The sequence below is a fragment of the Pinus tabuliformis genome, chromosome 8, assembly GCF_031772625.1.
Source record: "Pinus tabuliformis cultivar Carrire ecotype Pingquan chromosome 8, CPIR1, whole genome shotgun sequence".
Lineage (NCBI taxonomy): Eukaryota > Viridiplantae > Streptophyta > Pinopsida > Pinales > Pinaceae > Pinus > Pinus tabuliformis.
The window spans coordinates 687991627-688063715 of NC_142294.1; the positions used below are offsets into that span (position 1 = coordinate 687991627).

The 72089-nt window shown below is 35.3% G+C and overlaps 2 pseudogenes; both read right to left on the reverse strand.

The window, feature by feature from the left end:
* Positions 1 to 43562: 43562 nt before the first annotated feature.
* On the reverse strand, positions 43563 to 44420 carry LOC149237457 (uncharacterized; annotated as a pseudogene).
* A 1659-nt stretch (positions 44421 to 46079) lies between these two features.
* On the reverse strand, positions 46080 to 55002 carry LOC149237458 (uncharacterized; annotated as a pseudogene).
* Positions 55003 to 72089: the final 17087 nt, after the last annotated feature.

Here is a 72089-nt window from a genome sequence, read left to right on the forward strand (position 1 = left end):
GAGCTTTTAAGTTCTACAATACTTAAACAACATCATTGTACCATGATGAATTTTTGAATTTTTTAGATACTGGAAATTTTTTTCTATCAGCAACATTATTTGAGTCCTCTAAAATTAGGTTTATTCCAAGATTTTCACAATTTTTTTTATTCATTAATTTGGATAGGCCTTGACCTTTGATTAGCTTGGTTTGCTTGATTTGCAAGTCATATTATAGAAAATTTACTATCCACTTCCCCCGTTTTCCATCACTATCTGGATGACTTAAAATATCTTTGGCTACGTGGTTGGGCACATAAGAAACAATATGAGAATGTAAGACATAAAATATTAAATCATTTAATACCTTTATCAATTCATAGGCCTATTTTTCAATGATGCCATACTTTTGTTCATACTCTCTCAATCCCTTGCTATAAAGGATATGGGATGTTCATAACCATCCGCATTCTTTTGAAGAAAAACTCTTGAAATTGTATGCTAAGAAGCAAAGGATAAAACCAAAAACTCCTTTGAAATGTTTGGGCTAACTAGGACAGGGGCTTGAGTTAGAACATCTTTAATCCCTTCAAAATATTCTTTAGTCAAGGTTGTCCACTTAATTTCAATGTCTTTCTTCAAAATATTATTAATCATCTTTAAATTTTAGTGAAATTAGGAATGAATCTTCTCAAAAAGTTTACCTTACCAAGAAAGGATTGTATTTCCTTTCTACTCCTTGGAAACTCAATGTTTTGTATAACTTCCATTTTGTCGGGATCAATTCGAATACCATCTTTGGACACCATGTGCCCCAAAAAATTTCGCTCTTTCATAGTAAAAGTTGACTTTTTGGGATTCAAGGAGATACCAAACTTTCTCTATTTTGAAAAAACTTGTTTAAGATGGTTCAAATGATCAACGTTAGATTTAGAATAAATGGCTATGTCGTCCAGATACCCCACAACAAACTTATTATTTTCCTCAACAAATTGTATGTCCATTTCCCTCTGAAATGTCGCATCAACATTCATGAGACGAAAGGTATCTTTGAGTACATAAAAGAACCCCAAGGATTAATAAAAGAAGTCTTATTTTGGTCCTTTGGATGAACCAAAATCTGATTGTACCGTAAAAAACCATCCAACATATAAATTCTCTTAGCGCCAACTACAATCTACGGTATATTCTGCATTTTAGCAAGGGGGTAGTTATCCTTTGAAGAATCCTTATTGAGAATTTGAAAATCCAAGGATAACCTGATTTCTCCACACATATCTTTGACTGGAACAAGATGAGAAATCCATTGAGAAAACACTAACGGAACAATTATCTTGGCAGTAAGAAATCCTTTTAGGTCTTTCTCTATTAATGGAAACAACCATGGATTAATCCTTCTAAGATTTTGTTTGAAATATTTCTCTTTCTCTTTGAGTGGTATAATATTTTGAATAAAATCTTTGTCACACACCTTTAAATCCTCATATCTCCAAGAAAAACATCTAAAAATTCTCGCAATAATTCTGCATATTTTTTTTTTTTCTCTTCATTAAAATAATTAGAAACCTTCACAAAGTTAGGATCTTTTTCTGTTCCCAAATTATAATCTTGTATCTCACAGTCAACAAGAAAAATCCTAGGATTACCAACAACATCATTACTATAAAATAACCTTTCTAAGGGAACCAAACCTCTAGGAATAAGATTATTGCATAACTGAATAATTTCTTGTCCAGATATAGTATTCAGAAAGTCATCTTAATATGCATCCAAGTCTATCATAACACCTCCATTTTCATCAAGAGGTGTACTTGCAAATTCATCGAACATTTCTAAAATCATTTTGATTCGTTGGTCATCCTAAAAAACGTGACAATTATTGATATCGTTAGAATAGAGGGCCTATGGATAACATTTATTTCATACTTCCTATTTGGATAAATAGTAATTTTAAAGTCATTAGAAGAAATAGCCAAGGAGGTTTTTGTACCATTTTCTTCTCTAGAAACAACAAAAAATTTATGTTCTAAAAAGAAATTATCCAATAGGTCCCATACCTCATTTCTATAAGCCCTCATCCTCAGATGTTTAGACTGATATGTACCATTGAATTGATTTAGAACCAACTCAGAGTCTTCGAAGACATGAATTATTTTTTCTTTCTATTCTATAAGCAAATTCAATCCAATAATCAAAGCCTCATACTCTACAATGTTTTTAGTGCATTCAAAATAGAATTTCAAGGAGTGTAACTGACTGCTACAATCTGGTGGAATAATCCAAATACCTGCCCCTAAACCATCCTTGCAACTGGAGCCATCAAAATTCATGTTCAATATCTCGTTATCATTAGTTTTCTATACCCTTTCTTCCTGAACGTTATGTTTGATCTATTGTTGTTTGTCTTCTTCAAAGTGAAAATCATTATAGAAAATTACAGAACTAAGGTCACTGTCAACTACATAAATAGGATGATTCTCACATTGGTTTTGATTACTAACAATATATTCCATCTGAATCTCTTTGTACAAACTTCTATATTCACAAAAAATAGCGATAAAGGCATAAGCCATGTCCATTTAAAGAGTACCCACCAACTTGTCTACCCATGATTGTGATAACACCATTCCAAACCATGCAAGAATATCAACTACTACCACATCGATCACCATACACTTGGCAAGGATTTAGGTGAGTATCATAACTAGGTTGTTGAATAGTCCCAAACAGTTAACATTTCTTTGAGTCAACAAAAAATAAATCCTTAAAAGCTATGGTGATATCAAGCCCTAAATTTTCCATGACAAACTTAGGTGTCAAATTATGTCATGCTCATGAGTCCAACATAATGTTATGAATGATCATGTCATGAATGTTAAAAGTAATGTAAAAAGGAGAAACATAACAATTTAATTTGGTTACATAATTACTAAAAATGAATTCAAGAGCATCATCTTTTATACCTAGAGAATCTTGAGTGTTAATATTCAATGAATGAGCTTCCTTTGATCCCTTAAGCATTTTAATGATTTTTTCTTTATATTTTGCATTCTTTAGTAATTCAGAAAATGTTATTGGGATTTTAATCTTATCGTTTTCATTTTTCTAATCTAAAGGGTGGCTAGACCTTCTATAATTCCTTCCCATATTTCTTGGATTCATCAACTCTCTTAGGTATACCTTTCTTTGGATCTTCTTATGGCTGTTCTAAAGGAGCATTAGGTAGAGGAGGCTTGACTATGATTATTTTTCCCCTAAGATTATGTTGTCTTTAAAAATCAACAATTGTGTTGTTATTGCCTTGCTAATATACCAGTGATTCAACCATTACCTGAAGGTTATTTTTTTCTTATGACAACAAGGTTGATTGTTCACACTCTTCTTTAGTTAGGTATACCTAGTTAACATCCTCGTCAAGACAATTTACTTGTTCTTCATCTTTCTCTACATTTTCCTCATCCATAAAATTTTGTGGCAAAGGAGGTCTCATGGCCTGCTGATCTCTAGGGCCTTTCTGATCTCTTTGGTAAACATGAGGGCCTGGAGGACTTCTGAAGTTGGAAATTCTGATTTGGGGTTGGGGCTCACCCCTGGGAGGAGTTAACTTATCAACCAACTTTTCCATTTTTACATCATGATATCAAACTTGGTATTTGTAGAAGAAGAGTTCTCATCCTTGGCACCTTTTCTTTCTGTTCTCATTTCCATCTTCTTGGATAGAAAAATATTTTTTACCCCTACATAATTATTGTACATGTCTGCCAATGTAGAATAATTCCTTTCTCTTAACTGAAAAGAAAATTCCTAATAAAATGCATTAGGATAATGGAACATATTTAATTCAAGAGGGGATTTAATATTATTTGGAATTGCATTATATATCTTACTAAACCCTTAAGAAAACTTTTTCACTGTTTCACTTGGGCTTCTCTTGAAATTATCATGTTCAACGAAGATTTGTAAAGGAATTTTTGTATCGTCTCATAGTCCAAGAAAAAGCTAGTGAATATGTTGAAAATTTGCGATACCTCCTCCTGGAATTCCTTTGAACCACTCTTTCACTTCTCTTGAAAAGCCTTGTGCAAACAACCTCATCTTGACATCGTCATCATCTTCCTCTTCCATATCTATGGAGTCATTAAACTTATCCAATTGTTTTCAAGCTGTAAAACCTCCCTTTCCATCAAATTGGATTAAGTTTTGGCGATAATTTTGAGGAAGGTGATGCAATTGACCTGGAAGATAAAAGGGAGCATATCTAGCATCCAAAGTTACTTGAAATGAAGTTGAAGTAACTACAATTCTAGGGATCTGAATTGTAGATGAAAATGGAATAGAAACTAATGTAGTATAAATCAAAGGAGAAGTAGTACAAAATATAATAGCAGTAGATGCAGATGAAAAGGGTGGAGTGGGGAAAGAAAAAGAGACTGACTTTGACAAAGCCAATTGTACCTCTTGAATAAGGTATTCCAATCTCCTTCCTTTCAAAAATTTAATTTTATCTATATGAGTAAGAGTTCTTATGTATTCCAATTATTGTTTGAGCCTAAAGATCAAAATACCCCAAAAAATATCTTGATATTCTTGTGATAAATTGGGCTCTTGAAGAAAAATCTATAGAATATAAGAATTAAATTTTCTTTCATCAAATACATTGTCTAAAAGATCAAATTATGACTTTGATCTAAACAAGGTTTGCTCAAATTTAATGGAAAATTGGATATCTTGTATGGAATTAACCTCTTTAGGTTAACAAAAAGATCTTCATGAAGGAATAATACCTAGTTCTTATGTTGATATTCTCTTCCTTAAAAGCTTCTTTGAACTTGAGAAAGGCTTTGGTGGATCAGCACCAGGATGTCTCCTATTCTAAACTCATTTATGAGCAAGAACTTCTGAGTGGAGTGACATTTCAAATAGTGGAGTCACCACGTGAGGGAAAACTTGATTTGGTTTGATCCTTGTTCACCATCAATGATCAGATCTAGAACTTAATCTTTCTTTCCCATGGATTATTTAACATTTCATTCCCTGACAATGATGCTTATATGTTATCACTCAAAAAATTTCCTTGGTTATGGAAAGAAAATAACCAAGGAGACCTTTAAACCATTTTGGGATTGGAAGCTATTCTGTCAATCTGGAGAGGGATTTATCCTTAACTCTACTACTCAAGGTCATTGTAGTATCAAGTTACTAATATAATGATTGGCTAGATTTAGTGTGTAACAAATGAATTTGGTTTGGGAATAAAAGAAAGGGACCACTACGCATGGAGTCTTTGACAAAAACAAATACTTGCTAATCACAAATTACATGAACCAGTAGAAACAAAAGCAAGATAGATTATGATTTATTTGACATGTTATCATTAAGAGATGGTAGAAGACTATAGAAAATAAACATAAAAAGTAGAGGAAAATGATTTCTCCAAATGATATTTGGGTTGAAAAATACATAAGTATTTCAAATAACATGAACATGAGAATTCAATATGAATTCCAATTCATATAAATTTATTCAAATGTTGAAGATTGATATTCAAAGGTATGGCTAATGAGATGGTAAACACAGTAGAAAACAAAGAGGAAATCATTCACATATGAAACTCTAAAACTACACATATAAGACTGCTTATAGAAAAATATATTAATTTCAATTTCTATATAAATGCACAAAGATTTTCCAAAAATACAAACTCTAAGTTATCTTTCACTATCGACTTTATAGAACATTCACAAACTATAACCATTGTTTTAGAAAACTTTAATTACAAAGTCTCAAATATTGACATAAATCACTAACTAGAATAAAATACATTGCATAAGGATTTCCTTGGTGCACTTGTTTTGTTTAGTCATTAAACAAAAAGATAAGACGTTGAATTTGGAAGCCGAGTTGTAGCTAAAAAACTGGTTGAGACTGAGGAGAAAATCATTTGATGATATCATGCAACGAAATCTAGAAATGTTGTGTTTCATCCCACAAAATCTGCTCTGCCTTCGTCAAAAGAGAAAAATCATCTCATATCTTGGCCTGGATCATCAAATTTCCATTTGGAGTGTGAATCCCTCTTTCATAAGTTTTATTTGCTCCAAACTCCTTATCGTTTCCTCAAAAACATAGTTTTTCTTAATCACTAACAGATTAATTGGCACATATCTTATCGAGATAAAATTCATGAACTACTACGGAATTAACTGTCAGTGCCCACTCAAAATAAAATAAAATTGGCACTGACAATGTACCTGTCATCACTCAGTAAAAATGTTTCCAAAAAAATGTTGACAGACTAAAGATCAATGCTACGATAATACCCTACTTGAGTCTATTTGCAACCTCGAGAAAAAGGTTTACATTACTTGGTTTCCATTTCATAATATTCTTTGCCTTAGGGCCAGGTTTTCTCCTCTTTTGACATTTGTATTTATTAGAGCTAGAATCCACATCCTCGTTTACCATTAGGACCCTTAAAGTTGTGTCATCCACATTTATCACTTGATTTTCTTGTTAGAAAATTATATATTACAGAGCAATGGAACACATAAAATATTGCACAAATATAAACACAGAAAACACATAAAACAAGAGAGACATAGATATACATGGTTCACGCAATTTGAGCTACGTCGATGGAGAAATAGCCAGTCCTTCCTTTTATATTACTCAGCAAAATGAAGAGATACAAGCTACAACAGATCCACTTAAATTCCCTCTTCACTCTCACACAATCACCTCTCTCATTCTCGGTCAGAATACAGAACTACATAGCCGCAATACAATCCCATCGTATATAGTGAGGGGTTACTTTCTAGGGAAAAAAAACACTAAATTAAACATAACTTCTACCATCAGATTTCCACCTAATGAACAACCCAGATTGACTACGAAATTACAACATTTTACAAGGCAATTTTACATCTATTTTTAGCTTCGAGGGTGTTGCCTCCGATCCCCCACCAAGCAGGGCCTCCAAATAATCTTCATCAGCTCCCCTGGACCCCCCTAGTGGTGCACATAAATGGGTGGCATTTCCACCACATTTTGAAATGGGGTCCAAAGCGGTGATACCTCTGAATAAAGAAGATAGTTAGGTGCCACACCCAACATTTCCAAGTTATGACTTTGTTCGAGTTCGAGCATAAGCCTCAGGTTTTTTTATTGGCATGGTATGAGGCTTCTTGACACCACAAATTTCAGCTAGAGTGGTTTCATTTAAAATCTCCCTTTTCTCTATTTTAGGTTGACCCTCCCCAATTTAAGTAAGTTGATATTTTGCAGCTTTGACATGTTGTTTTGATAACTCAGGAGATAGAATTTGAGGAGGATATAGGGATGTTTCCTTGATAATCCTTTTCCATGTTCTTGTATAAACCATATTTATCTTAGGAACTAGAAGAAGAGTTTCTATCAATAAGGATTTTTTTTTTTCTTATGGTCGGAATAAATGAGGTTCCTTGTTCATGGATTTTAGAGGTCTAAAAATTCTTCCTTATTTTCCTTTTCTTTCTACTGGTTTTGGACATAGGAGAGAATGACTCTACGAACCCCCCTATAAGAAATGATCCTAGGTTCTGTTAACATTTTTCAAATGATTTACAATTAGAAGTTTAATCAGGATTTTCTAGAAAATATAGTGAGGGTACGCATTTGGTTTAGCCCCACCCTTGCTGACATTTTTCATAGACTCATAAGAAAAAAAAAGGCACACTAAGGATAAATGAAATACATATCCTTGAATAGATTTAGCTCTTAATATATAGGAATGAAAATTGATAATTATGGAGTTAACTAAGGGCACCCAATACTAGCTCCCAGTATTTTGATTTTCCCTATTGTTTTAGTCAATGGTACCAGCTTTCATAAGGATGTTTATCTATTTTTGTGTTAGGAAAATAAACGTTTGGAGGAATGTAGTATGTGACACATTTAAAATCTCCCTTTCCTCTGGTTGACCTTCCCCTATTTCAGTAGCTTGATCTTATGTAGCTTTCATATGTTGTTATGGTAACTCAAGAGATGGAATTGAAGGAGAAGATAAGGGTTTTTCCTCCAGAATCCTTTTACTCTTTCTTGTATTAAACCTCCTAACCTCAGGAACTTGAACACAGGTTTCTATCAAGAAGGATTTCTTTTTGCTTATGGTCTGAATAGACGAGGTCAATGTTATGGGATATCAGAGGTCTAAACAATATTATTTAGTTTCCTTTTCCTGCTACTAGTTTTGGACTTAGGAGAGACAGACTTTATGAATCCCCCCATTATAGGAAATTATGCCAAGTTATGTTAGTTTTTTTCAAATTATTTACAATCAGAAGATTTGTTTCATGCCTATGCAGGGAGCTTTAATTGATATTTACCTCAAATGAAAATAATATCATTACATGATAATCTTGTGATGAATCCCTTCACATTAAATTCCATGCTTACACAAGAAAAGTAAAACTAAAAATCCAATATAATCACAATCATGCATTCATGCCATCGATCATACCATCACTTTGATAATGATTATGACCCTTTAGCAGTGAAAATTTAAATAATATTTCATTTGGAAAAAAATAACATTTCATACTAATTAATTTATTAGTGCCATTTGTGAAATGATGATAGGCTACATGGAAAACCGATGTGTCCATGCTTGATTGTCCAGAAAATTAAATCTCTATTGGCATTTGATTTTTCAGCACCTTTGCTTGATTTTTTTTCAATTAGCGCTGGCAATTTAACTGTTAGCGCACTTGAATATTTTAATGAAAATTTAAGACCATTGAACCCTCTACTTTGAAACTAAACTTTGATAATAATCATATCCAATAGGAACACTATCACCTTAGGGGGCAACAAGAGCCCCTGTAGACTAAATGCCTAGTACAACATGATAGAAACTTTTAAACATAATATGATTTCAAACTTAAGTACAAATTTTTGACTTATTTGAAATACAAATTGACCCCAGGTTATTGGAAAAGATGTTCTTTTCCAAATTTATTTATATATAGAGTCTGAAAACTGAAATAAAATAGTCTTTTCACACTCTAATAATAATCTATCACAATCTTAGGGCCTTTTGGTTGGTCTTCAAATTCTTCAAAATTCTATCCAAACCTGCGAAAATTCCAAAGTACAATGGATATATACAATGAAATGATGAAATATCACTTTTCAAGGGAGATATTGTTTAAGAAAACTTCTATTTACCATACCTCCTGGCAAAATTTATCCTTTTAAGTCTTGTAAAATGAAGGTGTTCTTACCATGGGATGCAACAATCTAATAAGGGCCCTTCAAGATATGGTAAAATTTACCATGCTTTCCTTTATCTTCAATTCTAGCATCCCATTTGTGAACTATATCATGAACCTAAAAATTATCCTCCTTGGTGTTTTTGTCAAAAACCTTTCTCATCCTTTCTTGAAAAAGTTGAGCCTGATCATACACCTTCTCCCTTATTTCCTAAAATTCAATAAGCTGATCTATCCTTTTATGGATATGATTAGGCTCTTAGTATTTTTCTTTTAAATATTTCATGACTCGTATCCAAAGTGAAATATGAAAGGTTGCTTCTATGCCATATACTAGCTGAAAGGGTGTAGTCCCAATTGATCTCTTAGTACTGATTCAGTTTGCCCATAATGTAAATTTCACGTTTACATGCCAAGACTTCTTGCTATCCTTCAGCAATTTTGTGATGATCCTTACCAAACTCTTATTTGAATATTCTTCCAATCCATTACCTTGAGGGTAATAGAATCTGGAATGACTTAGGGATATATTATAATCATCACAAAATTTTATCATCCTCTTAGAATTGAAATCTTGTGCATTGCTAGTTATAACTCTTCTCAAGCTACCAAATCTAGAAAGGATATTTTCTAAAAATTGAATAACAACAACGTCAATAGCTTTCCTGGATGGCATAGCTTTAATCCCCTTTGTGAAATAATTTGTTCTTGTGAAAATACATTTATGTTGTGGTGAGGATATTGGGTGAATTTCTCTAATAAAATCAAGGCCCCAATGTTGAAATGGTGCCTCAACAGAAATGGTCTTTAATGGTAACGATAACAACTTGGATTATCCTTCAAATATTTGACATTGATGATAGGTTGCAACTTCTTTTTGAGCATCTGGAAAAACTTTTATCCAACAAAATCATGCTCTTAGAATTGTATTAACAGTCGCCTTCCAATAATGATGGCCCCCACACACACCCTGATGGAATTCCTTTAGAATTTTTTTCTTCATATTCAAGTAAAAAGATCAAGAGTAAACCTTCTAGGTCATTCCAAAATAAATGCCCATATGGAATACAAAATTCTATAGCTCTAAGTCTTAAAAATATAACTCGGTTTTTACTAGTTCTAGGTGGAGCTTGTAAATTCTACAATAGATAAACCAAATCACTGTACCGTGAAGAATGTTTTGATTTGTCAGATATTGGAAAATTTGTTCTATCAACAGCATTATCTCAGGCCTCTAAAATGAGGTTTATTCCAAGAGTGCCACAATTTTTTCTATTCATAAATTTGGATAGGCCTTGACCTTTGATTAGCTTGGTTTGCTTGATTTGCAATACATATTATAGAAATTTTACTATCCACTTCTTGCTTTTTCCATCAGTATCTGGATGAGTTAAAATATCTTTGACTACGTGGTTGGGCACATAAGAAACAATATGAGACTGTAAGATATAAAATATAAAATCATTTAATGCCTTTACCAATTCATATTCCTATTTTTATATGATGCCATACAATTGTTGAGACTCTCTCAATCCCTTGCTATAAAGGATATGGGATGTTCATAACCATCTACATTCTTTTGAAGCAAAATTCTTGAAATTGTATGGTGAGAAGCAAAGGAGAAACCAAAACCTCCTTTGAAAAGTTTGGGCTAACTAGGGCAGGGGCTTGAGTTAGAGCATCTTTAATCCCTTCAAAATATTCTTTAGTCAAGGTTCTCCACTTAATTTCACTTTCTTTCTTCAAAACATTAGTAATCATCTTTAAAATCTCAGTGAAATTAGGACTGAATCTTCTAAAAAATTTTACCTTACCAAGAAAGGATTGTATTTCTTTTCTACTCTTTCGAAACTCAATCTCTGTATAGATGCCATTTTGTTGGGATCAATTTGAATACCATCTTTGGACACCATGTGCCCCAAAAAATTTCCCTCTTTCATAGTAAACTTTGATTCTTTCATAGTAAAATTTGACCTTTCTCAGATTCAAGGAGATACCAAATTTTCTGTGTTTTGAAAAAAATTATTTAAGATGTTCAAATGATCAACTTTAGATTTAGAATAAATGGTTATCTCATCCAAATAAACCACAAAAAAACCTATTATTTCCTCAACAAATTCTATGTCCATTTCCCTGTAAAATGTAGCACAAACGTTCATGAGACCGAAAGGCATCTTTGAGTACATAAACACACCCCAAGGAGTCATAAAATAAGTCTTATTCTAGTCCTTCGGATGCACTAAAATTTGATTGTACGCCGAAAAAACATCCAGCATATAAATTATATTAGCACCAACAACACTCTACAGTATATGCTCCATTTTATCAAGGGGATAGTTATCCTCTGAAGAATCCTTATTGAGATTTTCAAAATCCAAGGATAACCTGATTTCTCCACACTTCTCTTTGACTGGAACAAGATGAGCAATCCATTGAGAAAACATTAATGGAACAATTATATTGGTAGTAAGCAATCTTTTCAGGTCTTTCTCTATTAATGGAAACAACCTTGGATTAATCCTTCTAAGATTTTGTTTGAAATATTTCTCATTCTCTTTGAGTGGAATAATATTTTCAATAAAATCTTTTTCACACACCTTTAAATCCTCATATCTCCAAAACAAAAATCGAAACATTCTCTCAATAATTTTGCATATTTTTTTTTCTCTTCATTCAAATAATTAGAAACCTTGACAAATTTAGGATCTTTTTCTATTCCCAAATCATAATATTGCATCTCATAGCCAACAGGAAAAATCCTAGGATTAACAACAACATCATTACTATCAAACAACCTTTCTAAGGGAACCAAACCTCTATGAATAAGATTATTGCATAACTAAATAATTTCTTGTCCAGTTATAGTATTCAGAAATTCATTTTAATCTACATCCAAGTCTATCATAACACCTTCATCTTCATCAAGAGGTGTACTTGCAAGTTCATCGAACATTTCTAAAATCCTTTTGATTCGTTGGTCATCCTAAAAAACATGACAATTATTGATATTGTTACAATAGAGGGCCTATGGCTAACATTTATTTCATACTTCCTATTTGGATAAATAGTAATTTTAAAGTCATTAGAAGAAATAGCTAGGGAATTTGCTATACCATTTTCTTGTCTAGAAACAACAAAAATTTTATGTTCTAAAAAGAAATTATCAAACAGGTCCCATACCTCATTTCGATAAGCCCTCATCGTCAGATGTTTAGAATAGTATGTAACATTGAATTGATTTACAACCAACTTAGAGTCTTCGAAGACATGAATTATTTTTTCTTTCTATTCTATAAGTACATTCAATCCAATAATTAAATCCTCGTACTCTGCAATGTTGTTAGTGCATTCAAAATAGAATTTCAAGGAGTGTAACTAACTGCTACAATCTGGTGGAATAATCCAAATACCTTCCCCTGAACCATCCTTGCAACTGGAGCCATCAAAATTCATGCTCAATATCTCGTTATCATCAGTTTTCTATACATTTTCTTCCTGAACCTTACCTTTGATCTATAATTTTTTGTTTGTCTTCTTCAAAGTGAAAATCATTATAGAAAATTGTAGAACTAAGGTCATTGTCAACTACATAAATAGGATGCTTCTATGGTTGGTTTTGACTACTAACAATATATTCCATCTGAATCTCTCTATGAAAACTTCTATATTCATAAATATGGATAAAGGCATAAGCCATGTCCATTTAAAGAGTACCCCCCAAATTGTCTACCCATGATTGTGATAACAACATTCCAAACCATGAAGGAATATTAAATACTACCACATCAATCACCATACTCTTGGCAAGGATTTAGGTGAGTATCATATCTAGGTTGTTGAATAGTCCCAAACATTTAACCTTTCTTGAGTCAACAAAAAATAAATCCTTAAAAGGTATAGTGATATTAGGCCCTAAAGTTTCCACGACAAAACCTAGGCATCAAATTATGTGATGTTGTCGAGCGCAACGAAACATTACGAAGGATCATGTCATGAATGTTAAAAGTAATGTAAAAAGGAGAAACATCATTATTTACTTCAGTTACATAAGGACTAAAAATGAATTTAGGAGCATCATCTTGTATACTTAGAGAATCTTGAGCATTAATATTTGATGAATGACCTTCTTTTGATCCCTTAAGCATTTTAATTATTTTTTATTTATATTTTGCATTCTTTAGTAATTCAGAAAATGATATTTGGATTTTAATCTTATCGATTTGATTTTCTAAGATAAGGGGCAGCTAGACCTTCTGCAATTCCTTCCCATGTTTCTTGGATTCATCAACTCTCTTAGGTATACCTTTCTTTGGATCTTCTTGTGGCTGTTCTAGAGGAGGATTAGGTAGAGGAGGCTTGACTACGATTTTTTTCTCCTAAGATTATGTTGTCTTTAAAAATCAGCAATTGCGTTGTGATAACCTTGTTGATATACCCTTGATTCAACCCTTAATTGAAGGTTTTATTTATTTATTATGACATCCAGGTTGATTGGTCATGTTATTCTTTAGTTAGCTATACCTAGTTACCATCCTTGTCAAGACAAGTTACTTGTTCTTCATCTTCCTCTGCATTTTCCTCATCCATAAAATTGTGTGGCAAAGGAGGTCTCATGGCCCGTTGATCTCTAGGGAATTTTTGATATCTTTGCTAAACATGAGGGCATGGAGGACTTCTAAAGTTGGGAATTTTTATTTGGGGTTGGGGCTCACCCCTGGGAGGAGTTAACTTATCAACCAACTTTTCCATTTTTTCATGATGATATCAAACTTGGTATATGTATAAGAAGAGTGTTCATCCTTGGTACTTTTTCTTTCGGTCCCCATTTTTATCTTTTTCGATAGAAAAATCTTTTCTACTTCTATGGAATTATTGTACATGTCTACAAATGTAGAATAATTCCTTTCTCTTAACTAAAAAGAAAACTCAACATCAGATGCATCAGGATAGTGGAGCATAGTTAATTCAAGAGGGGATTTAATATTAGTTGGAATTTAGTTATATACCTTGCTGAACCCTGAAGAAAACTTTTTCACTGTTTCACCTGGGTTTCTCTTCAAATTATCATATTCAACCAAGATCTGTCAAGGAATTTTTGTATCCTCTCATCTTCTAAGAAAAAGCTACTCAATATGTTGAAAATTTGTAATGCCTCCTCTTGCAAGTCCTTTGAACCACTCTTTCACTTCTCCTAAGAATCTTGGTGCAAACAAACTCATCTTGACATCTTCATCATCTTCCTCTTGTAGATCTATGAAGTCATTAAACTTATTCAACTATTTTTGAGCTATAAAACCTCCTTTTACATCAAATTGGATTAAGTTTTGGCCATAATTTTGAGGAAGGTGATGCAATTGACCTGGAAGATGAAAGGGAGCATATATAGCATCCAAATACATGAAACGAAGTTGAAGTAACTACAATTCTAGGGATTTGAATAGTAGATGAAAATGGAATAGAAACTAATGTAGTATAAATCAAAGGAGAAGTAGTACGAAATATACTAGCAGTAGATGCAGACAAAAAGGGTGGAGTGGGGAAAGAAAAATAGATGGACTTGGACAAAGCCAACTGTAGCTCCTGAACAAGGTATTCCAATCTCCTTCCTCTCAAAAATTTAACTTGATCTATATGAGTAAGAGTTCTTATGTATTCCAATTTTTGTTTGAGCCTGAAGATCAAAATACCCCAAAAAATATCTCGATATTCTTGTGATAAATTGGGCTCTTGAAGAAAAATAGCTAGGATATAAGAATTAAATTTTCAGTCATCAAATACATTGTCTAAAAGATTAGATTCTGACTTTGATCTAAGCAAGGTTTTCTAAAATTTAACGGAAAAATTGATATCTTCTATCGAATTAACCTCTTTAGGTAAAGAAAAATGTATTCCAAAAGGAATAATACCTACTTCTTCTCTTGATATTTTCTTCCTTAAAAGATTCTTTCAACTTGATAAAGGATTTGGTGGATCAAGACCACGATGTATCCTAATGTAGACTCATTTATGATCAAGAAATTCCTAGTTGAGTCACCTTTCAAATATTGGAGTACCACGTGAAGGCACTTAATCTTTATTTTCCAAGGATTATTTAACCTTTCATTCCGTGACAATGATGCATATATGTTATCACTTAAACCTTTTCCTTGGTTATGTAAGGAAAATCACCATGGAAACCTTTAAAACATTTTGGGATTGAAAGCTAGCCCGTTAATTTGGAGAGGGATTTTTCCTTAACTCTACTACTCAAGGTCATTGTTGTATCAAGTCACTAATATGATGATTAGCTAGATTTAGTGTGTAACAAATGAATTTGGATTGGAAAGAAAATAAAGGGACCATTAGGCATGGAGTCTTTGACAAAAATAAATACTTGCTAATCACACATTACATGAACCACTAGAAACAAAGGAAAGATAGCTTATGATTTATTTGATAGGTTATCATCAAGATATGGCAAAAGACTATAGAAAACAAACATAAAAAATAGAGGAAGTTATGATTTCTGCAAATGATATTTGGGTTGAAAAACACATAAGTATTTCAAATAACATGAACATGAGCATTCAATATGAGTTCCAATTCATATAAATTTATTCAAATGTTGAAGATAGATATTCAAAAGTATGGCTAATGAGATGGTAAACATAGAAGAAAAGAAAGAGGAAATCATTCACACATGAAACCCTAAAACTACACATATAAGATTTCTTATAGAAAAATATATTGATCTCAAATTCTATAGCAATGCACAAAGATTTTCCAAAAAATATGAACTGTGAGTTAGCTTTCACTGTCAACTTTATAGAACATTAACAAACTATAAACATGCTTTTAGAAAACTTTAAATACAGTCTCAAATATTGACATAAATCACTAACTAGAATAAAGAAAATTGCATAAGGATTCACTTCGTGCACTTTTTTTGTTTAGTCATTAAAAAAAGAGGTAAGACATTGAATTTGGAAGCTGAGTTGTAGCTAAACAATTGGTTGAGACTGAGGGCAAAATCATTTGTTGATAACTTGCAATGAAATCTAGAAATGTTGTGTTTCATCCCACAAAATCTTCTCTGCCTTCATCAAAATAGAAAAATCATCTCATATCTTGGCTTGGATCATCAAATTTCCATTTGGAGTGTGAATCCATATTTCATAAGTTTTATCGGTTCCAAACTCCTTCTCGTTGCCTCAAAAACATAGTTTTTCCCAATCACTAGTAGATTAATTGGCACATATCTTATTGGGATAAAAATTGTGAACCATGTGGAATTAAATGTCAGTTCGTACTCAAAATAAAACAAAATTGGCACTGACAATGTACTTGTTAGTGCTCAGTAAAAATGTTTCCAAAAATAATGTTGATGGAATAAAGATCAACACTACGATAATACCCTACCCGAGTCTATTTGCGGCCTCGAGCAAAAGGTGTACATTACTTGGTTTCGATTTCGTAATATTCTTGACCTTCGAGCCAAGTTTTCTCCCCTTTTTACCTTTGTGTTTCTTAGAGCTAGAATCCACATCCCCATTTACGATTAGGTACCTTAAAGGTGTGTCATTCACATCTATCACTTGATTTTCCAAGTTCAGGTTTTGTTAGAGTTCAAACATAAGCCCTAGTTTTTTTATTATGGTATGCGACTTTTTGACATCATAAATTTTAGCTACACTGGGTTCATTTAAAACCTCCCTTTCCTCTATTTTAGGTTGACCCTCCCTTATTCCAGTAGGTTGATATTTTGTAGCTTTGACATGTTGTTCTGGTAACTCACGAGATAGAATTCGAGGAGGATGTAGGGATTCTTCCTCCATAATCTTTTTGCACGTTCTTGTATAAACCATATTTACCTTAGGAATTGGAAGAAGAGTTTCTATCAGTAAGGCTTTCTTTTTGCTTCTAGTGAGAATAGATGAGGTTCCTTGTTCTGGGAACTTAGTGGTCTAAACATTCTTCTTTAGTTTCCTTTTCTTGCTACTAGTTTTGGACTTAGGAGAGAATGACTTAATGAATTCCCCTATAGGAAACTCTCCTAAGTTCTGTTAACATTTTTCAAATTATTTTCAATCAAAATTTTAATCAGGCTTTTCTGGAAAATATAGTGAGGGGATGCATTTATTTTAACTCGTACCCTTGCTAACATTTTTCTTATACTCATAAGAAAAAGGAAAGGAACATTAATTCTAACCTATCTACAAACATGAGTTAGAAACCTCAAGTGATACATGTTGATCCTCTTCAAATGTCCCTCACATGTAAAATAGGCTTGAGTTATCCTAAGGATTTGGTCCCACTCAGATTTGTGCTAAGATCACTGCACTCCTAGATGTCATGACTTGTCTTTGTGTTCATCCTTTAATAAGAAGGGGATATCAATGCCTTCCAAGGTTAAACTTTTGAACTAGTCATCCCCATCCACTGGGAGGCTTGTAGCCTTTGTAATCATTTCCTTTGTAAGTAGGAAGGAGATGCCAACAATACTAACCCCCTAGCCATAAAAACCTTCTACAAATTCCCAAGCCATTGCATCGTAAAATCCATGACACCCAAAATAAAAATACTCCCATCCTACTCGTTGAAATTTCTCTTGAATTTCTGGGATGGCTTCAAGAGCTCCAGGACCCTCAGGATCTCATCTATGTAGTTGACCATTTTTCCCCATAACTACCAGGACTCAGAATAAAACCAACATAAGAGAAAATAGAATTGTTTTCACCTTTATGCAGGGAGCTTTAACTGATATTTACCTCAAAAGGAAATAATAACATTGTGTGATAATCCTCTGGTAATTCCCTTCGTATTAAATCTTGGGCTTAGACAAGAGAGGGGAAAAAACTGATATAATTGCAATCATGCATTCATTCCATAGATTATACCATTAATTTGATAATGAATAGCACCCTTTGGTAGTAGATATTTAAACAACTTTGATTTTGAAAAAATTAAATTACATGTCATACCATTTAATTGATCAACGTCATTTTTCAAATGATGATAGGGTACATGGAAAATTGATGTGCTAATGCTTGCTTGTCAATAAATTTAAATGTCTAATGACATTTGAATTTCCAGCACTATAGTTTTATATTTTTGAATTACCGTTGACAATTGAACTTTCACCACACATGAAATTTTTAATGAAAACTTAAGACCATTGAACCCTCTACTCTAAAACTAAATTGTGATAACACATGGTAAATAATATCATGATGATTGTAATAACTTATAGCTAGTTATGTTGCATTTAAGATTTTTTTTCATTGTAATATTTTATGACAATGGTCAAGGGATGGACTCCCTTAGAACCATTGGTTGAGGGGTGAACACACTCATGAGCGTTTAATAATAGAAATAGACATTTGTTGGTTTTCACCCTATGAGGATTGTTGGGTATATCGATGTTCAATGATGTGATTGTCTAGTGTGCCATTTTTATGATGTTTATTCCTTGCATAGCATGACATTTACATTATCAAACATGTGGTTAACTAATATGGTTAAAGGAATCATGGAAATCATGGAAGGTTATATCATGGTGTTTATGATAATATGCTATACGAGTGGTTGTTATGTTATGTTATGTAATGTATTATAACTTCTTATTCCTTTACAAAATAACACTTTATGTAACGATGATGGTTTTATCAAATAGATAATAAAGGAATTATAGGATAACTAATTCATAAAGTTATATGCTCATAAATGCTGGAAAATTCTTCTAACTCCATACATTTCATATGAGGTTTACCAAAGGATGTTACAATATATATGTGAAATATATTATTATATTTCTTTATAATATTATTATATATTAATCAATTGATTATACATTAAATATTTTATCTTCATTGGTTTTAAAAATTATTTAATTCACTTTTATAAATTGGAAAAGTTAGAAAAACTAGAAACTTAAGCAAAACTCAAAAAAAAAAAATTACTTGCAATTGCACAAAAATAATTTAAATATTAATATAGTTATCTGATTATATAAAAACATGTTAATATATTATTAGATATTACTATTAAAATATGTATCAATTATAGTTATGTCATGACACTTATGTCATGACACTTTTAATATATTAGTATAATTATATATTTATCTTATAATAATTATATTATAGTTAATATATATTTACTATAAAATTTTATAATATTTTTTTTATAGGATAGTCTAACTTATCAATTAATAGTATTTTTCATTAAAATCTGATAATATATATAAAAATGATATACGTGTGTGTTAAGCAATAATATAGCAGGGTGTTTGTTTCAAAACTTTTCCATACCATATGAAATCTATAAAATGATATACGTGTGTGTTAAGCAGTAATATAGCAATAATGAAAGTTGTCAATGATATACGTGTGCTCCTGTAAAAATCTGTAAGAACATCAAGCTGTCACACAGCCTCTTCGTGGACGACGTCCTCATCTTTGCCATGCTCTCTCTGTCAACCTGGACATGCTTCAAGACCATACTCGATCGCTTCCACAGGGCAACGGGATTGACCATGAACAAAGCAAAGACTTTTCTATATTACAATGATGCCGATGACTCCATTTCCTCCCAGATTGCACAGATTTTCGACATCACTTATCGGCCGCTCTCAGAGGGATTAAAGTATCTCGGCTTCAGCTTGAAGTGCCGCTCATACAAATCGGAGGACTGGCGCTGGATCGTTGACCGTTTCCACAAGAAGCTTGCCGATTGGAGCCACCGCACTCTATCCTTGGGAGGCAGAGTGATTCTCGTTAAATCTGTTCTCACTCAGCTATCTGTTTTCTGGGGTCATCTCTTCCTGCTCCCGCCATGCATAATTTCTTCTATAAACAGAATCATCTCCTGCTTCATTTGGGGCGCGAAAGCCGACTGCTATAAACTCCATCTTTCCAAGCTCGACTCCCTCTCTCTGCCGAAAATCTTTGACGGATGGGGTATTCTGAATATTAAAATTTTTGGCACAGCTCTAATTTGCAAATCATTGTGGAGGGGAGTTTATGGATCCGGCATTTGGAGTGACATTGTCAGGCAGAAATACCTCAAAGGCAGGGGTATTGAATACTGGTACAGATTCCAATCCATTGGCTCCAAAAGAGGCTCTGCTATCTGGTCAAGTTTTCGGAAGGTCCAGGGATACTTCCTCGGCAATCTCAAATGGAATATCCACACAGGCAGCAAGATCTTCATCGGCATTGACTCCTTTGCTGGCTTCAAGGGAACTTTGCAGCTTTCCCCTCCCCTTCTATTTTTCCTTCGAAGATTGGGCTTATATACATGGGAACAAATAATAAAGGAATGGGATGGCTCCCAGCCTGTTCTCCGGGACGCTGAAGATATCAACCTCCCTCTCGACCTCATCCCCCTCTGGTCTGACCTCTCAATCTCTCTCAGGCAGGGTGGTCTTCTGCGCTCCAATGTAGCTGATCATCTCACATGGTCTCTCCCTTTCTCTGCTCCTCATGCTATTGTAAAAGATATATACTCAGACCTCATTTCAGCATGTGCTCCAGCATCGCGACGCTTCCCTGTCTTCTGGTGGAAGATTCGCTGCCCTCTCAAGGTCATTTTATTCTCCTGGTTGGTCCTCTTCAACAAGAATCTAACCTGGGACAACTTGAGGAGGAGATCTTGGCATGGTCCCAGCAGATGTGCTCTCTGCAAAATGGACGAGGAGACAAACTTTCACCTCTTCTTCAGATGCTCTGTTGCCCAGCACATCTGGTATGTCCTTGCAAATTATTTCTCATTTCAACACCTATGTTTCATCTCTGTGGATGCAGCATTTGCCTGGTGGGGACGCCAAAAATGCCTTCGCCCCATTCTCCCCATTACCATCTGGTCTTTATGGCGTTGGCGAAATCGGCTGATTTTTGAAGATTCCTCTCTCTCTGCAAATTTCGTCCTTCATTCTGTTTCTGCTCTGTTCTCACCGGACAGATGAACGCTCCCCATGGGGCCTGCTCTTTTTGACATTGTGGCACATTCTGCACATTCTGGTAAAGCCAATATGATCGATCTTTCCACAGATTTTAACGGAGGAGTTTTTCCAGATTCCGATCTGTTGTATGGATGCAGAATTGCAAGTTTATCCCCGCTGTTTTTGTCATATATGAGGCTCATTCAGATCTTCGGATCTGCTTGTTAGATCTTCGGGTCTGTAAAGACATTTTGTATGTATTTCTCATTACAATATAAAGATTTTCGTTCTAGAAAAAAACATGTTCCTTTCTCCCTTCCTTCCCATTTGTTTAGTTTTATACCTCCCTTAGGTAGTTGGAGGGCAAAATTGTCTCTTAACAAATTTACGTATAATGTTAAATATCATTGCTTTAATCAAGAGAAGGCATTTAGGAGTGATCATTTTATTAATTAATTAATTTTGTAGGCCCCCAACTATGGCCATAAAATAGTCATATTAAGCTTGTAAATCCATAATAAAATATAGGAATATGACATTATTGATAACACCACTATCGTGCTAATCACAGGTATAAAGTGACCCAATAATGAAGAATCTAAAACCATCTTGTGTCTCTTGTATGCCATAATCATAAAAATATGTAACATGGTTAAGATAAGGTGATGTTCCAAAAATTATACCAATGTCAAAGTCTCAAATAACTACAAGTAAAATAACATAAAATCGCATGATATAAAAAAACTCACGTAAACTCAAGACCTCCGATTGAACACAAAATGTAGGAGGGCCTCTTATCCTCATTCCTTCATTCTCCTCATATCTCTAGGTGCATGTTAGTGAAGGATATTTTTATTGTCCCTCCTCCTTCAGTTGTAAAAATATTAGAGTGAGTATGAGACGAGGTAGCCTCAGAAGGAGAGTGTACAAGCATAGTGAATGCATGAAATTTTCCCAATGTTAGTTGGCTAAGAGAACCAAAGGGATGTTGGGCATGAAATTATGTAGCATGGGATAGTGAAAAGGGTATACAAGGAGGAACAATGACATGATGCACAAAATGATGAGACAATGTGGGTAAATAATAAAATATTGAGGTAAGTCTGGTAGGGTGGGCCTCAGATCCATCGTTTTGAACTAGTTGTTTCTAGGTTGTCTAAGGCTCAGGAAATTCCATTATAATTGGGTAAGGAAGAGGCATGTTCTGAGATTCATGTAGAGTAGGAGGAGGACCTCCAAGGTAAAAATGATTAGTTTGGGTTAAACAATTAAACTCCTTATAATCTACAGAAAAATCAACAGAAAATTTGACCTTCTTATTTCTATTTTCTCTCCATGTCATATTATTTTAGTTCCTTTGTTATGCCCTCTTTTATTTCTCCTTTATCCTATGCTAAATAATATCACACTTTATTTTAATCGAAATAAACTCTTGCAGAACCATCAATATTTTGATTTTAAATAAATAATTAAAAAATAAAGGACTATTCAGGACCATGTTTCACATAAATGTTGGAGTATTTTACACGCAAACAGAAGGAAATATGTAATCAAGGAAAGAGGACTATACTTACATGAAATAAAAAACAATGTAGTGAAAACATGTATGCTCATAAGATAAATGTGTTGGACGAGTAAAGCATTTACATGTTCTTTGATCAAATATTACAATACCAAATGCCATAAACTAATGCAAAGTGTTGTAATGTCTAAACAGGCTAATAACACTGAAATGTGTTACGAATCAAGGTATAGTATGGAAGATACATGCCTCATGAACATCACATGGTTCTATAAAATATGATGATATTATACATTTTTTCTTTTCCTCATAATAGTGATTATATAAATCAATTCAAAGAGAACTTGTATACATGATTGAGTACATATCCAATGGAAACATATGTGAGAAGTGATGGTCACTTTCCTAAGAAAATTGGGCTCAATATATTATTTCTTCAAGAGTGATAAGGAGATGGAAAGTGTTACATATGATGTTGAATGATTCATTATACAAAAAGATCTGTATTTTTTGGGGGAGAGAGGAAATATTAAAATTATTTTCTTAAAAGAAAATTGGTCGCAAAAAAGATAAGGTGAATGAAAGCATGAATAAAAATTTTCATTATAGGTCAAATAGGGGTGTTGCATGTTGGTGTTGTAGCTGTAGGAACAACAATGTAAGGTAGGGGAGAGAGCATAGAGGAACGATGCTACCCTGGTTAACACTATAAGGAAATCAAAATGAATATGACTAGGATGAGAGAATATCTCTTATTTTGTGCTTGTTCCTAGGTGACTAGTCAACATGAAACAATTATGCAGTTCAAGTGAAGTTGGGGCTTCATTGAATCCATTTATTATTACCTTGGCACATGATATTTCCTAGTGAGTAGCAAAATTTTGTAAAAGAAATATATTTTTTACATAACAAACCAAGAGTGTTCCCTTTTGATTTTCACATAGATGGGATATATTTGCACCGTATATGGAAAAAAATAAAAAACTCTTTCAACCAATGTGATAGGTTGCTAATATGATTGAAAATAAACATCACATCTTGAATCATATGGAGGCTTAATGGAAATACACTTATCCATGATTAAGGGAGTGTACTATCATTGGTATTATGCTTTGTGTGTAACTATGTGTGGACACCATCATCAGAATAGGGATGACAAAAGGAGCATCGAAACATGATAGAGGTGTGAATGGTTTCACATACTTAAAGTTTCATTCAAAACTAGAATATGAGCCAATATAGGTAGATGCTTGGGTAACTGTGTGTATCAAATGATATCACATGTTTCATATTGTAATAACAAGATTCTCTAGGACAAAGTCATTCCATAGAAAAAAATGGTGGTTGGATTGGTTTTCAAGGGAGCAAGAGATCGACTGAGTCAAATGGTAAATTGTGAGTAACTTAGGGTAGGGCATTTAGGCTAATGATTCATGAGGTTTAAACCTCTCTCTTATGTAGTCATTAAACATAGTGAGAAACTCCAAAATAAGGTCAGCCCATGGCCGGGAGACCAAAAAAAATTAGCAAAGAAGATTTTGACTTGGAAATGGTTGAGGATTTACAACTGTGCAACTCTTATGAAGGCATGTTGCCCAATCTATTATTTCAATGAGGGTTATAGAAAAAGACACTAATATAGATTCATGCATGGTAGTGAATGAACAAGGGAGAAATATAAGGGAGAGAAAAAATGAGAAGGGCTTAACCCACCACTATGCTTAATAGTTCGAAATAAATCCTAACCTTCACAAAAGCTTGAATCCCATACCTATGATGGATGTGTCACTCTTCCAAATTCGTTGCAATAATTTATTCTTCTCACTATGAGAACTAAGGAAGGTTTTGAGATCATTTTTTCTATTAATAACTATAATGTGTAGGAATAAGTTACCCTTTTTTCTCAACTGCCTTGTTCCCATTGCAAATATCAACATGCTCCTGAGGCTTTAGTGGAGTTAACACATGTATTTTTTCTATTAACTTTACTCATTCCTTTGTATGATATACCCATCACCCCTATGAGTGTTACAAGTTAAAAGTCAACTGAAATTAATTGCTAATGTGTGTGTGTCAAATAGTTGTGACACATACTGCACCATCCCACATTATTGAACAACGTCATGGCATGGTTGTGAGGGCATGTTGACTAAGTTCATGTGGTTAAGCATGTTTTTTTACACATAGATCATGGATGGGCGTCCAAATGTATAATAGGCATGTGATTGATGCATTAAGAAGGTGATGTCACAAGTATGAGTTTTGTTCTCATTGTTGTGGGGGAGACATGCTTATAACCAAATTTTAGGGCCCATGTCCCAATGCTAAGGCACATTGAATTAAATAATATCTTTATGCTTTCTATGCCTATACTCTCTTTGGATAGGGCAAGTTCAAAAATATTTATCATAAGCCACGTCACCATGGCTGATAAATTATATTAGTGTTGATTCCTTTTATGTTATTCATATGTTAGTTTCACTATGAGGCTCTTTCTTTTAAAAAAAATTCACAACACCATTATGCGCCAATGCCCGTGGGCATAATTATTCTTTCTTTTTTTTTATAATAGTTTTAAATTTTGATAATTTAGTTTCATGAAAAAAAATCATATATACCTACAGTGGTCTCGATTGTGAATTTTGCAATTCCTACATGGTTTTGAGCATTATGATATCACAAAGAATATTAGCTTAATGAGGAAATAATGAAATGCAAATAATGAAGACGGTGTGCTCACAAAAATGGTATAACCATTGAGCCTGTACACATCTTACTATTTCTATGATAATATAGCTTTCATATCATATATGCACTTTAAAAACACACGTATGAGAAAAAAAAGCTTGTTGCAACATCATGTATCCATATAAAAACAAGAATTGTGCAATAATATCATGTCATTGCTCCTTATTTCTCTCGGTCACCCAAAATTTGTAAGACTTTAAGATTTTAGGATATTTTATGAGAATTATATTTCTAAGTCTCTAACTGAGGAGGAATCATTGAAATAGAGCAATTATTGCACAAATTTATATGTAAGTGGCTTAACATCTCATGACTCCATAAGGAGGGCTGTGTAGATAGGCCATAACTAAGAATTTCTAGGTTAATTAGGTAAGAAAGAGGTTTGAATAGTGAGAGAGGGTACAGATGTTTTCGTATAGGGGAAGGATGCATGGGACACAAGAAAACGAGATAAAACATGATCTATTATGTTTTTGAGTAGAAAAATGATAGGGATATGTCAAGTTTTATCCATGTCATATGTTGTGAATGAGTAGATAGTCACCACTTTTTCCTGCTCTAAAATAGATATAGCTTATAGGAAGTTATTGGTACAACATTTATTGAATTCGTTGTTTTTTTTTCAATCTGATCAGAAATGGATTAGATTTAAAAAGGGGAAAAAACAATATTGTACTCATAACAATGATAATGAGAGTAAAGTAAAAAAAGAAAGGAAAAGGAAACAAATGAACTATTATAGAATTTTGAAATAAAATTTAAAAATAATAACAACAAAAATTCAGAAGAAAAGAGAAAAAATATGTACATAAAATATCAATGAAAATATAGGCCGTAGTTCATTTAGAGGGAAAGAAGGTTTCTTTCAATACTTGTTCAACTTGAAGTACGCAGGTCATTGCAGAAACATACGTTATGACTTCTCTTTATAAGTGTGAATTATAAACTTTTATAGATGATTCAATAGGAAAGGTAACCCGAGAAGGGAATGATTTTCTTGGATCATTCATGATTACCTTATTAGGTCATAAATCAATAATCCTTTGCTCTTTATTATCATTGTTTTTTTTGTAGTTATTATTTTGAGATTCGTGAGGGTAGTTATATGATCGAGCAATGACATCTTTCAAATAATGTAATAGATCATTTTTTTTTTTTCATTTGGACATTGGAAATTTACTTGTAATGCTTTAGGGTCACCTATAATTCCAATGCGCAACATTACGGTTTCAAATAATTTTCATTTTGATTCCTCCTCAGGTATCTCTTTTTTATTAGATAAATTATTAGGAGAGTAAGAGATTCTGACATGATAAATCCCTTTTGGCTACTTATTTTCCTTAAGTGAAATAATCTCCTTCTTACCAGAAGGCTTCCCTTAGATGAATGAGAAAATTCTCACATCGTCGGAGAATACCTACCATTCTTCTTTGTTGTTAGGAAAATGAAGATGATATAGTGATTTTGAAATGGAATCGCAGCTCTCAGACATGATCTACTTTTGGTGACTAGAGGCATACATAGCCAAGTGATCAGACAAGGCATTTAATTCCTTGTGAATATGAGTGATATTAAAAGAAAGCAATTTGGACTTTTTTTTCAAGTAGCTTGAGTATATTTCTAGATTAAATTGTTTGAAGGAGAATATACCTTTTTTATTGAGTTAATTATAAGTTGAGAATCACCAAAAGTGATCAAATTATTGCAAAAAATATTAAGGCCTAATCAATGCCTAAAATAAGGCTTTGAATTCAATGATGTTATTTGTATATTCAAATTCAAGTTTGAAGGAAAATTGATGTATCTTTCCAAGAGGCAAGTACAACACCATAACATAATTGTTTCCTTCATTTGACGATGCACCGTCAAAGTGAATAGTATAGACTTGATCGTCTTGTTTAACAAGGGAAGGAAAATGAGACTATTGTTTAGTAAAACAAGAGTAAACACCCAAATCTTCTTGAGTGTAATTGACACAGGGATGAGGTAGATTCTCAATATAAAGTGAGATTCTTCCTTCCATTAAGAAATTATGATGTTTTCATCTTTATGAAGGGTTATGTGCATGCCATCCAATGACATGTATCCACTTTTCCTAATCTACAAGTTCCTACCAGGAATAATCAAATAGGTGCTTACTGGCATATCTATAACTTGTATGTTACATGTTTCCCTAATTTTAGGATGTGCATATAATACCAATGTAACATATTTGACCTCAATATGTTCATTTTCTGAGAATTATTATAAGGCATCATTTTCTTGGGGTTCCCTATAGAACATTGTAGACCTAACTCATCCATAATTAGGTTCTCATGACATTAGGTCCTGACCCACCATTAACCAAAGAAAAAATTGTAATTTTATTTCATACCTTCATTGAGACATAAAAAAGAGGATTTAAACAAAAATACTAGAATATTTATAGTGAATATCGTACCTTCAGCAGATTTATCTTTAGGATGGTTCTCGAGAAAATTAATAAGAGTGGGTATTTTCACTTCAAGAAAAATTTACAAGTGTTGTTTCTGCTCTATGATAGAAGCTATATAAACAAATGTACCACCACCCTTAATGTTGTACATATACTTTAAAATATTTAATTGAGAATAAATTGATGAAGAAGAGGTAGGAGAATTTACTTTCAAATGTGATGGGGTGGCATTTAACATTTTTTTTCTATTAGCCTCCCTAGAGGGCTTATTTTTGGATTTTTAGATGCGAACAAACTCCTTGTTTTATCCACCATGATTCCATTGTAATATTCCCAATCCAAGGCTACAATTGTGGGCTCGATTATCTTACCAAAAATTCTATCCTACACACTCTACTTAACCTCATAGGTATTTTCCTAAAGGTATTATTCACAAACATTATAGCATGGTCACGAAGAAGGGTGTTCAGATGATACGCAGAGGAATGGTTTCTAATGAGGGATAAATTAGAAGCTTCAACATGTGGTTGCATTGAAAATCTATTCTCAAAAGAAAGAAATCTATTTCACATGTCTTGTTTGAGCTGGATAATGTAAGGTAGGTCAGCTTGATTTGTTGAATATTCAAGAAGAAGACTAGTGTAATGTAATTTCTATATGTATTCTAATAATATATCTTAAGTAGAACCCAAGTTATATGTGTTTTTATCTTGTAACCTGTGAAAATATGCGGAAGGCATAGTATTGTAATAGTGCATCATGGTCACTTGATTATCTGGCTTTATTATCTATGAAATTTGATTATATAATTTAGTGAAATAAAGATTAAAATATCTAATGGTTTCACCCTTCATATAAGAAACATTGTTATATTCATAAAGGAGATCCATAGCGATCTGAGGTTAGGCATATATTGAATTAAAATAGTAACAAAGATCCATCTAGGTGAAGAAGGATATCGGTGGAAGTTCAAGAAAATTGGATACTTATTTCCCCTCCATGAGGTTTAGAAATAGCCCCATGCATGTATCATTATTGTTGGCACCAATATTCTGGCATGCATTAGAAAATGAAATTGAATTTTCATTGTCCATGATGGTAGAATCAAATAATAACTTAGGGATTTTATCTTTAAATTTTTGAAAAATTATTATTTTCTAGAATTAGATTTAGGGGAGAAGCCACTTTCCAAGGAGTGGCATTTAGGTCCTGCTCAAGTTGAAACAACTCGTACTTCATGATTGCTTTGGTTGGGTTTGTTGTAGATTTAAATTGGTTAAATGGTGAATAAACATTGACAATTTGAATAGAATATGATGAAATTGATGAATAATCTAAGAAAGAGGGAGTATATTGAGAGTAATCTCATGTTCCTATAATGATTTTTCAAGACAAGGAAGTGATCCTAGAAGAACAAACAAATTCTTGACAAAATTGGAGATGAACTTGGGAAGTGAGGATACACTTTGACCCTTGGACTTCACCCGACATTTTATATTGAAGGTTGAATCCATGGATTCTTCTTGAATCATGAGGTTCATTACTTCATAATCCAGCTATCTTCGATTCACATGATCTATGATACACATTTCTATGGCTTCTCTTCTTTCTTACAATTCAATATGTCAAACTATAAAAACTTAGGCTTATTCTAATTCAAAAGGACTGTGAGAGTTATCAAGAATGAAATTAATTAATTAATGTGAAATACTCCTTTGATCATATAATTAAGTCGGACTATGTGGATGACTAGGAAATTGAATGTTCATGTAAACAAAAATATTGATATAACTAAGGATTTATGAATCAAATTTATTTCGTAGTATTATCACCAAAAGTATGTTGATGAGAAAAAAAATTAAGCTTTTCTACTGATACCGTCAAATATCACTGGGTTGGTGAGATAATGGTATTAGGCCCAAGATTTAATGCCCAAATTTATGATACAATTTATTTACAACAACTTTTTATAATGAAATAGAGAAAACTATTTATAGTGGCTTTTTATAATAAAGTTGAAAAAGACTATTTATAGTGGTTAAACAAACAAGTAAGAAACTATATAAAAACTATATATACTACTAAATTTTAATAAACTCAAATTTAAACAAAATAACAACAAAATAATTAGATAGTTTATAGGAAATAAAAAAAAAAATGTGTCATCCCTAAGACTGCACAAGAATGCTTATAAAGTCTAATATAAATTTAATAATGATTTTATACTATTGATATCAAATCAATATTCTCTAGAAAATAAAATATATAAATCAAATTCATTGGAGACAATATGCCCAAATATATCATCTTTCAAAATGTTGATTTTATTGATAAAATGAGAGTACAACATTTTTTTTCGCTGATTTCTACAAAAATTAGGACTAGAAAATCACTTTAAGATTCCTAAGATGTAACAAAATCTACAAATAGACATCCAAAATGGAAAATAATCAAGAAAGATAAGTGCTGGGCAACATGGACCCTATCCTCCTTGTTTTAAAAAATGAAAGCGTAATAATTGTTTCCACAATGGAAAATACCAATGGGATCATAATTTACCCAATTAAAAAAGGTCCATTCCAAAATAGAATTATAGAGAGGCTGAGGATATTGAACTCACCAGTAAACCCTCTTTCCTTCAATGTCGTCACATTATTCTCTAGAGAGGAGGATACATTAAATCAAGTCAGAGAATCGATTTCTTATTTTTAACATAATTTTTTGGGATACTCATTGAATAAGAAATAATATGAACCACTCAAGAACTAAGGAAACACTACCAGATCATATTATGAGAGTAGGAAAACATCAATGAGCTATGAATGCATGGAACATGAAATGAAAACTCGAGCTAATAGCAAACAAATTTGGCTGGAGAAAAAAAAAGGACTTTGATTCAATGAAAAAAGCTCTCGATATACCATGAATATTGAAAAAGTATGCATTCGTTGACAAATGAAACCTCATAACTAAAAAAAAATAAAGAATCGACACAAGGGGGAAGAGAAATGGTGGCTAGGAAACCCCAATTGGTTTCTCCCATGAGATCTTCAAGTCTATTCTCTCTCTTTTCCACATGAGTGTACTATGTTATCGAAGAAGCTATTCCAAACTATTTTAGAACATGTTTCCCTTTTTGAAATTATTTTTTAATGGTTGATAATACTTTTAACTTGTGTGAAATGTATTTCATTTATATTTAAGTAAAATATAATTTATTTGGTGGAAATCAGTAACTAGAACATACAATCATAGTTGTTATCAAGGATCATATAAAATAGATCTCAAGAAAACACATTAACCCAATATGAAGGCCCAAATAATTATTTTTAATAGTAACCATGAAATGTATATTGGTATAATTCTACATCCTCAATGCAACAATGAGCAAGAATTACATCCAAAAATGTATATTATTCTAACAATTATATTTAGTGTGACATCTCTTGGGTGGGATTAACAATCAAGGTTTATGATGACTAGGGAGGAATCTCCTACTATAGTTAGTTGTTGAAGGATTATATATTTTTCCTATTTAATACTCTCAAGGACTACATAAGCTTGTTCCTAGATATTTGGAACCCTACTTAGGATCCACAAGAAAAGTATTCTCCCTAACCCTGTAGGGTCCAAAATTTCCCTGACCACCTTCTGCTACAACCCTTGGGTTTTTATTTGAAGCACTTTCAAGGAGTATGATGTGTTCCAACCAAGAATTACACTAATGTTCAAATTATTCTAATGGAAAATGGATTTTCCAAGAAAATCTAAGATAATAGATAGGTGTATTCCTAATAATTAAATTTTATAAAGAGAACCATATCGTATCTTATCTATCCAAAATATCACAAGGATCGTAGAGTATGCCCTTACAATTAAAATGTTCCACTAATAGTGCAGTTGCTCTTTGAAACACTAGTTTTCAAAGAGAAGAGATATCCTGAAAGATACTTCTATTTCATGTTAATTGTACCTTCTAGTAGATGTATTTCGGGAGATATTTCCATACTCTATTTAGTATATGCTTTCCTAAAAAGGATCATGTATAGGCTTTGTTCCAACCTAAATATAAAACATGAATATGAGAGGGCATAAAACCATGGTGATAAATCCTCTCATACAACAATCCAAACATATGTTGTGAAATTGCAATATAAGAAATGGTGACAAATGGTTTGAAGATTTTCTTTGTTTAAGGCACAAATGGAGGGGCCATGGATACCACTCTTGCTAAATTATCCATGAGGATTTGTTTTATGTCCTAGTGTCCAACGTAATATATTTATTTTTAAGAGCCCATCTAGATCCAAAATATGATTCCAAATTATAGATTTAAAAGGAATTCCATATGGGATTAAAAGATATTCATAACCTTTGCAAATAGAAGATCTTGATATTCCATAGATGAAAATGTCTTCTTCCTCTTTATGGGTTGTGGTGTTAAATTTTGTTAGGGCGACATTGTTCTTTTCTATGATAGTTGCATTTAATCATTAATACTTTAAGTTCACCCCATATCATCATTTCATTATTAAGATCTACACCATAATACATGCATGAATAAAATAATTCATAACACAAGTTCTGATTTTGGGAGATATTTAATTTGATTTTGGTCCCCTCGAAAAGAGGAACCTAATGAAATCATCATCTCGGTCATTTCACCCACTAGTTGAAAACGAGAAATTATTGGCTAGGTGACTAAAAAAGTTAGTCACCACAACTTTTCCAAGTGAAATACTACTAATAATGAGTAATCTTAAGTGACTTGACGAAAAACGACTAACATAAATGATTAATCTGGTCCCGGGTTAAAATATATGACTACTAAATAAGTAATACAACTAAAAATGACTAACGTGAATGACTAATTTAGTCTATAAAAAAAATATGACTACCTAACAAGTACTACAATAATACACACTACAACAAAAAAGGCCATTGCTGAGGGTCATGCATATGATGGATCTTTAAGGTTCATTGCCAATGTTGCATATGGTGATGGTCCACAAAAAAGTATTGTAAGTGAATATAGTGACAGTCCTTTAAGGTTTGTCACCAAAGCCATTTTCAATGACACTTTTGGTGAGGGTTGTTAAAGGCCCATCACTAATTCTCTCTTTTGTGACACTTCTAGTGACAATATTTTATTAACCCCCGCCAATGGTCTTTTTGGTTACTTTTGGTGACAATCAAAAAATGTTCATCATCATTGATCATTCCAATGAGTTTTTGATGATGTTATGTGATATTTTATATCTTTTTTGTCCAAAGATGACGATTTAAGACCATTTTTATGGAGTCTTTTTCATTATGTGTCTGAGGCCATAGATGATAGAGTGAATCAATTTGTTAAGAAATAATTAGTGTGTATAATTTCCCTCAAGAAATGGGTATACAATTTTCCTATGAGTTAATACATCCTTCATCTCTGTTAGGTCTATTATCTAGCAAATTCCCTATAGATGAAGTTTAACTAGTGTGTGTAGGAACAATATTATTTAATACATAATCAAGCTCAACCAATTATATTTGATCTGAATTTGAAACTACTTGAAATTTGTTTGCAAGCTATTCAATTCAGAATTAAACATGTTTAAAAGATTTCCATGTCTTGTAGAAAGAAAACACATGAAATTTTCAGCTGTTCATGACCCATTTAAGCATAGCAGAGTTATTTCCTTTTATGGTTTAACACATTAAAATGAATTTGATCTGCAAAATAAATCAACCACAATATGCAAAAGAAGTTGATAAAGCAGTTCACCCCCTACAGGGCTACGTCTACTGGGTCCAAAGCTCCCAACCGGGCTTGTCCTTGTTTTTATTAAATGCTCAAATTGAAAATACAGCTGAATAGAAGTATCTACAGGAGAAATAGATGGTAAAAACGGATTCTGAACACTTGAATCCTTCAGGATTGACTATTGGATCACCTCCAATGGATACCTGCAACCATATACAGTCTTCACAAAACTGGGCCCTTGTGGCTCCTAGAACTTTCACGGCTCCAAAACCTCTACAAATTACCTCAGATGGCTGTAATACCTACACCAATGGCTTCAGAAGGTCGAAAATACCTAAAATAAAAAAAAAAATCGTCCAAAACTAACTTTCCTAGCCAAAGTTATGGCCATTTAAAGTTTCTCCAGTTTGCCCCTAGAAAAACTCCAGCTAACTTTAGTTAACTCCAGTTAGCTCCGCCAAATTTGACGCTCTTGCCAAAATTCCGCCAACTTAACTGCAGTTACATTTAATGTTTGGTGGTTGCCTCCGATTTCGTGCCCAGCAGAATATTCCTTTTTAATTTTTTTTTTGAAAAATTAAAATTTCTAATGTTATGGACAAATTTGTCTTTTTGCCATAACTTCCTCATACGGTGACCGTTTTTCGAACCGTTTGCGGCGCCAGAATCGGGAAGATGAGCACTTTCTAGTAATTCAACTTTGAACTAGTTCTAAGAACTCTAAATTTTGAGCATTTTACAACAATTAGGACATGAACACCTGATCACGCCTCCCCATTGGGAAGCTTTTGGACCCCAAAAGCCTTCATCTACCTGTTAAAGAGCTGAGGGTATAGCTCTCTCACTCTGTCCACCTCCATCCACTTTGCCTTGTTCGGTTTGTTGCCTTTGAAACCAACCCAAACATAATCTACACTGCCCCTCCTTGAAGTGCGTGTCCTTCTGTCAAGGATTGTATCTTCTTTCAGCTCATCTAAGAATTCTGGAGAGAAATCTTCTATAGATGGCAGTTGAACAACATTTTCATGATCAGCAATCAAAGGAGGTTCATACAAATGTAAGTTCTCCACATTGACAACATAATACATTTGCATGTAGGAAGGCAAATCTAATTGAAAAGCATTATTTCCAACCTTCTTGAGGATTTTGAATGGACCATAACGAATAGGCTTCAGCTTCCTTTCCTTACTAATGTACAACCATACCTCATCCCCTTCTTGAAACTTGTGATCGACTCTATGCTTGTCATGTCTTTCCTTGTACTTGCCTTGACTCTTCTCAAGCTGTTCTTGAATTTGCTGATATATTTGCTAAATTCTTTCAATGAATGAACGAGCTTTGTCAATGTCCCTATGTCCCTCAATGGCAACATCTTTCTCAAGAATGAAATCAAGAGGTGATTTTGGCAAGTAACCAAAACAAGCTTCAAACGGTGAGGTGTTTGTGGAAGAGTGCTTGGCACGATTGTAAGCATGCTGTATGTAGTGCAAATGTTCATCCCAAAGCTTGGGATGCTTGCTGCAATAACCTCTCAAGAGGTGCACAATGGTTTTGTTCACAACTTCGGTTTGTCCATCTATTTGCGGATGGAAAGCAGTAATTTTCTTCAACTTTGTGTCCATCATCTCCCATAGGTTGGACCAAAAATTCCCCACAAATCTGGAATCCCTGTCACTAATAATGGAAGTAGGCAAACCAAAGTGAATCCATACATGATGAAAAAATAATTCAGCAGTTTGTTCAGCAATTATAGTTTTCTTACAAGGCATAAGTATACACATTTTTCTGAAACGATCAACTACTACATATAAATAATCATGCTGCTTTCTAGATTTTGGAAAACCTCCTACAAAATCCATAGAGATGCTCTCCCATGGTCTAGAAGGTATCGGCAAAGGAGTATACAAACCAAGCTTCCTGTTGCTAGGCTTGCTTGTAGCACATAATGAACAACCTCTTATGAACCTTGAAACAGAATCTACCATGCGAGGCCAATAGCAATACCTCTGTAGATGTGCAACTGTTTTGCTCACACCAAAATGGCCAGCAATAAGAGAAGAATGAGCTTCTCTTATGACATTTATCCTCTCCCCCTGTGGTATACACAACTTTCCCAAATGAAACAGCAAATTGTTATGCATGTGATATTCATTTTCCTCTACATGATTTCCTTTACTCAAGTTAGCATACACATCTTTAAAGTCATCATCAGATGCATATTGTTCTATGTAACTATCATGTACAATGGAATCATTCTTAAGTAAAGTAACAACACCAATAATAGGCCTTGAAAGCATATCAGCAACCTTATTCAAAGTACCTTTCTTATACCTTATTACCAAATGGAACTGTTGCAAGAAACCCATCCATCTGAAGTGTCGTGACTGTTGTAACTTGCTTTGTGATTGCAAGTACTGTAAGGGCTGATGGTCGGTATGTATAACAGTTTCTTTGCCCATCAAGTAGTGTTTCCACTTTTTGACGCTTTGTACCAACGCATACAACTCCTTATCATATGTAGGATAATTTACAACAACACCATTAAAAGTTTCAGAATGAAAAGCAATAGGCTTACCATGCTGTAGAAGAACTGCACCCATAGCATAATCACTAACATCAGTTTGTATCTCAAATGGTTGTCTCAAATCCGGTAATGCAAGGATTGGACCTGAACTAATCTTCTCTTTCAAAGATTCAAAATCTTTTTGCTGCTTGCCTCCCCATTGGAAAGCATGCTTCACACTTGTCACTGCATGCATAGGAGCTGCTATAGAAGAGAAGTTAGAGATAAACTTCCTCCAATATTGAGTTGCACCCAAAAAACTTCTTACCTCGGTTATGGATTTGGGAGTAGGCCACTTCACAATAGCCTCAATCTTAGCAGGATCAATTCTCAAAGCACCTCCTCCTACTATGTGTCCCAAATAAACCAAAGAAGTCTTTCCAAATTCACACTTTGACATTTTAAGAAATAACTGATTCTTCTTCAAAACATCAAGTACTTTTCTAACATGCATGACATGATCTTCTCTAGACTTGCTGAAAATTAAGATGTCATCTAAGTAGACAATAACGAAATCATCAAGAAAAGGACGCAAGACATCATCCATTACCCGCATGAAAGTTGCAGGTGCATTGCACAAACCAAACGGCATCACAAGCCACTCAAAGAGTCCTTGTTTGGTTTTAAAGGCTGTCTTCCAAATGTCACTTTCTTCAATTCTTACTTGATGATATCCACTGCGCAAGTCTAGCTTAGTGAAATATCGAGCATCTTTCAGCGGTAACAATTCTTTACCGTTATCTTGTTCAAGGCCCTGAAATCAACACACATACGCCAAGTGCCATCTTTCTTTGGAATCAATACAATCGGTGACCCACATGGCGAAGTACTTGGCCTTATGAAACCCTTGTCCAACAAGTCCTTTATTTGCTTCTTTATTTCAGCATTCTCCATAATAGACATGCGGTACATGCCTATGTTTGGAAGAGGACAATCTGGATGCAAATGGATTTCATGTTGAATCTCCCTCTTAGGAGGCAAACCTGTTGGCTCCTGAAACATCTCATGATATGCATCAACTACATCATACAGATCTGATTTAAGTTTTGGATCACAATTGTCAAATGACTCACGATTCACATCAACCTTAGGCTTAATAATAAGAAGAACAAAATTCTTACTTGAATTGACCAGCCTTTTTACCTGTCCTGCATTCACCATCGCTATATTTGTCTTCTTGCGATGAGCTCTAACAATGAACTCCTTACCATCTTTGAACAGATGATATTTGTTTTCATGGCGATGAAAGATAGATTTTCTGTCAAACAAGTAAGGACTTCCCAAAACAATTCCTGCTATATCAAAAGGTACCACATCAAGTTCAACTGGGTCAATAAAATGTGCAGTAATTGCAAAGCGCAATGTGCACTTTCTTGAAACTTGTAAATTTGCATCCTTGCAAATCCATCCAAGTGGATATGGCTTCGGATGTGGAATGGTCTCAAGTTTAAGCTGCTTGACCAAGTCCTTTGATATAAGGTTTGCTTGTGACCCACTATCAAAAAGTGTGTCAATTTTAGTATGTTTTGAAATCACCCTCACATGAAACAGTTCAATTCTTTCTTCCTCATTAGGAGCTTGTACATGGCAGTTTGAGGTACTAGTGCTATCTTGAGTTTCAATTTCTTTTCCCTTCAATTTTTTCAAACATATGGCTGCAATTTCGGTTTCATCACCTGAATCTTCCCCTAAATCTTGTGGTGTAGATGTAGTAGCAACAGTTTTCTGTTTCCCTTTGGATTTGTTAAATTGAGGTCTTTTTTCAGGATATAATTTCCAATAGTTTTTCTCCTCATCACCTGGTTTAGAACAGTGTTTACAGATCACTTTCTCACTCTCCTGTTTGACAGATGCATTCTTTTTGCCCTTTCCCTTGGAGGTTTTCTCTTTGTTTTTCCCCTTGGGGGTCTTGTTTCTACCCTCTTCAAATGTGTTTTTTCCCCTTGCCTCTAAATGGGTAGCTTGGACACAAAACTCGTCCAGGCTAGTAGGGTTAAACATCAAGATGGTGTGTCTAAGGTAGCTATGCAAGCCACTAATGTATTTCAGCAAGGTTTCCTGGGTATGTAAATCTACCCCTAACAAGAGAGCTCTTCTCTTGAATTCTTGGGTGTAGTCTTGGACACTCTGACCCTTAAGTTGTCTGAAATTTTGCCAATTCATAATGGCCTTCTGCATGTGAGCAAGAGGATAAAACTGTTTTTTAATGGCTAACAGAAATTCAGTCCATGTTAAGGTAAGCTTACCAAATTTCTTGATCTCCTCTTTAGTCTTGGCCTCCCACCAGACCAATGTTGCTCCATTCATTCTCAAAGAAGCCAACTGAATCTTTGTGGCATAATCATGCATATTCTGGATCCTCAAGTAAACTTCCAACTGCCTAATCCAATTGTCAATCTTTTCTGCATTCACTTCACCATTAAACATAGGTAATTCGAATTTTACATCAAGCTTCAAAAAATGACTTTTTCCAGAGGATCTATGCTTATGAACAGAAGAAGACGAGGATGAAGAGGAGGAAGGTGAAGATGCAGGTGGTGGATCACCATTTCCTCCATGTCCTTTCTTGGAATGATCATCATCCTTCTTACCTCCTGAAGAGCCCTCTCCTTCATGTGGATGTTTGGACCCTTCCCCAGCCAATTTCTCATTTCTTTCTTGGCACAACATCCTCACCATTTCAGTGAGGTCCAAGAAAGGCTTTCTGAAGACTCTTTCTTCTTCTCTTGGATCCGTCTCTATAGGAATTTCTCCTTCATGTTTAGACATCCTTGAAGCTTCTGTTGAGACTCTTGAGGGTGAAATTGAAGGTGGAGGTGATGGCTCTCTGGCCTTCCTTGACTGAGGATTCTCTCGTTCTCTAGTCAACTGTCCTTCCCCTCTTTTGAGTTTCAACCTGGTAAGCATCAATACTTTGCAAGACAGTTAGAAGATCTTTGCACAAAAACCCTGAGCTCTGATACCAACTTGATCTAAATTTGAAACTACTTGAAATTTGTTTGCAAGGTATTCAATTCAGAATTAAACATGTTTAAAAGATTTTCATGTCTTGCAGAAAGAAAACACATGAAATTTTCAGCTTTTCATGACCCATTTAAGCATAACAGAGTTATTTCCTTTTACATTTTAACACATTAAAATGAATTTGATCTGCAAAATAAATCAACCACAATATGCAAAAGAAGTTGATAAAGCAGTTCACCCCCTCCAGGGTTACGTCTGTTGGGTCCAAAGCTCCCAACCGAGCTTGTCCTTGTTTTTATTAAATGCTCAAATTGAAAATACAGCTGAATAGAAGCATCTACAAGAGAAATAGATGGTAAAATGGATTCATAACACTTGAATCCTTCAGGATTGACTATTGGATCACCTCCAATGCATACCTGCAACCCTATACAGTCTTCACAAAACTGGGCCCCGGTGGCTCCTAGAACTGTCACGGCTCCAAAACCTCTGGAAATGACCTCAGATGGCTTCAGAAGGTCGAAAATACCCAAAAAAAAAAAAATCGTCCAAAACCGACTTTCCTAGCCAAAGTTATGGCCATTTAAAGTTTCTCCAGTTTGCCCCTAGAAAAACTCCAACTAACTTTAGTTAACTCCAGTTAGCTCCGCCAATTATGGCGGGTCCACCAAATTTGGAGCTCCTGCCAAAATTCTGCCAACTTAACTGCAGTTACATTTAATGTTTGGTGGTTGCCTCAAATTTCGTGCCCGACGGAATATTCCTTTTTAATTTTTTTTTTGAAAAATTAAAATTTCTAATGTTATGGACAAATTCTTCTTTTTGCCATAACTTCCTCATACGGCAACCGTTTTTCGAACCATTTGTGGCGCTGGAATCGAGAAGACGAGCACTTTCCAATCATTCAACTTTGAACCAGTTATAAGCACTTTAAATTTTGAGCATTTTACGACACTTAGGACATGAGCACCTGATCAATATTAATCAGAGAGACCTAACACTCATCAATATTCATTCATTTCCATGAATGTTTACCAGCTAGTACTCCCTTTTGTTACCCTAATGCTTCCTAAAACTCTTTGGTATGCATTGGCACTCTTTGGCCCGCCTTAGCACTTTTCGACATGCCCTCCCACTCCATAGCATGCCTAACACTCCCTGACACACATTGGCACTTGGAAAGTATCACATGTGTTCAGATTCCTTAGTATTCTTTGGCATGTGTTGGCATGGTTTAGAGTCCTTTAAGACAAAATTTATTTGGGATCAATTATTAGAAAGTTGGAGAGAAGTAACATAGAGATTTGACACTTAGAATGCACTAACACCTCGCACTTGGCTCATTGACACCCACAACACTATAGAAAAGACCTTTAAGGGTGGTTTGGATTGTGAAACACTTGACGAAACCACCTCTAAAAGTGTTTTTAGGGATTTAGGGACGGTTTTAGAAACCCCCCAAAAGTCATGAAAATTTGAATTTTTTGAGGGGCTTTCTAACAACTGCCCCTAAAAGTGTTTTCTCATGTCTTTTGGAGGGGGATTTTAAATTATTACCCCTAATTTTCATCACTTTTCCCATAATATCTTAAATTATTCTCATAATAATTCAATTAACTTACATTCATATGCAACACATGCAAAGAATTTACATTATTAACAACATCATCATCACAGTACACAATTTCCATGAAACAACCCTTCAACCTTCTACTTTTATTAAACAATGTAAAACTTCTTTACATGACGGTCCAATACAAAGGATTAACACTTAATACAACAAATAATAAAACAAAACTTTTACTTGTGTAGAAACGTATCCCGCTTGGCTTAACCCACCCAATGAGTCGTGTATAACCTACTTGTGGTTCCCTTTAGTTCCTTCTTGAGTCGCTTGGTTGTCTGCCAAGTGCAAACTTACCTAAACTCCCTTGCTCTTGGCTTTCCCACTTGGACTCATCTTTGCCTCTTAATGTTTGGCTACTCCTCTTCGCCTTGTGACTTTCCCAATTGTCCCTTGACTTGTATATTTGATGTGTTGTTATTCTCCCCATCCACCATGTCTGTCCTTTATATATATGCGAATTCACCCTTTTTCGTTAGCTTATGCCTTGTGACCCTTCCATTCGGTTGGGCCATCTTGTCTCTATGAGCGTATCTTCCACAACACTACTTTGGTTTGTGGGGACCTCCAATGTTCAACTTGTTCCATTTTCATCCACCGTTGTCACTCCAACCACACCAGATTCACCTTACATTAGATCCATTAGCACTTTGGTCAACTCATTTGGAATAGTTGTTGGGGGGTGTGCTCCTTATTTGTTCCACGCCTTTATGGCACCCATGCCACCCATGAGTTCATCTACACTCTCACCCACTATGGTTCTTCCTCTGTTGGGCAAGCTAGGATGGCTAGTGGTGTCACACTCTTAATGGCACTTGTTCACCAAGCCATCCTTGTGTAAAACCAATGTGCCCAAGTGGAAAACACAAATCTTGGTTTTTTTTTTCCATCGTCTTGGTTTTGTTGAAGCCTTGTCCCACTGCTCAATCCTCTACCAAATCCTCCATAGCGTTAGATTATTTGTCATATAAACATAGAAAATGGTGAAATGAGGATTTCACCTTGCCTCGATTAAAGAAAAACCCAACTTAGGTCCTAACAACAACCGTTAATGAAATTAAAAATTACTCAATGACAAAAATTTCCTCAAGATTTTATCATTAAATCAAAATTTTTCTATAATAATAAACTTCTCACTTTTAATTTTAAATCCATCCATTTATTTAAATTTACATTAACATAAATCTACTATTAAACATTTATTAAAATAAAATTCATCTAAATTCCGGCATGAATTTATATATCTATATTATTATATTTTACTAAATAATCTACATTAAATAAAAAAAATGTTCCAAATGTGTCTCATTCTTAATGAAAGAATCTAAATAGATAAAATATGAATAAAATAGCAAAGCTTCATCAAATACAAATCAAAAACCAAACCTTCATCGAACCAAAATCTCTTGCCATAAAATAATGTTTCACTTCCCAAAACTAGCAAATCAGTTCCAATTTTCAAATCTTGTAGACTGGTTTTAGACTGATGTCATAATCACAGGTGACCTGTATGCCATGGTGAGCACCAATGCCAACACTTGTAGCATAGGCTTCCATATTTTGTTGGAGTTCCTCCAGATCTTGAGTGGTGCTGGGCGTGGACCCTGTGGTTCTCGCTTCGTTGGCTTCCCTTGCTACTGCTCCGGTGGAAAATTCATGCCTACCTTATTTTTGGCTGAGTCAATTCCAATTTACAGTTCACACGCCCTAATTTTTCATCCTACCTTACTCCAATAACTATATGGCTAAAAAGGGATTTTGTAGACTAGAGAGCGAGCAACCCAATACGTAGTAAGAACTACCTATTGCAAAAACAAGGAGTTAAACTACCTCAAATCTCCAGACAAATTACAAGGATTTCCAATGGCAGATCTATGAAGTCTTCTTCCCTCTGTGCTTTCTTCCCTTCCACGAGATGGAAATGGTCAGAGCTTATTAAAGAATGGATGGTGAATCAGGGCCAGAAACGTGGTCCGAGAGTGGGTGTGGGGTATTGGCGTCCAAAAAGTATCGTGAGATAATTTACTCCATGTCCATATCATTCATTATCTGTGGATTATTGAAAAATAAATGCTTTGAAAATAAAAATAAAAGGCCACGTATTAGTGGGGGAAAATAGTTGAAAAATAATTCCTCGCAATGCAATGCTAATTGAAGCTTTTATTATGTAAGTTTCTTGAAACAAGTATCTATAGAAGAACAATTAAAGGAACTCTTGAGGAAAAAGAGCTATGATGAGGTAGTCTATCTTGTATAGGAGTGCATAAATAGGGGTGAAGAGGAGCATGCCAAGGAGAGGCTTTCTTTTTTACATGCACAAGATGGTTTTATGTTGCTATTTGATTTGTAGTTCGAGAAAGCAGTAGACCATTTCTTGCAATCAGAAGTGATGCAACAATAAAAGAGTTTTCCGTTTATAATGCTTGATCCAAATTGTTTGTCACCTTTTGTATGTGTGCTTTCTCTTACAATTTTTCCTCCATGAAGAGGTTTCTTTATTGTTGCAGAAGGTTTCCTTATGACATCATGACATTTTTCCTACATTTTTTTAAGCACACAGTCTATTTATTGCATGCATAATAAAGAGTACGAAAGGATTTACATTAATTCACAACAAGGGAGCTACAATAACATTTTTACATTACATTAGGAAGCAATATTTTACATGTTTCACTATTTAATTATTAAATCGATTTAACACATTCAATAAAAGGAAGATGTTCAAATTGTCGTTGACATAAACCGGAAACATTGAATCTTAAAAAATTGGATATCATGCTCTTCTCAATAATTTAATAAGCATTTTGTTTCCCTTCAATCACTGTTACCTTCATGCCGCCTCCTGTGATTTCTACTTAGTTATGATCCATGCCTTCTCTTATCTTTCTTGGAATCTAATTCATGAATCTTTTTATCTACCTTTGAAGTCTTCCTTTCTTCTCTTCTCCTCTTTTTTTCCTCTTTCCTCTTCCTCTTCCTAGCATGTTGATCATCTGTTGAAGAATCAGATTCATGTCCATTAGATAGTTGGGTTGCTTCATCCTTTCAAGAATCCATATGAGATTCATTCTCTTTCCTGAAGTTTTCTATTTGAAGCAAGACTCAATTCTCTAGGAAGATAATTTTCATTCACAGAATGATGGGGATCCCTACATTATGAAGTTGGAAGAATGAATACAAATTCAAATGAAGAACAATAAAAAAAAATAGAAGAAACAGTGAATATGCCTCTATGGAGAAAGATAACCAAATCAAAACACATGGAAGTGAAGCACAATCATTTTATTGCAAGTGAAAATCAGAACAAGGTTGAGAAACTTGGCTATAAATCAATAAGAATCCCATCATCCTTCTTAATAACAACATAAAAGTGAAAACTTACCGAGAAAAACAAATCTCCTTTACACGCTCTCCTTCTGCATAACCAGGAGCTAAATTATCTTCACAACTTCCTTTCTTTAGTAGCTCTGTAGCCTCTCACTTATACAATCGATTTCCTTGAGGGTGACTTACACGCTTTGGTGCTAAACCCAAAATCTCATGCATGGCTTTCTCTTCCTCTTCTTTGACCCTCTTAATCTCCTCTTTCTTTGCCTCTTCAATGAAATCTTGTACCTTTTTATCCCTTGCATACCAATGAAGATCCTTTCCTATGTAGGAACAATATGACATGATCATTTAAGTGCTTTGGCACTGATATTACATAACTAGATGTTTGACTGAAAAAAGTTGATGACATTTGACGAGAACAATAGCTAAAGGAAACCTTATAATTTCTATCCATCTCAAAAAATACAACATCAAGCTAATAGACATGGAGTCAATAAAATTAGAAAAGGTGGCATCAATCATGTTGAGATTAGACAGAGTTTTCATACAAGTAAGAAATCCTTTAAATTTTAACTTTTAAACTCAAACTAAAGGTAATATGCCTATAATTGAAAACTGTAATGTTCTACTTAGGGCCAAAACAAGTATCTCACTCCTTTAATGAAGGAGGTTGTTGATGCACTTTTGATGTACCTTTATAGAGTTTTTGGACTTATAGATGAAATGGAGAAACTTGCATCCTTTGAAAATAATTGTGTTGTAGTATGTAAATTTCATTGTAATGTATTATGCTTCTTTAATACATAATATTTTTTCAGGTAAAAATGTGCATTCATTTTCACATTATAAATAGAGGCCAATGTGTGGCATCTTTCATTCTAGTTTCGTAGTCTAGTTTAGTGACTAGAGGCCTTAAGATCATGTGTCATGTGCATACCTTGGAAAAAAATGGGGTTCTAGAATTTAGAAACCATGCATGTTGTAAAGGCATGTAGACTATTATAAGAAGGATGCAATAAGGATGACCCTGTGGCTTGAATGGATAGTGCAGGAGGAACTACAAACTTTGCTAGAAGAGTCTGGGAATTTACGAACACTTTCATTCTTGTATACAGGTAAAGGATTACAACAACAAGCATTGTACATATGGTGAATTACATCACAGAGAAATTTGACAATACCTCTATAAGGGTCTTCTATTATGGGGAAAAGAGGGAAGGAGTCAAGTGCTCTGACACATGATCAACTGGCAGCTACTGTAGAGGCAACAAGACTTCTAGAAGAATTATTTGATCACAAGCTTGTCTTGGAACATTTGACTTGGGATTTTCATATAATATCAGTCACCTTTATTATAATTTTTGTTTATTATACAGAAAGAAATGAAATTTTAATTGTTGTTCCTTATATTTTTAAGTGAAGATCATAGAAATAGACCAAGATTTGGTTGTTAACATTTTAACATCATCCAAAAGATCTAGTCCTCTTTGACGAGGTACTTCATTGGATTCAAGTTTGTATTTTATAATTTCTTGAATTATTGAAAACATATAAATGAGTAGTCACATCCCATGTAAATAGACACATGGCTGAATTCTCATGTTATGCTTCTCACCAACTCTACCAATTGAGAAATTTCCATTCGCATTATAGAATAAGGAGAATAACAATGTTCGAGTCATCATGCACCCCATATAAAGAAATTTCCATGTCATGATGCTTATATGACATCATGACATTTTTCCTACATTTTTTTTAAGCATGCAGTGTATTTATTGGCATGCATAATACATAGTACAAAAGGATTTACATTAATGCACAACAAGGGAGCTACAATACCAGTTTTACATTACATTAGGAAGCAATATTTTACTTGTTTCACTATTTAATTGTCAAATCAATTTAACACGTTCAATAACAAGAAGATGTTCAAATTTCCATTGACATCAACTGGAAAACATTGAATTTTAGAAAAGTGGATATCATGTTGTTCTCAATAATTTAATAAGCATGTTTTCCCCTTCCATCACTGCTACCTTCATGTCACCTTATGTGCTTTCTACTTGCTTCTTATCCATACCTTCTATTATCTTGCTTGGAATCTGATTCATGACTCTTTTTATCTACCTTTGATATCTTCCTTTATTCTCTTCTCCTCTTTTTTCCCTCTTTCCTCTTCCTCTTCCTAGCATGTTGATTATCTGTTGAAAAATGAAATTGATGTCCACTAGACAGTTGGGTTTATTTATCCTGTTAAGAATTGATATGAGGTTCATTCTCTCTTTCCTGAAGTTTCCTATTTGAAGAAAGAATTTATTCTCTAGGAAGAGCTTTTTCATTCATGGGATGATGGGGAGCCCTACATTATGTAGTTGGAAGAATGAATACAAATTCAAATGAAAAACAATAGAAAACTAGAAGAAAGAGTGAATATCGCTCTATGGAGAAAGATAACCAAATCAAAAAACATGGTGGTGAAACACAATCATTTTATTGCAAGTGCAAATCAAAACAAGGCCGAGAAACTTAGCTGCAAATCAATAAGAATCCCATCATCGTTCTTAATAATAACATAAAAATGAAAACTTACCGAGAAAAATCAAGCCCCTATACACTCTCTCCTTTTGCATAACCAAGAGTCAAATCCTTTGTACAACTTCCTTTCTTTAGTAGCTTTGCAACCTCTCGCTTATCCAATCGATTTCCTTGATGATAAATTAGATGATTTGGTGCTAAACCCAAAATCTCATGCATGGAGTTCTCTTCCTCTTCTTTCACCCTGTTTATCTCCTCTTTCTTTGTCTCTTCATTGAATCTTCTGCATTTTTATCCCTTGCATACCAATGAAGATCCTTTCCTATGTAGGAACAATATGACATGATCATTTAAGTGCTTTGGCATTGATATTGCATAACTAGATGTTTGATTGAAAAATGTTGATGACATTTGATGAGAACAATAGTGAAACGAAACCTTCTAATTTCTATCCATCTCACGAAATACAACATCAAGCTAATCGACATGGATTCTATAAATAAAAAATGGTGGCATCAATCATGTTGAGATTATACATGAGAAATATCATTCCTATTGGTCTGAGTCATAGCTAGGATTACATTTCATACTACTGCCTCCCTAGACACATACACCTGACCTCTAGCAAGAAGAAAAACCTTTCTTATGCATGACACTATCAATTCCTCAAAGTACAGAACTTAGAAGTCCTTACTTGAAAAATGTAGAGGGACTTTGTATGCTTAAACCAACAACTCATAGTCAACTTTACATACTTCTAATGGTAGTAGACTCACCATTATATATTTGAATCATCATGAACAATATTCCTGCAAATCAGGAATGTTTTACCAACACTTGGACTTACAATCTCATTTGACAACATGAGCACCATACTCCGACAAAGAATCAAATGAATGTAAATAACAATTGATAGTACCTTTTATACGAAGTGTTAAAATGATTCCAATTGTTGAATTGATGCCACTGGTAGCGATTATTGAGCACTTGATAACTATGTGTTCTCATTCACTAATGATGCTCATTTCACCAACAAATTTGATGATCGGTACCAATTACCTATTAGAAAAACAACATAACATCAATCCACTCTGATTACTCGAACATAATATGCAGTAAACAACATTAGCCTTTATCTTCTATAAAACAACTAATACCAATTAATGATATCAAATTTCAATGAATAATTTGATACTTAAATCTTGGCTTGAGTATTACTCCCCCATATGTCTAGGCTCCACCTTTACATTCGGAATATGTAAACAATACTTTCAGAAAAAACTTCAACAATAAACAAATCATCGTCATCTTTATAAACTCAAACTACTAATCTAATTTGACAACAATATCCAATAATTTCCTTATCCTTCTGATACATTACTTGGCATATTCCTTTCCACTTATTAAATACGACCTTTCTGTCTTCCCTTGAATCTTGACTCTTATTTTGAATGAAGAGGAACAAGAAATATATTCCCCTTGAGTAGATTAGCTCCCTTTTTATTCCACACTTGGGATTTCTGAGTTTGGTCAACAACAAGTGCTCATTTCCTGCACTAAACAAGTACATTTTCATGATTCAGTGACTTTCTTCCAATACATTGATGATTCATCTTGTTAGCACCAATCTCTAATATGCAATTTACCTCTTTCTCCTCTTTCTGACTATATTTATTTGGAGAACTATTAGGGCTAATTCTTCTTCTTTTTTTATAATTGGAGTCTCTACCAGTTGAAGGTTATATAATAGAGATCAACCACAGTAATACAAACTCTGATATGCCCATCTTTTGCTAATAATTTTGATATCCAAATATTTTTCTATGTTGCCTCCAAGCACCATTTTATTTTCCTTTATTATGAGTGTTGGAATAACTCTTGCACGGTTTTCCTTGTTCGGTCTCATCATAATCGTGTCTTAGATTACATTGTCTTGAAAAAAATATTTCTTGCCTAATTTGCATGTAGCTTCTTTGTACCCATAATTCTTACACCTATGGCATTCAACATTATTCAAGAAAGGGGAAAGGGGATTATTCTTCTTACCAAATCTTTTGTCTATCTAATTTCTTGGACTGATACTTCAACCTCTATTGTTGCACCTTCCTTGTCATCTCTTGACAATTGGAGGAAAAATTCCTTGTGTTACAACAATAAATGAATATGAGGGGTTTCATATCTTTATATTGATGATGGGACAAGCCCAACACTCCACACGATTCTGCACAATAAAGATTGGAATTAACACACTGTTATGTTAACCACTAATTAAATAATTTAAACAATGATTAAGTTGTGGATTAAATTGTGGTTTGTGACTTAAATTCAGATATTTTTGGACTTTGGTAAGGTGGAAATTATGATTGTAGTTATTAACACTATACTGGCGCCTTGGTTTGCGTTTCCTTCTCCTTGTTCTTGCCAAAACCTTCCCTCCTATTGTCGCTCGGTCATTTTTGCTCCTCATTTCTTGGTGTCGAGGGTTTGTTCTGGTAATGCTTATGCTACCTATGTATGATGCTACACTGTAACTAATGTGCACGGCAGTCAGGGGCTACTCTATTTGAGATATTGGCACCTGCATTCACCTGGGTAACTTGTGGTCTTGGCTCTTTGTGCACAGATTGGTAGTTTTGTCGCCTGTGTGAGTATACGTTTGTAATTCTTGTGCAGCTCCTTACCTTGTCTTTATTCCATAGTCATTTTTTTGTTATGATGTCATTTTACTGGTAAATCTCAGTGGTTTTTGTGCATGCATCCAGGTTGCAAAGCGATGGCACTCCTCTGTTTTTTACTTCACTTTAGGTAACTTCGTTTGTCCATGATTTACTCTATTCCCTTTATTATTCCATATCTAAATGAACTCGCTCCTTTGTCTCAGTTGGTATTCAAGATTTGTGGCTCAATGGCTTATGCTCTGTCTGCACTGTGAACCCTCCAGGTATGGAAAGGAAACCCTCTTTGCGTCTGCACTTATTCACTTTTTCTTTCTTTCATAGTCAACAACTATACTCATAATCTTGTCCTGGTTCTCTTGCAGGTTGATGGTTTGCAAATGGGCGTGCCTAATGTAGTCACCTCGGCCCTTGTTTTGTAGGCTATATTACTGTCATCAATTTCATTCTTAAAGTTAGGGCTTGTAGGTTCTTGATGGTTCGAGTTCCTCAATACTTGTTTGTTGATGTCCCTCTGTTGTAGTCAAGCGTCCTGGTTCAATTTAATGTAGTTTTTCTTGGGTTTCGATACTGGTTATCTGTAAATTCATATATAATGGAAGCCGTCCCAAAACCCTCGTCTAGGGTTTGTTGGTTGTTAGGCTTGTGACTGCTTGTAGGGTTATGTTTGGGCACTATTATGTATATACAGGAATTTCATGTTATAATTGGAAAGAAAATACAGAGAATTTGTTTGCTTTGAATAACCTTTATTTTAAATGTAATTGTTCGACTGTTATTTCTCTCGTTCTAGTTTGTACGCCCTCGAACTATGCCTGGTTATCTTGTGCAGTTTCCTTGACTGTTTTAAATGATTTTAAAAAGGAAAATGATGGAAATGTGCCTGCACTGTGGTTGTTACTCTTAGTTACTTCAATGACTAGAAAGCATAGTAGACATACCCGTGTTTGTTCAAGTGGACGGATTCGAAAATGAGAAAGTGTTCTCTGTATTTTATGACTATGTGCATATGCTCTTTTCGTTTGAACTGCTTGCAATTTTTCTTGTTCATTTTCGGTCGTCATTTCTCTTAATGGGTCACCATCCCTGATTCTGGGAATTCGATACATTCCTTGTTGTTTAAACTATGTTCCTTTAGAAAAGAAAATAGACAAGATAGTCTACATGCACCATATCGACTATTCTGGTTGTTCAATGAATAGGAAACAATAAAGAAATACTATGGCTATTACAGATGGATTCGAATGAATAAATTGTCTGCTCCTTTTATTATGGATAATTATATGCTGAACCTTTTGAATAGTTTTTTATTTTACATTTATATCTTCTGTCCACAGTTATTTGAACTGTGTGTAGTTACTTTTTCAGTTGCTATTCTATTAGTTACACAACTATTCATGTATTTAGTTCTGTCTGTACTACGATATTTTACATTATACATATTTGTCTTTTTCCTCTAAAATGAAAGAACAGTTATTAAACTATTGTTTATTAAGGACAAACAAAATAGTGACTCTAACTGACTAAACTGTCCCTAACTAATACTGAGATTAAAAGAAAAACAAAGTCCTGCATCCTACTTTGACAAACTGAACATAAAGAAACCAATTTGCTAATAAAACTTTCCACCTTGGCGGAGACTAACACCCGGTCATGGTGCCCTAGCTAGATGCTCCTGCATTAGGCTCCCGGGGTAAAAAGAAATCATGACTCTGGTCCATGAGCTTCTCGACTGAAGAACCCACTTGCTCTATTTTCCTGGCATTAAGCCACGAACTATCCTCAATAGGACGATTCTTCCACTTGGCCAAGTATTACAGATACTCCTTCCGTCGAGTGCATTTTTCCACCTGAGTGTCGAGGATTCTCTCGATCTCAGGAGGTTGAACGTAAGGCATTTGTCTCATCCAAGTTGCACTTCCATATTGGGTGTCCCATGTAGGCCTTGTGGTTCTGTCTTCTTATTCTAGGTCAGCAATGTAGGGAAACAGGTCTGCTACATTGAAGATGGGTGAAATGCCTATCCCTAGTGGCAGCTGTATATCATAGGCATTCGTTGTAAATTTATGGAGAACTTTGCAGGGACCTATCTTCTTGTACTTCAGCTTGTTGTATGCACCTCTAGGGAAGTGTTCCTTGTGCAAATGTGCGAGGACTTCATCTCCCACATTAAACTGCACTTCCCTTCATTTCAAATCTGCTTGCTATTTATATTTTTGGCTGTTGTCCTGCAATTTAATTTTCACTTGCTCATGAAAATCTCTCATTGCATTAGCGAAATCTTCCCCATCTGCACTTTAACTTTCTTGCTATCCGAGATATCGCAATTCATGCACTCCATGAGGATGCATGCCGTACAAGATTTGAAAAGGACTACAACCCGTACTGCGATTGGGCAAGTCATTATAAGCAAACTCTGCCTGGGCAAGTATTTGATCCCCCATCTGCAAATTCTCACCAATAAAGCTTCGTAGCAAGTTCTCCAGACTTCTGTTTACCACCTCTGTTTGTTCGTCAGTCTGCGGGTGATAAGCAGAGCTATGACTCAACTGCATATCCATCCTCTTCCACAGGGTGCGCCAAAAGTGCCTTGTAAACTTCACATCCTTGTCAAAAAGAATAGATTTAGGCAAACCATGTAGCCTCAAAATATTTGTAAAGAACAAGTGGGCCACGTGAGTGGCATCACTGGTTTTTTTGCAAGGGATGAAATGCGCCATCCTCAAAAACTGGTCCACTACTACCCTCACCGAGTCATAACCCTGCTGTGTCCTTGGTAGACCCAAGACGAAGTCCAAGTTGACTGAGTTCCACAGTCTACTTGGAATAGGCAATGGTGTATAGAGTCTCGTGTTTTCACTGTGACCCTTTGCTAATTGGCACACTATACATATGGTCATAAATCGTTGTACATCCCTTTGCATTTTTGGCCAAAAGTAAAAAAGGTTGAGCTGCTCGAGTGTCTTGTCTATGCTGAAATGTACGGCTAGACCTCCAATGTGATTTTCCCGAATAATATTCTCTCTCATCAAGCATCTAGGAATGTATAGTTTTCCTCCTCTAAACAATAGTTTCTCTTGCAAGTTATAGTCCAACCATGGACTATTGTCTCTCACCAAAGGATTATGGCATGCTTCGTAAGGCTCCTTAAAATCTGTGTTAGTCTGACATAAATCTTTCGAGTGCTCAAAACCCAGCACTTGTACACTACTCTCCTGTAAGAGTAAGGCCCTCCTACTCAATGCATCCACCACTTTGTTGGCCTGCCCGCTGATGTGTTTCAACACAAAGGTGAAACTTTGCAAATATTCCACCCACTTGGCATGTTTTTGATTCAGCTTATGCTGTTGCATCACATACTACAGTGTAGAATTATCCGAGAACAAAACAAATTCATTTCCCAACAAATAGTGTCTCCAATGCTTTAGTGCTTGGATGACAGCATAGAATTCCTTGTCGTAAGATGAATATTTCTGCTTGCTTTCATTTAACTTCTCACTGAAAAATGCAACAGGTTTATCCTCCTGGCTAAGTACAACTCCAATAGACGTTCCACTAGCATCACAACAAACCTAAAAAATCTTTTTAAAATCTGGAAATCTCAGGATCAGTCTCTCTGTGATCTTCATCTTTAGTAGCTGAAAACTCCTTTCTGCTGCATTTGTCCATCGAAAAGGTTCACTGGCCTTTTTGATAGTGTCCAACATAGGTGCACAGATTTCACTAAAATTTCTTATGAATTTTTGGTAAAAACTCACCAGCCCATGAAAACTACATACCTCAGATAAGCTTTGCGGGGATGGCCAATTGACTATCGCTACAATCTTTTCCAGATCCATCTTTAGCTCATGTTTTTCTATTACGAAGCCCAAATAAACCAACTCTTTTTGCAGAAAAGTACACTTTTTCAGATTTATCAACAACTTATTCTGTTGCAATTTTTCCAACACTTTTCAAACATGTCGAAAGTGTTCCTACCTTGTCTTGCTAAAAATTAATATGTCATCCAGGTACACTATCACAAACTTCTTGATGTATTCTTTTAGCATTTCATTCATTGACTACATAAAGGTACTGGGTGCATTGCTCAGTCCAAATGGCATAACCAGCCACTCATACAGTCCCTCGTTAGTCTTGAAGGCTATCTTCCACTCATCCCCCTCTTGAATTTGAATCTAATGATACCCACTCTTTAAATCTATCTTAGAAAAATATACTGCCCCACTTAGGCAATCCATCATGTCGTCCATTTGTGGCAATGGAAACCTATACTGGATGGTGATTTTGTTGATGGCCCTCGAGTCTGTGTAGATCTGCCATAATCCTCCTTTCTTGGGAGCGAGAACCATTGGAACTGTGCAACGGCTCAAACTCTCCCTTATCAACCCTTTGTCTAGCAGTTCTTGCACCTGCTTTCTAATCTCTTCCTTGTCTTTGGGGATCATTCGATATGCTACCTTATTTGGCAAATTTGCTCTGGGTATGAAGTCAATATGGTGACCTATGCTTCTTTTGGGGGGCAGTTTATCTAGCAAGTCATCCACCACTATATTGGTAAACTCCTGCAACATCTGTTGAATTTCTGTGGGCAAATCTAACAATTTCTATGTGTAGCAGTACCGTCTTTGCTCTTCTTACAATAGCATAGCTTACCTCGCTATCCTAAACTTGTTTTAGAAACTATCTTCCGCTTACTAATAATGCTCTTGTCTCACTTGTCCCTGTTGTCTCTTAATCTTTGATGGGCACAAGTGTATGCTTGATCCCATCTTTGACAAACTTGTAACAGTTTGTCTTTCTGTCATGTACCACCTTCCTGTCATATTGCCATGGCCTACCTAGTAGTATGTGCACACATCCTTCGGCATTATGTCACAAATGACCTTATCCTTATATCTACCGATATGAAATTCCACTTCACATTGCTCATCTACCAGCAATTGATGGCCTTTTTGCAACCATGAAACTTTGTAAGGGGTGGGGTGTTTCAACTGCTTCAACCCCAACTTTTCTACCATCTCTATGGCCACCAAGTTATCTATACTTCCACTGTCAATAATCAGCTTACAGCACTTACCGCGTGACTTACAAATTGTCTGAAACAAAGCTTTCTGCTGAGTTTGTTCAGCTATTTCTTTGGTTGGTTTCAACAATACCTTGTTCAAAACTAGGGCTTCCCCTATTTCTGGAGCATTCTCTGCTACTTGGGGAGGTGCCTCTGCTTCTTCTGGTTGTGCAACATACACACCCCTCTGTCCGGCTTGGTCTACCTCAAGACACTCAAATGATCTGTGGCCCCACTTGTGACACCTGTAACATTGATAACCAACTCATCTGCCTTGGCCATTTCCCTTGCCTCACTAATATAGCCTACCACCTCTTGTGTTGTCACCTTTTTCTACTATTCTGGAAGCTTTAGAACTATTGCCTTCCTCATTACTGCTAGAAGTTCACCCTCTGCCATAAGACCAGCCTCTTCTTCTACTGGTTCCTCATCCTCTCCTGGAATTTTGTTTTCTAGTAATTTTCTCTTCATCTTTCATAGCACTTTGATATGCTTCTTCAATGTTTTTCAGAGAAAGAATACTAATTTCATATAAGATTTCTAACCTTAAACCATTTACATACCTGGTTGTCTTCTCCAAGGTGTCCTCTGTATAACCGGCCCTTAAGTTCACTCGGTAAAACTCTTCAATGTACTCCCTTACTGTCATCCCCTTCTGTTTCAGATTCTGCACTTGCCTGTGTAGTGCAATCTGGTAATCCTTAGGCAGAAATCTACCTTTCAATTTGGCCACCATCCTGGACCATTTCTTGATCGGCAACTTGTTCAATCTCCTTCTCTCTGTTTGGACACTATCCCACCATAGGGCTGCATGTCCCTTCAACTTTGTCGCAGTGAACTTAACTCTACGGTCTTCACTGACCTCCTCACACTCGAAATACTTATCCAGTTCGCTGATCCAGTCCAACAGAACCTCTGTGGACAAGCTGCCATCATAATTTAGGAGTTCTAGCTTGGGTTTGCTGCGCACCAATAGGACCAACCTCAACAGTCTCATTTCTGATTCTTCCTCATCCGATCCATCTGTTGTCGCTACAGCTTCCTCTTTGCTACCATCACCTATCTCTGGATCCCTTCTTCTCCCTACTTCAACTGCCTCCAAATGGGCAGTAAGAATCCTGATCTCCTCTCTCAGTCCTTCCTCTGCTATCCTTCGAACACCTCTTCCATGACCTCACTTTCCTACCTCCATTTCTCCAGCCAATTCCAAATCCTGCTCTAATACCACTATGATGGAACCAACCCAACACTCCACACGATTCCACACAATAAATATTGGAATTAAGACAATGTTATGTTAACCACTAATTAAATGATTTAAACAATGATTAAGCTGTGGATTAAATTGTGCTTTGTGACTTAAATTCGGATATTTCTGGACTTTGGTAAGGTGGCAATTATGATTGTAGTTATTAACATTGTACTGGCACCTTGGTTTGCATTTCCTACTCCTCGTTCTTGCCAAAACCTTCCCTCCTATTGTCACTCGGTCATTTCTACTCTTCATTTCTTGGTGTTGAGGGTTTGTTCTGGTAATGCTTATGTTGCCTGTGTATGATGCTACGATGTAACTAATGTGCGCGCCAGTTAGGGGCTACTCTGCTTGAGAGATTGGCACCTGCATTCACCTGGGTAACTTGTGGTCATGGCTCTTTATGCACAGATTGGTAGTTCTGTCACCTATGTGAGTATACGTTTGTAATTCTCGTGCAACTGCTTACCTTGTCTTTATTCCACAGTCATTGTTTTGTTATGAGGTCGTTTTGCTGGTAAATCTCAATGGTTTTGTGCATGCATCCAGGTTGCAAAGCGATGGCACTCCTCTGTTTTCGACTTCACTTCAGGTAACTTCATCCATCCATGATTTACTCTATTCCCTTTATTATTTTATCTGTAAATGAAATCACTCCTTTGTCTCAATCGGTATCCAAGATTTATGGCTCAATGACCTACGCTTTGTCTGCACTGCGAACCCTCTAGTTAAGGAAAAGAATCTCTCTCTGCGTATGCACTTATTCAATTTTTCTTTCTTTCATAGTTGATAGATATACTCACAATCTTGCGCTGTTTCTCTTGCAGGTTGAGGGTTTGCAAATGGGCATGCCTATCGTAGTCACCTCAGCCCTTACTTGGTGGGCTCTGTCACTGTCATCAATTTCATTCTTAAAGTTAAGGCTTGTAGGTTCTTGATGGTTTTGTTTCCTCAATACTTGTTTTTTGACGTCCCTCTGTTGTAGTCAAGCGTCCTGGGTCGATTTAATGCAATCTTTCTTGGGTTTCGATACTGGTTATTTGTAAATTCATATATAATGGAAGCCGTCCCAAAACCCTCATCTAGGGTTTGTTGGTCGTTAGGCTTGTGACTTCTTGTAGGGTTATGTTCAGGCACTGTTATGTATATACAGGCATTTCATGTTATATTTGGAAAGAAAATACAGACAATTCGTTTTCTTTGAATTACCTTTATTTTAAATGTGATTGTTCGACTGTAATTTCTGTCATTCTGGTTTGGACACCCTGATATCAAAATATTTTCAACAATAGTATCCGATTTTATTTATTCACCAAGATTTCTAATGGAATTAACAATTTCATCTACTATAAAAAAAAATGTTGCAATGATTTCATCATCATGCATTTTCAATGTCTCATATAGTATTCTGAATGTTTGGAGTTTAACATTTTTTACCTTGGTGTCACCCTCCTAACTTTGGATAATCTTATCCCACATTCCTTTTGTTGTTTTCAGCTACATTACCTTCACAAACTCAGACTCGACCAAACTTCCCAAGATGGAATTTATAGCTCCTGCATGGTTTCATATTGTTTCTTTCCTACAATATCTAAAGGAATAGAGACTCGATATTGATATCCACTTTCAACGATTTCCCATACATCATCTCCTATTGCCTACAAGTATACTCTCATCCTAACTTCCCAAAATACAAAGTTAGCTCCATTAAATATAGGAGGTATGATAGAAAATTCTCCTTCGTTACTACTCATCTTGAATAATCTCCTTCAAGCAATCAAGCTTCTACCGAAGCATTGCTATGATCCTAATTGTTGGGAAAAATGCTGAGATGGGGGGTGAATAATTATTTTCAAACAATTAAACCTTTCAATTCCATATCTTGATTTTTGTACGCAACTTTACTTAAGGGAACCTGTGTGTGTATGCAACCGTTATTCATACACCTAGCTTATATAACTAGTACAAAATGGCTAACTAGTTACTAAAAAACTAAATAAAATTTTCATATAAGCGACCATTTTTCAGTCGGTGATTAATAGTAGCTAATTTACAGTATCTTATAACGTGACCAACTTTTAGTCATTTTTATCTTAGTCATTAATTGCTTGTCTCAATTTTATCATCTAGTAGTATATTTAGTGATAAATTTGGTAATTAATTTAGTCATTGATTTAGTAATTAATTGTCACAATTAATGACCAAATATACAACAAAATATATTACTATATGATCACCATAGAAAACAAATTAATGACCAAAATATTGGTCGTATTATATGATACTATAAATTAGCTACTAATAGTCATATATATGCAAAATTGAGTCATCACTTAAAACCAATTAATAACCAAAGAAATATGACTAAATTTTTGTCATGTTATAAGATACTGTAAATTAGCTACTAATAGTCGTATCTAAGAAAAATGTAGTCGTAATTTGTAATCACAAATTTATCAATTGCAGTAGTCATTTATCTTTTCTTGGTAGTTTCATAATCAATGTATAAAAAATTATATTCATTTCATTTACTTTCATTAATAATCATTATAAACAACTAATTTAGTCATATATTCATTTTACTTGTGTTCATCATTAATCAATATAAACTATTAATTTAGTAGTTTTAGATTAATTTTTTGTTCATTATTAATCAACATAAATTAATTAGTATGACTTTGCAACTAAATTAAAAAAAATCATACAATGTGCATATTCATTTAATATGAAAATGCAAAGTTACATATGTTAATTACAATACTAAAAATTATCAAGTGCAACCATAAATAATTTCAACCACAAAAATTATATTATATGAAATGTCAAGTATTACAATATGAGTTTCCAACTTAATATTGGTTGTGCTACAATTTACACATGAAATATTGTTTCATCGCTTTGAAACATTATCATTGTGTTTCCAAGATATTGCACATGAATTCACCAACTTTGAAGACTTGACCATCAGTCTCTATGTCTGTGTATTATGTGGGATATTATCTCTAAGTGTATCACTAAATCAATTCTCTTCTCTCTCTTTTTTTCATTTGTTGCTCGAGTTTTATTGTTCTCCTCTTTCTTCATTTTCTACTTCTTACCATCAATATTGAGTTCCTTTTCTGAAAACCAAAGAAAATTCAATACAGAGTATAATACATGAAAGATGATGAACACTAGAATATAAAATAAAGTAGACTATAAAAGAGATATATGACATATACCTCAACATTAGCAATGTTAAAGCCATTTTTCCCCATCAAAGCAAGAAAGTCAAACAAGTTTTCTTCCGTTCAGTGATAATGGCCACTATGTGGCCAGATGACCTATATAAACAAAGAAAATAAAACATCACCATAGAAAACAACACCTAAGTAACTTAGTTTTCAACCTTCAAGGAAAGCTTAGGCACAATCATGTGAATTAAGTTACATGTTAAAAGGCTCAAGTTGTATATAACTTGTGAAAACAAATAATCTAAGGTTTGATGTCTAATTCTTGTCATTTTATTTGCAACAACATTTCATTATCCAACACATGAAATTTATCAATTATATAAACAACCTATGCTCAAATAACAATGTGAAACTAAACTTTTATAATAGCCATGAAAATATTTTAACACAAAATAGCTAAAACGATTTCAATCAATCAAGCGTAATACTAATTTTACCTTCAAGCTTTGGTTGTTTTTTAAATGGACTTGATACCAATTATTTTCAATTTCATAGTTCAAAGACAACAAAATCGAAAGAAACATTCAAAACATAATCAAACAATAAAGAGAGGATATCATGTGCTGGACATTGAAATTATATAAATATAGTTTACCTATCCATTGGTGTCTTGTTTGGCATTCCTAAAACATTTGCTTGCTTAAAATAGCCATGAGGTGAAAGAATCACAACATTAAAAGCCGTAGGAATCCCTACTAGAAACTCGAACAAGTTTTATTTAGTTGGGAGATAGTGGCCACCATGTGGCTAGATGACTTGTATAAAGAAAGTAAATAAAATGTCACTATAGAAAAGAACACCTTAGGAAATTAGTATTCAACCTTTAGGAAAAATCTTAGGCATAATCATGCAAACTAAGTTACACGTTTTAAGAGCCAAGTGGTGAATTAACATACCATATTTCCAACTCTCCATTTTTTATTGCACCAAACTGACTAACATCTAATCCAAAAAGCCAATAATTTTCATTATAGTGGATCAAGAAATTTTCTACAAGAAACTTCTTAAGAAGCACCTTCTCCATTCTCCACTCAAGAGGAAAATTCAATGCCCAGTAAAGATGAAGATCCCCTTTCTGGCTACTCTCAAGAATCATGTATATCTGCATATACAAAACAACAGTGTAAGAGGAAAGTGTGTAGAAAAAATATCTATAAAATTTAAATAGATGATGACGATGACATAATGAGAAAAATGAATGAAAAATGAGAAACATAATTTATTTGAATAAGGAAAAATTCAAGTAGAAATCATAAACAAATATCAATATTTACACAAGAAAATTTCACCCTTATTACCATTTTGTTCATTCCAGTGCTCCTAAACATCATCAAAAATGTTTTTAATTTAAAGTGTGCCTTGAAGAGGATGATAAAGGGAGCAATGCACATGATTTCAAACAAGCAAAAAAATAATGTTCATCATTCTAGGTTCTACAATCATTCTTTCAATATTAACAACCTTCTTTACAAAGAAAATATGAATTAACCAAAAGCCCAAGGAATGAATTTGTGTTTTCACAACATCATAATTTTCTATTATAAATGTTTACCAATGAATCCTAATGTCACTCAAAATTTTCACAAAACCATTTACTAAGAAAATTGTCTCATTTATATTTACCAAACAAATTGTTTGTACGTACCTTCAGAAGAGTACAAGTCCTACCTATTTAGGTATTGCCTCATTGAGCATGTAAATATCAATAACATAGAAGAGAAAATGTAGACAAAGGTTGTAAGAAATGCATGTATCAATAAGAATCTTATACTTAAAGTGAGATCATAATTGTATAGAAGTTACCTAGATTTTAAGAAGTCAACTTTTAGTTCTAATTAAACAAGAACCCCAATGAAACATCCTTCACTTCGAAACATATGTTTACGAAATCACATTAATAAGATATATATTTCCTCACCTACCTATCATAGTGAAAAACATAAGGATAAGAAAGATGAAACTCTTCATCTAAAGTAATGCCTAAATGTTGCCAGGTGGCTCTTGATTAATTTTTTTCCACACCAATGTCTCCTGACATTGTGATAGAATTCTTTGTCTCAAGGAATAGGTACAAAACATCTCCCTATACATCAACACCATATGAATCAGTTTTATACTAAACAAGCTAACAACCACCTTAAGTAATTTGATTGAAAATATTCAATCTTGAGCTAACTATCTAGAAACCATATAACAACTTATAGTTTTAGTATTCTACCACAACTGGCCAAATAGATAAATAGAAAATCATCGAAACACGGTATGCCATTGTGACCTGATCCATTAAAATTCAAGAAACATAAAGAATATATGATTGAAACATTTTCACAAAGAATCAAAATTTGATCCTACATACCATATTGAGATGTGCTTCCATTTATTCAAGGTCTTATGTGAAAATGTAAAACCCATAAAGTAAGATGGCAATTATAATAGCAATGAAGATACAATTTTCATATTCTTCATAAATTTGAAAAAATGAATGCATGTGAATAATGGGACAAATAGACAACTTAAATGGAAAAGCATAAAAACATGGTCCACCACTGTCCCAATCCATCAAATTCCAACAAATAGAAAGAATAAATAATTGATTCATTTTCACAAAGCCTCAAAGTTTGATCCTACATATTGTATTGAGGTGTGCTTCCATTTATTGAAGGTCTTAAGTGAAAATGGAAAACTCATAAAATAATATGGAAGTTTTCATAGAACTCGAGATACAATTCCATATCCTTTTTATTGTACTTTATAAATTTGAAAAAAATGAATGAATGTAAAATAAAGGGGTAAGGAAGATTCGCGGTAAATTAGTAACTAGAAAAAATTTGCATGCTAAACCCGAGAAAATCAAGGGAGGAAAGTAAAATGATGCCAACTTTCAAATGATAAGTGGGAGAAAAGGGCAAATCTCTGATTTTCAAAGAAATTAATAAATTTCATACCAAATCCTATAACTTATGAAAAACTTGTCTATTTTTCATGGTGTTGCAGGGATGGGGGTGAGGGGAATGGTTTCAAGGATGGCTAGAAGTTAATCCAAATTTCAATGGGACAACAAAAAATATTTTTAAAAAGTAAAATTTTAAAGAAATATAAAATTTAAAAACAAAGATTCTAGAACATAGTTTTATAATATAAGTCAATAAAAGTAACTACCATAGATAATAGATCTAATGTAACTCAAAAAAGGTAACAGGTATTAGATAATAGATATTAAAGATATTTTATACATAGATGTTATAACCCTCCCAAAATAAATAGTTGATATAGGATACACAAACCTACCAAACATGGGAGTCAAAACTATGAAGGAAATTAGTCTTCTTTATAAAAACATACTACATAGTATTCATGCATGCAATGCATAGATAACCTTTCTCTAGGTTTGAATGTAGAACCACTTGGTTAATATTTTTATTTGATAATTGGAACCAAATGGGCATTATTTTCTATAGTGGGTATTCAAATGTCCTCAAAACAATCCTAACAGATCTCGCAAAACTCCCTATTTTTGACAAGAACCATCTAGAGGTTTTGAGATAAATACCCAAAACCATCATAAGATGTCTCCCAAACATCCCATAGAAGGAACCTTTTAGACAATTTGGGAGAGGATCACACATCCTCAAAGATGTGTCATTCAAAATAGGGAATTTCCCCTTGCAAACCCCAAGGATGTGAAAATCCAAATGATGCATCCCAGAAGTAGGACAGTTCCCCCTATGCAACATTGTCCTCAGTTCATAATCCACATGATACACTATAATTTGATCTAAGAAAGTGACACAGTAACATATGAACTCACAACCAAGTGTATATATCTATTGTACTTCCTAAAAAAAAGAAAGCATGTTGTGGATTACAAATTTACAACCATGATTACATAAGAACTACCTTCAAGTTTCAGGCAACCCATACCCATGGGCTTTAGAGAAGAAATGAAATGCTTTGAAATTCCCACTAATGGCTTTGAGAGAATCCAAAACATTCTAGTTGCTCCATTCTCATATTCACACCACTCTTTTGGGTGCTTCTTGCACACTACCAACCTTAGGGATAGTTTGGACACTTCTTACTTGCATATCCCTACATGCGACACCATATGTAACTGCATCATATCTTAAGGATGATATGATTAAAATTCACTTTAACATAGCAACCAGATGTAACCTTGGGTTGCAAAGGTTTGGTGGAGTCCATAAAGATAAATAGGGCAGACTCTTTATATCTATTATGAACTCATTTTCTTTCTACACTACCTCCCACCACTCTTCCTTCAGTAAATTCAAGTAGAAACAACCCTGTACCTGTTTCGTTGCTACCACATTGTTGATAGTGTTGGAACTGCCAACATGTTAGGGGATCTTCCCAGTAAGAAGTCCCAATTAAATCTCAGATCGTTTGGTGTATGAGTCGCATCAGTGGGTTGTACAGTAATGCCTTGACCATGATTTCGCATAGAGGAAAGTAAGATCTCCCTGTTGGTAGCAAGGGTGTGACAACTACAGTAATTCAAGGAAGGTGCATGAGAGGTTCTAACACACTGAGGGTGAGGTGAGTGCACCCCTTGGAAACTTGTAATAGTACGTGGCATGGAAGGGAACACATGAGAGAAGATGCATCACAAGCTAGAATGTAAGTTAGCAAGCAATCCAAAGTGATGGTTAAACCAACAACACATTTAAGAAAGGTTTTGTTGACAGTGCTGGATCTTCCAACATTTCAAGGGGATCTCCCTGGTAAGAAGTACCAATTACACCTTAGATTGTTTGGTGTAGGAGTCCCAACAGTGGGTCATAAGGTAATGCCTTAACTATGGTGTCACATAGAAGCAAGTAGAATAAATCTATCAGCAAGAAGGGTGTGACTGATACAGTGAGTCAAGGAAGGTGTATGAGAGGTTCCAACACTTCGAAGGGGGAAGGAGGTGAATTTGAGTTCCAGGTTGAAAGGGATCAATCCCAACTCGGCTAGTAACATACAACACAAAGGACATGCACAGCTTCTGGTGGAGCAGTCCACTTGGATGTGACAGTCACGTCACACAAGGTAACATAACACGTATAACACTCATGGATCAATTTGAGATGAGGGTGATGGTTGTTATAGAAAGGTTCCAGTGAAAGGTATGTCTGATGTCCAACGGAGCAGTCGACATGGAGGATGACAACATTAAGAACATATGCAACACATTAACAACAAGATTCATATAATTGCATGTGAATCAGTTCATACACAAGTACGTAAGTTAAACAACACATATCATTAAAGCAACTGGAGCAGTCCAACTACAATAAACACATATGCATGAAAATGTGATGGCTCTTATTATATAAATAAGTGCTCCTCCAAAGAGATGTACTAGCTTCGTGTAGTGGAGAAGCTAAGGTGCATTACAATATTGTCCAAGCCTTCTTCAAAATAGTCTTAGTAGAAGCTTGGATGACCAAAATCCTATACAATGAGTTATGAGGGACTATTTATAGCAAAGGGTGGGGTGACCCTTGACATTCCCCTTATGACAGTTCAACTACCCTCATGACTCTTCACCTACTCTATGACTGTTACATCCAATTATTGACACTTGACTTACACTTGACATGACTCATCATTACAATGCACATGTACTCATGTGAGACAACATGGCTTGGGAAAGCTTTGCAAGACATCACTGATACTTGGTCTGCTAACATGAGACCAACTCTTTGACATGTCCATGATGGTGAAGGTGGTGAGTTGAGGCCAATCTTGGTCGTCCATGATGGTGTGCATGCACCTCATGGTGACATGTTGCTAAAGCGAACTCTTGCCTCCGTTGCAACAGACGCATTGGTTCAGCCCTTTCATCCAACTCTTCTGCTAACATGTTCATGGTCTTCTTAGGTGCGGCTGAACCAAAAACACACTGATGCATAGTGTCCATGTTGATCTTCAAGTGTATGGTTGTTGTTCATGCACATCAACTTGACGAAGTACATGTTCGACACCAGTTGGACTTGCTTCTTGTCTTCGCCTTCGTGAGTGTGTTGAATGGGCTGGGTTTCATGCGTGTGCTCAACGACATGCATGTTGCTGAATCCCTTTCATGCAATCAACAACACTGTTCACCATGTCTACTCCGTGTCAGCTTCTGGGATGCATCTTTAACCTATACAAGCACAGTTTCATCCATGAGTGCATGTTGTGCCCATTGTTGTTCCTGATCCTACTGCAACTCATTCATCTGTCTGTGCAGCTTCATGTTCTTCCTTGAGTTGCTTCTTTGGCACATGCAACTCCTTCTTCATTCCATTCTCTGTAGTCAAACGACCTTCATGTCGCACCATCACCTCATACCGTGAGTCTCCAAAGTTGCTTTCATTATCACTGGATCTACTTAATCTTGTAACTTTGTTCTGCATCTGTGTTGTCAACAACCTTCCTCTTGCATTCGTTGAATTTGTTGTGTCTGTTGCATTCGATATGCTACCTTTAGCTGTTGTTCATGATGCTACTTCGTGTGATGTTGTTGCTTGATGTCCTTGTCTACGAACAACTTGATGTCTTCGTGAGTAGGAAAGCTCATAGACACTTGATTGATTACATCCCCAAGCATGCCCTGAACGATGTCTTCATCTCTGTTCTCCCGAAAACCATTGTACCTATATTACTAAGAGGAAGATGAACAACTTGGATACCTGAAGACATGGCAACACTCATGGAAATCAATATGTCAGTTGAAAACCAAAATGAACATGAGAACTGACTTGCAACATACCTGGGTGCATGATCATGAAGGTTGTGTAATTTTGGCCAGGAGGTCACGAGACTGACTACCAAGACTACAAAAGGCACAGTCTGAGCTGCTTGGAGACTGACTGATTGCTAGAACTATGCAATGCATAGTCTGTTCTAGCTGTTGAATGCTAGGATTGCACAATGCGTAATTCCAGCTGGGAAGGACTGCTAGCCTAGGGATAGATTTGCGAAATTTCTTAGGTCAAGTAGCCATTGTCCTCTAGAAATGCGCAAAAAATTCCTAGCGACCAGTGCTAGGTAGGAATGGGCAAATCTGGAGAGGAAGGCGACCCTTCCTTTCCCAAATTATGAAATGCAGCCTTGGTGAAGGCAGAGCCCGAGCCAAGGTTGACCCGACTCGTGAACGCGAAACTGAAAGCAAGTAAGTTAGTAAATGCATGGCGACACTAAGTGATAGTAGAAGTGATTAATAGTGCATGAAAAACATGAAAGAAAGATTCATCAAACAAATCAAAATGCATGTGGGTGAGGTAGTTCGCCAGTTGGGTGAACGACCGTGTAAAACAATTTCATGCATGTGATAGCAGTGAGATAGAAACAAAAATTGAAAGAGAGTTAGGAAAAGCTAGCATACATGTAAATGATAACAAGCATTCAAAGAAATCAAGAAAACACTACTCACACAAGCAAAAACACAAAAAGCGATAGAAATGCAGCATAAGGCATGGGAAGCGGGTTTACCCCAAAACAATTGAGTTGAATGTGCCGACTGCTCCTAGATGTGATGTGGAATGTCAGAGCTACAAGGTGTATGTGAGGAATGAGCTTTGCAACATCTGACTTATGAGTTTTGATAACAATGAGGTTGTGACGCGCATGCCACGAATCTAGGGGAAGTAAGACTTCGTGAGAGGTTTCGGAATTTCTCCTTGCATGTAATCTCCAACTGCTAAACATAGATCCCCGAAGAAAGGGATGCCTTTATATGCTACCTTGGGAGAAGTAGCCCCTTCATGCAAGCCTATCTTGCTCAGTCCTGGAGGGAAATTGGTCAACTTAACTGCACATGCAAGAGACTTCTCGACTGCTGGAGAAAAATGCACATTTCTAGCTGGGAGCTGGGATGGATACCCAGGAGATTTACGCAATCTTTTGGTAGAGCAACTGACTACTGCATAAATTTGCACAAATCTTGGGTTGAACAACCTGTTGTTGGGAAAATTTGTGCAAATCCTGCTCGGAGGGTTGGTTGGCAAGATTGCACAATCCTGGAGCCCAGTAGGCTGTCAGAGAGGATTGCGCAATTCCTGGAGGGAAGGATGGTTTCCCTCCAAAAATGCACAATTTTCAAGTGGAAGCTGCTCAACCTACAGCTGGACCAAGTCAGGGTGAACAACCTATGAGGGGAATGGATCAAGCTATGACTGATAGGCTGCCTTTGTGCAAGAAAGACACTAAAGATTGTGAAATTGATGAAGCAAGGCAACCTACTGTGAAGGGGGGAAGGGAGGCTCCAAAATGAAGCTAAGGAAAAATTTTGGAGGGTGGTTGTAGCCGCTACAACACTTGCTGACACACTAGTAGAAATCTAGTTCTCTGAATGGACGTTGTTCATGAAAAGCAAGTCTAACACCTCCGGAAGTATTGTTTAGTTTTCATGTCATCTTCATTTCACACTAACTTGATTGTAATATGTAGCATCTGCCAAACCCTTGGTCGATTGACACACATTCCAAGGCAAGTCAACACAGTTGTTTCGATTGTGGTTGAGGGGTATATAGGTGCACAAGTAGTATAGTCATCAGAGTCTTAGTTTCATATTTGGTGTTGCTCCACTGCTACTAGGCCTGGACTGTACCCCGGTGGAGTCGCATAGGAACACAAGCATGGCTCCACTGCCAGCAAGCCTGGTCAGTACCTTGGTGGAGTTACTTGCATCACCTCTCTGTGCAGGAATCCTTTCTCTTCTTTCGCCTTATTCATTTTTCATTTTGATTGTTTTTTTGACTTTTCTTTTTTTTCGTTTTCACTGTGCATATAACTTATTCATTTCAGAGGCAGAAGAGGAATCTGGACTTATTAAGAGAAAAATAGCTTGTTCTAGTAGAGAAGTAGTTTATTATATCTCTGGCGTGCCTATCATGGTTTTCCCCCTCACCTTACTCTACTTGACTGAGCTAAGAAGGGTTAACCCAAAAACAATCGACTAGAGAAGGTGACACTAGTTAACATGCAAGCGTTATGTTTACACCAAGGTTCACTTTGAACAATACATATTTTCCTTCAATGTATCATGGACTAAAAGTAACAAGCTCATCATAGAGAGGTAGGATGATAGACAACCAAGTAGTGATAGTTGTACAAGCGCTCTTGTACTTTACCCAGCTCGCTTCAAGAGTCATACATGGTTTCATGCAAAACTAACCTATGAACTAAACAAGCGAATGAAGTAACAATAAAAAAATCAAAGGAAGAGCAAAAGAAAAAATGAAAGTGAAGTAAGTAAACAAACAAGCAAGAAAACAAACAAGAAAATAAAACACATAAGAAAACAAGCATGCAAGCAAAAAACTAAAAGCAAACACAACTCCTACTCCTACATTAACGGTACATGGGCATGATCACATGAAGTGATACTTCCAATGCATCCATTGACACATTGGTAAACCCATGTTGGTGAAGGCTTGGTCTGCGAGCAACCCAGTTGTGTGAACCAACAAGCAAGAAAGATATAACAATGAAGACAACCACACTTCGTGATTCAAAGTGCCCACAGAACATAAGTGAGTGCATGTGCATGACGGGCAGTCCGTGGACTTATCATGGTGCTCTGTGACACTACGTGCAACTTTGAACCATAAGCACACTCTTGACTGTGACATGCAAGCAAACTAAAGAAACAAAGATAACTTGTGTCACGCACGAGCGCTTGCAATGTAAGACTCCTCCAATGCATGAGCAATGGGATCATGTGGTTCGAGTGGAAGAGGTAAAATATGAGAGTTTGATTGATCTTGAGTGAATACATATGAGTGATCAGGAGCCCTATGTGTTTGAAAAATTTCTTGACCGAAAGAAAAACAAACCTCAAGACAGCGAGGGCCTAACATAACCATTAGCTCGAGCTGAAGTGCCTCGACGGTCTGTGGGGTTTCGACTTCATTGATAGATGGATCTTCGTAGACAAATGGCTTAAACGGATTAACAATGAGTGAATCAACATCATGACAGGATTTTGAGGTGAAGAGATCACAACAACCAAGACCAGAAAATTCAGGATGCTGGTTGGCATCCTCATGGTTTGATGAATCGCACAAAGGGATAGATGAGGAGGAAGGATGTTCACCCTTTTCATTTCTAGAAAAGATAGATGAAGGATCAAGTGAATCTTCAATGAATAGTTTATACTCTCCATTGTCGAATGATGGACTAACATTTGGTGGGTCTTGCAAGTGATCGACAATGGGTGCATCCATGGATGAAGACACACATGCAAAATCATGGATGGAAGGTTCACCAAAGAGGTTAGGAAAGAACAGAGGGGGCTCGGGTAGAAGGGAGTCATCCTTTGCCGAGTGTTGATGTTCAAACTCCCACTCATACTCTTCATGAATGACAATTCATGTTGGTTGTGCAACATCAACTCCGTCAATGGGTTGTTCCTCGTTCACAACAAGTGAAGTGTCTGGAATGAATGAACATAAGACAACATCATTTGGAGGAACACTAGAGTGTGAAGATGAAGGTCAAAGAAAAGAATGCATATTAGAACTCAAAGTACTCACAACCGCATCTGCGTGAAAATTGGGAGGAGTGATGTTGAGAGAGTGTGAAGGATGAACAAGTGTGTGAGCATGATCCTCAATATCACTGAGTAGTGGAGCTATTGAATGGGAGGGAGGTAGACAGTCGATTGAGACAGTGCCTACTCCCACAAGAGATTGCACAATTCCATCAATGAAGAATGTTGAGTGAGGCTCGATATCAAGCTTCCTATTGGGACAGGTGGATTTATTAAGGTAGTACTCGAACTGGTCCTAAAGATAAGAAAATTTCATTTGGCTCCTCGGAGCTTGAAACTGCAAGTCACAGAAGTGCTGCCAAAATCAATAATAGATTCATGTGGAGCCTTCCATTGCTTTAACAGTTTCTGGTCAAGATTGTCTGGATCAAAATTATAGAACGTGTCTTCAATAAGATCATAGAAGTACTCAAATGAGTGGACGGTGTCAGCTGGTAGGCTGAACACCCAACAAAATGGAGATTCGCGAAGTGTGTATGCAAGCAGCAAATCAACTTGTTCGTCAGAAAACTCATCCTCCTCGTAAGTCATGAAAAGAAAGTTATGTAAGTTCTTAGGCCAAGCCACTTCGCCTTCACCATCATACGTGTGAGTGGAAAAGAGATTGAAAAGCTTCCCCGAGATGGAGACATATTCACAATTCGAAAAACACCTTGGAGGAAGAAGAGTGCAAGACTCCATGAAAGATATGCAAAGGTTCAAAACTAGATGAGGGTGCACTTCTTGTCATCAATCCCTCCTTCTAGCACCATAAATGTTGACGGTGTTGGACCCACCAACATGTCAAGGGGATCTCTTTGGTAAGAAGTCCCAATTAGACCTCAGACCATTTGGTGTAGGAGTCCCAGTAGTGGGCAACAAGGTAATGCCTTGACTGCAGTGTAGCACAGAGACAAGTAGAATAACCCTGTTAACAGCAAGGGTGTGACTGATGCAGTGAGTCAAGGAAGGTGTATGAGAGGTTCCAAAACTTCAAAGGGGGAAAGAGGTGAATGTGAGTTCCAGGTTTAAAGCGATCAGTCCCAATTCGGTTAGGAACACACAACACAAAGGACATGCATAGCTTCCGGTGGAGTAGTCCACTCGGATGTAGCAGTCACATAATACAAGGTAAGATAACAAGTACAACACTCACGATCAGTTTGAGACAAGTGTGACGGTTGTTATAGCAAGGTTCTAGTGAAAGGTTTGTCTAATGTTCGGCAGAGCAGTGGACATAGATGGTTAGAGCATTAACAACATATCCAACACATTAACAACAAGATTCATATAATTTCCTATGAATAAGTTCATACACAAGTACGTAAGTTAAACAACACATATCATTAAAGCAACCGTAGCAGTCCCAATACAATAACAACATATGCATGAAAATATTCTAGCTCTTATTATATAATCAAGTTTAAGTCACAATCATACAATACATCCATGTAAACCTACTAGCCTTAGTAGTGGAAGGTTACAGCCGCATCCGCCTACTCCTCTAAAGAGATGTACTAGCTTTGTGAAGTGGAGAAACCAAGGTGCGTTACAATACTGTCCAAGCCTTCTTCAAAATAGTCTTAGTAGAAGCTTGGCTGACCAAAAGCCTATACAATGAGTTATGAGGGACTATTTATAGCAAAGGGTGGGTTGACCCTTGACATTCCCTTTGTGACAGTTCGACACCCTCATGAAGCTTCACCTACTCTATGATTGTTACATCCAACTATTGACACTTTACTTACACTTGACATGACTCTACATTACAATGCACATGTACTCATGTGAGACAACATGGCTTGAGCAAGCCTTGCAAGACATCACTGACACTTGGTCTACTAACATGAGACCAACTCTTTGACATGCTTGTGATGGTGAAGGTGGTGAGCTGATGCCAAGCTTGATCATCCGTGATGGTGTGCATGCACCTCATGGTGACATCTTGCTGAAGCGAACTCTTGCATTGGTTTGGCCGCTTCATCCAACTCGTCTGCTGACATGTGCATGGTCTTCTTGGGTGTGGCTGTACCAGAAACATATTAATGCATAATGTTCGTGCTGATCTTCAAGTGTGTGCTAGTGGTCATGAACATCAACTTGCCGATGTACATGTTCAGCCCCAATTGGACTTGCTTCTTGTCTTCGCCTTGGTGAGTGTTTTGAGTGGGTTGGGTTACATGAGTGCGCTTAATGACATGCATGTTTCTGAATCCCTTGCATGCACTCAACAGCACTACTCACCATGTCTACTCCATGTCAGCTGTTGGGATGGATCTTTAACTTTTACGACCACAGTTTCATTCATGGGTGCATGTTGTGGCCACTGCAACTCATTCGTCTGTCTGTGCAGCTTCATGTTCTTCCTTGAGTTTTTGCTTCAACACATGCAACTTGTTATTTGTTACATTCTTTGTATTTGTGCGACCATCATGTCGCGTCATCACCTCATAGCCCGAGTCTCCAAATTTGCTTTCATTTTCAGTTGATCTACTTGATCTTGAAACTTTGTTCCACCTCTATGTTGCCAACAACCTTCCTCTTGCATTTGTTGCGCTTGCTACATTTGCTGCATTTGCTGCATTCGATATGTTGCCTTCAGCTATTGTTCATGATGCTTCTTACTATGATGCTGCTGCTTGATGTCATTGTCTATGAACAACTTGATGTCTTCGTGAGTAGGAAAGCTCATAGACACTTAATCGACTGCATCCCCAAGCATGTTCTAA